Source organism: Amblyomma mixtum, chromosome 3 (genome assembly GCF_055824585.1).
Source record: "Amblyomma mixtum isolate Tamu chromosome 3, ASM5582458v1, whole genome shotgun sequence".
Lineage (NCBI taxonomy): Eukaryota > Metazoa > Arthropoda > Arachnida > Ixodida > Ixodidae > Amblyomma > Amblyomma mixtum.
In genome coordinates this window covers 143912045-143983444 of record NC_143014.1, presented here as the reverse complement: position 1 = coordinate 143983444, position 71400 = coordinate 143912045, and the positions used below count along the sequence as shown (strand labels likewise).

Sequence of the window (71400 nt, the reverse complement as noted above, 5' to 3'; positions counted from 1 at the left end):
GTCAGCAGAGTGTCACGAAGCACAGGGTGGAACGATATAAAGGCGTATTCCTATCGTCTATCCGGAGCAGCACTCTGAATACAGGACAGAGCAAGATGTCTGGGTAGTTGAGGGATCATGCGCTCCGTTGGAGTCCAATCAGCATTCCGGATCTGAATGCAGATCAGTCATTGAAACGCGCTCTTCGGTTTCGCAAAAGGAAGGCAACTTGATCTGGATCCCCGATTTTAATTCGCCAAAAGTCAGAGGTGCTCGCAGCCGCTGTGTTACGGAGGTAAACCGCCTACTAGGGTTACTTATTGTGCCCCGTAACGCCTACTACAAATTTTTAAGTGATTTTTTTTCTCAGCTTTACTCATTGTTAAACATAGGGAGCAATTCTGGACAAAAGCATTTTTGAGCGTGAAACTGTTTATGTGCGTCATTTTTTCATATAATGGAAGATTTCAATATAACAATGCAGATCACCCGACGGCGGTCTTACTACTTTTTTCTATTAACGTTTTGCTGACGTGAAAAGCGTTCCCCATTGGTTTTATATGCCAATCTTAACTGCTCGATGCGATTGATGGAAGCCCTTTAAAATAAATAATTTGCAACATCTGAGAAGAGTGGACCATTTCCTTCAGTATTTACATAACTGTTTCTTAAAATTTTCCAAGTCCCAAATTTTTATCGAAGAAAAATGAACATCAGCGCAGAAAGACAGGGCACACGAAACAAAGAACACTCAACACATGCGCGTGCTTTTTCTTTCGTCTGCCCTGTCTTCCCGCGCTATTTCACAATGAAGCAGTACAACTTATCCAAACCGCAGCCTTAATCAGCTAGACTGTTTGGAGGACGGGCTCCAATTCTGTAAATACAACATTCCCCCTAAAATAAATATGTGAACAGATAACTACGGGTTAAGTATTATCTACTTAAAACATTCTGCATGTTTCCTGCTGCCCGCCGAAGGTCACAATATAGACCCGGGGCTGAAACGAATCTAAAGCAATGTGCCTTTCTTTAAGAGTTTCAGACCCTGTAGCAAAGCCATCAGGCATGAGAGAATTGAGAGATCGAACGTGTGCTTAGAACGAGAGGCCAAAACACGGTTACTGACCTAGCACTCATTCGGCATCATTGTATCGAGCGCTATCCAGGATAAAAAGGTCCTGCTCATGAGCATTTGAAATAGCCGCTGTGGAGTTTAATGAATGTTTTCGCCGTGTTTACGACAGGCAGATCTTTCGCCCCCGCTGGAGTGCTTCTTAGCAAATTTTAGTGCAGGCGACTAATTAACAGTAACTGATGAAAAAAAAATCGGATGCAGTAAGCAGTTTTTCAGCGCAACCTGCCATTTTCCTGCTGTTTCTGAAATACTGAGCAAAAAGTAGGACGTTTTGTGTCCCGAACAAAGACGAGCGCTAACGATAGGTACTCATTTTCTGCAGAAAAGAACCCGGAAAAACCAAGTTATAGAATTTGTTGCTCAATCGCCTATTATTTATTCAAACTTGCGGTAAAATATATTTTCCGATTTTTACTTACCGAATTCCGAAAATATAAAACCACGAACGAAAGGTCCAGTATATATACACAGCTTTAAGCTTTATTGGCGAACTGGTAATGAGTGCTCTTTTCTAAAGAAATGTCGCCGCTGTGTATTCAGTATATCTAAGGCTTGGACTGTCCGCTGTTTATTTTCTTGAAATTCTGCGGACTTTTTTCGGTGCTTATTTCATAACGCCATTTTTGGAGGTGTTTTCGGCAAAAGTTATTTCTCGTGGGAGAAATTCCTGTTTTCTTCAGTGATATGTGTGGTACCCCTGTGCGCACAATATCCACGTATGTTTATCTTTGTTTATTTCTTTTTTGTTTATTTCTCAGCAAGAGCCTCCCATGAACAAGCAATTAGCTCTGAAATGGTCGTGTTTAGATCAGTACTTGCAATATGAAAAATTATCTCCGCAAAAAAAAGTAATCCCGCGAACCCGAAGTCATCATGCCAGAAGACAAAAACGTAAAAAAAAGTTTATGCTTGAAAACTGGTATGCGCAAAAACGCCAATGAGAAGAAAAAAAAACTAGCGAAAGCAAGAAGGTAGCAACACACATGTGCTCTTCTCTCTCTTAAAGGGACCATGAAAAGAATTAAAAGCCGCTTGTAAATGTTAGAAGTGATGCTCAGAAGCATTGACACCAAGTATGAGTCTTCGGAACTCAGCCGGCAATTTATTATGAATTTTTAAAAACCGTGTTTTTCAAAATTCGCGGGCCGCTTGGTGTCTTCGTAGGGAGCAATTCTGAAACCAAAACCGGGAAGATAGACGTCACTAGTCCCATGACGTCGGCAGGCCACCACACGCTGTCATTCGCTAGAGCCGCGGCAGCTTCGACGTCACGGGCACACTTCCGGTAGCGGTGAAAATCGTCTGCTCGAGCTGCCGCGCGACCCCCTGGGGCAAGCGCGAGCGAGGGCATTGCCTTCGCGCATATGGTTTTAATTTAACCTCTGCCGCCTCTTTCTGTCGCGAGTTCGGGAGCCACTAGCAGTGCCTTTTTCGACCGCCCAAGATGAATACGCCTTGCTGTGTCGTCGGCTGCAAACCCAGTGACTGGCGAGGTGTTGAACTCAGGCATGTTATTCCTAGAGACGTGCGTGAGCGAGCAGCCTGGATGGAGCGCATCGGACTGCCAGCGTCGCACGCACGCCGAAAACTCCGCGTTTGCGGTCGACACTTCGCACCTGACGCTTACTACTATAACCCAGCGCTCGTTCGATAGTCAGGCATGAATGTCAAGCACCTGAAGCTTCGCCCGAAGTCGCTGGCCACACTGTTTCTTCCCGCCGGGAAGGTGAGTTTCCAGCTTACAGCGATCGGTATGGACGTTTACACGATATGATCTGCGATGGAAGACAATTTTATCTACGAGAACCTAAAAAAAGGTGCCGCATTTACTTAGGGCACAGGACGAATTCGAAGCGTTAGCTGTCGCGGAGGGCCTTGGCCTGACTGCTACGTACTGCTGCGGTTCACATTCGGCTGCTGCTTCGACATGCAGACTCGGTCCCGACCTTCTTTCACTCTCCCGTCCGTTTTACGACCGTAATACCGTATGTTCCTTGTGTTCTAAGTCGGGCGGCGCGATTTTGCGATCCCGCAGCCGGGTGTCCAACATCATTCGAGAGCTAGGCTCAGTATATGCACGGCGTTTCACACCAAGACTTGGCAGCATCGGTGTGACGGCCGAACCAGCGCACAAAAAAATAAAACATTGTGTGAGCCGGGAACAGGTCCGGGTCCATTCTGCCAACTAGCAAAGAAACCCGACGCGCGCCGCAATCCAAGAAAGCGCCGAGACCGGAGAGACGCTGCCGACGCACGCTGCTCCTCGGGAGTGCGACAACCGGAAGTCGTAAACCGAACGTCAGCGAATGACGTTTTCATGGGCGGAGCCCAGTCCCGGAGCTGTTTTCTTTATTTTTTTATGGTGCCCCGCGCGTACGAGTTGAGGGGGGAGAGGAGGAGGGTGATTTTTAATCGCCTATAACTTCGTTGTTATTGATGCTAGCTCAAAAATTCTTGCGCTGGAGTGACGAGTGATGGATTGCCTATTTTTACATAATCTCAATAAATTTGTTTCATAGTCCCTTTAACTAAGTAAGTAGAACCCAGTATTTTTAAAATCCAGACGGTGGAGTAGATTTCAATTAAGGAAGAGACTGCTCATTAGTTGTTCTTGCAAGTAGGCATGGCGTCGTGATTCTCGATATTTTATTGAGCAGACTACGGGCGTATATGCTGCTCTACATGTAGGACGTATTCCAATTTGACAATACGCATTTCATGCATTGCATTATGCAGTAAATTAGAATGAGTAGTACGAACAAAGCAGGAGGTAAAATACGCGCGTGCGTATTTTTATCTCGATTATTATTAGTCCTGAAATACCTGACCAGCCTTATCCGAGCAAAAGCGCGTACTTCTGGGAACGCACATGTCACTGTCCTGTCTGCGCTCCAAGATACTGCCTGCACCAATAGTGCAGGCACGACTAGCATGAGAAATTTCAGAGAATCCAGGAAGTGCTCGCTGTGGGGCACAGGGGTTAGGTGGAATATGATAGCTCTGGCTAAGCTGAATATCATGTGCCGAAAAAAAAAAGCAACTATGGGGACCCTTAAGTCATCTTCAGAGTGGAATGCTATAGCATTCGTTTACACATTTGTCGCAGCCTTTGTTGGAACTTTTGTGTGTGCTGGCGTCAGTTTCTTTGCAATTCTCTGTCCTTCAACTGCTAAATTTGGACTGCTAGCTGCAGCAACAGGTATCCGCTATGCTTTGAGGATGCCATCATTTACGTATATCATATTTTTTTCGTAATTTTGATTTAGATTCTTTAATTCGGGTTATGTCTAGAAATGAGGTTGCTGACAACCTGGTGGGCACGTTGTGACGACGTCACAAGGTAATGTGACCTTTCTCGATCAATCAATTACTGCTCACCGATTGCTCACAATCCGGTGGCTATATTGCACCTGCCATGGGGACAGGTTGCGATGAAGTCACAAGGTTACGTAACATTTCTCGCCCAGTCAGTGAATTTCGCGACACTGGACATCGGCGGGATTTTGGTGTAACAACTCTAATGCTATATAATTAAACAGGCATCTGAAGAATGTTTATATGGCGAACTTTATGGTGACTTCATGGACATATCGGCTAACGCTTGTCGCCTTTGCCGTTATGAGTATTGCAGATCCGTCATCGTGCTAAGCCCCTAAAACGGTGCACATAGTAACTTTAACCAATGAGGGTCGAGGCTGTCTTTGGCTGTGGTATCTTTATTGGCAACCAAATTTATCAAAGCTCTTGTGACTTGTTTAAGAGTGATGAGAGCTGTCGCGGCAGGCATAGACGGCGTTGCGCAGGCCTTCCTTCTCGGCATCCTGAATGAGCACAGAGGAGAGGAAAGCAAATCAGGCGTCAAGGAAAATACTGAAAAAGGAACTGAAGCCTTTTGTCTTTCGTAATTGGAGAACTTGAGTAGAATACAAACGTAGTGAGCGTGGTCTTTAAGACAGGCAAGCTTTTGTACACAGGAAAGAATGTGTTACTTCGAATTTACCAGCCATTCCGTAAGATTAAGGTAAAAGAACCGCAGAATTAACTGATGCATTTTTAATTTTAAATTTCCTTGCATTTGGCGTTGAGACAAAGTGAACCGTTTCTTTTCTAAAAATATAAATATATTTTTCCTTCGGCTATGCTTGCTTTAGCACCAAAAGGCTCAGGTGGTCACTGGCTACTGGCTAATGGCGTTTTGTCAATTTCTTGTTGACGATCTCTGGTTCATTACTTTCATTAAATCATTTAAGCCACGCCTGAGTGCCTAAAATTAAAGGAAAAGCAGAAACTCACCGTGAAAAATTCGTTGCCAGAGTGCTCCTGAAATGAAAGGGAGAGAAGTGCGACAACCCAGTGAATTTCGCTGCATACAACCCAAAACAAACATGACAGCACAGTACCACCTTCCTCAATTGTTGATTTTGAAGTCATACCTTCCAAATTCACCCCCTCCCCCCGCCCCTATAACGTGCCAAGCCACGTATTTTACATTTGGCAGCTGTGCAACAAAGGCGATCTCGGGTTGTTTGCAGCCTCGTCGAGGTCCCAAGCTTCCGTCGTATAGCAACACGCCCACTGCCATTGAAAAAGTCTTCCGCCGTAGGCATGTTCATGAATGGCAACGACGGCAGGCATTGAAGAGCAAGCAGCCTGACGAACGCCCATGCACTGCAAGCCTATGACCAATAAATGCCACTCATCGCAATGTGAGAGCAGTGGTTGTTTTGTTATAATCAAGGGCGTTATTTATTCTAAACGTTGTTTTCTGGATTTAACACCCGCGCAAAGGCCAGCGGCATGAACTGGTGATGCTGCAATTCGAAGAAAGCAGCTTTAAAGTTTTGTGCCCTATGGAACACAGAATGAGGTAGAATACAGAATTTTGTTTTGTGCTCCATCTTATTATTAACGGTACTTTACATTACCTGCGTCTATTAGAAATGCCTGTCTGCGCTGTTCCCGCATGTACCCATTGGTCATCTCACACGCGTGCGCTGCACGGCTGGACGTTTCAGTCGGGTCGTTTATTTTTTATTTGGCCGCGAACACCGCATGGAATGCGCTCCTGTGTATACTTTACTATATGGGACTCCATAGTCTCTTCAGAGCCCAAGAATTTAGCCATCTCGAGAAAATCGAACAACACTTAAAGTAGCCGAAAATAGGTATCCTCATCATATAAGATCACTCTTTCGGTCTGAACTGGCGAACATGCAAAATAGTATGCCCTCAATTTTGTCGCCTGCTGACAGAAGTAGGCAAAACCGAGAAAATCAGACCACGAGACCCCACTCACCAGAGTGCCGTGGTTCCGCTCGCATATTTTCAGGAAAACGCAGTGAAGCTGCTCGCATTCGAGGCGTTCCTTCACCGTGTTTAGCTTGTTCCGAGCCTATAAAGAAGAGAAAGCATATTTGGCAATTTGTTTTCTATCAAAGCATAAACACTATACTTTAAGCTTCCGAAACCAATGGAATTGTTCCTACAAAAAAAATAGAAAATAACATTTCCTAGCCTAGATCGGCGTTACAAACTCTTGGCAGTGCATGGAATTCGCAACACCGTTTGATCGAGGAAAGGCGAGTAACGGGACAAATAATTTACAAGCACGATGAAAAGTAAATTCTAGTGATACGCAGAGGGCGCATAAACGAGTAGTATATCTACACATGCGCTCGTGTTTGATAGCCTTGTGCATTGATTACAAATATTAGGCCTGCCTCTCAGAGACACGTCGAGTAATTCTTAGTTGTGATCAGGTGGTAACGGCGCTGTCTCGGTGTCGTCACTTCATGATTGCTCCAACGCACGCTGCGAGCTTGGGAATTAAAATACAGCCACCACATTCTTCTTGGTGATAGCGCATTACATTCACGGAGCGAGCACAAACCTGCAGTATTTCATATGTCGCAAGATATGGTCGAGGGAATAGTATTGCAACAACTGGATCAGTTCGCTCATGCTAGCAATTATTCTAAAGCTGCCTAGAAAGAAACGATCAAAACGGCTCAGACCGCTTCATCGAGCTTCCCCTGGATGCAGTCGACGAGTGTGCGCTGCGCTTCGCCTTCCAGGGCTGAAAAGGAAAAAAAAAGAAGAAAAAAAAAACATGTTGAAACAGGCTTCGTGTAGGCGATGCGCTCACATCTGTATCAGAAAACCGCCATATCCTGCATGCACTAAATGACGGGAAAATAAACCATTGCATGTATCTGCAATCCCCTACCGTACCGTTAATGACAATCGTATTTTAAGATTGATTCAAAGCCGGACTCATTGGCGAAGGAGGCGCGCTAAAAATGCCTTGCAATGTATTTTGCCAAAAATCTAGCAAAATTCGCTTTAAATTCACAAGTTATGGACGACCGTGAGACGCTCTATGCGAGTAACGGCTGATTCCATTCCGAATCTTGGGTTGGCTTTTGCGGTCTCCGGGTGTCTAACCGCTACGTAGAGCTTCTAGTGCTTTGCACCGTTCCAAGGACGCCGCTCTTGTGACCATGCGTACAGTCATAAAAGAGGGAAAGGTTTCCCGAAAGGAAACGTACTTACTAGCAATTATTACTCGTATTTAACAGAGTATACATTTAAAGAACATGTGTGGAGTTTTATTCCATTCTTTCTGCCACGTTTTTCTTGATAATCGGAAAAAGGAATTTCGGTCCTTTATTTTTAACTGCAATAAGAACGCAATAATAAATGGACTGGCTTTAATGCCGCCGGGAGCAATTATTGACAATTTCCGGGGAGATAATATTTTTGTTGTATTGACGGTATGCCACAAACTAGTGAGCAAAATTATTGTAAAAACTAATAATTTCATCAAAAGGGCTTCATGAATTCTTGGTTTGGTTGGTTTGGCTTATGGGGTTTAACGTCCCAAAGCGACTAAGGCTATGAGAGACGCTGTAGTGGAGGGCTCCGGAAATTTCGACCACCTGGGGTTCTTTAACGTGCACTGACATCGCACATTACACGGGCCTCTAGAATTTCTCCTCCAAAGAAATTCAACCGCCGCGGCCGGGATCGAACCCGCGTCTTTCGGGTCAGCATGAATTCTTGAAAGAATCAGTGATGATCAATACAAACTAGGAGACGTTGCAAAATATATAATGAATATCAGTAAACCATGGAAGCGTAGCATAAGTGCATTGCGAGCGTATAGAACATTGGTTAACCTCGTGTGTAATCTTCAGTCAACCACGTACTCTTAATTCTCGCAGGCCTTGTGTTCTTTTTGAAACGAGTATTCACTCTACAGGAAGCGGAAAGCCAAAACTTTTTTTTTTAGAAAACAACTAAGCATTGCGTCCAGAACATACTCTTCTCATCTGACTGTTGAGAATAGTATTGTCTCGACGGGTGGTGCAGTGCCTTAGTCTTGATAATGCCTTCGGAGCGCAGCGTTTAATGTTAATAATAAGTATATGCACAAAGGATCCCATCACGCGAAATTTTTTACGACAGCACAATAAGCGCATCTGCATCAGGAGTACATAATAGTGTTAATAAAAAAAAAGCCACATAAACCTCAGCTCGCGCCTCGGGTACTAACAATATTATTACGAACTTCACGAGCAACCTTAAGCCGTGGCTTCAAGAAAGCGGGTAGAACCGCACGAAATGACCCGCCCAGCACTTCAGGTTAATTTCTACAGTACGCGAACGCCTTAACGCGCCCTGAAATTACTGCGCTGTGCACGCTTCGGAACACAGCTCTTAGTCCACTGCCCCGATTTTTCTTGAAGAAAAATAATCTGAAACGACGCGAATCTCTAAACACTCTGCACCACCTCCGCAGCGCCCGTCACAACAACGAGACTTACAGAATACAACCCATGAGCTCAGAAATACCGCCGGAACATACCGCAGACGGAGCCTTCTTGATGATGATGGTCCGCAGAGGCCAGGCCGAGCAGGCCGACCAGCATAAGGGCAACGAGCGTTTTAGGATTCATCGCTTGCGTGGAGAGAGGAGTCCGCTTTGTGTTGCTGTGCTGACGCGCTCTACTGCAGGTGGAAGGACTGCTTATAAGCACCGGACCGCTTCTAATCTTGGAGGTTTCTATCTTTGAACCGTAGTTTTTCGATAACCGAAGGAAGTACGTGAGTGTTTCGCCGCCCTGTCCAATCTCAGCAGAAAAAAAAAACAACAAGAAAAAAAAAACAGATGGGAGAAAAGATGTTCTTCTCCCGCACTTGACGATAGTAGGGCTTGCACCAGTTTGCAGGCCGACGAGAAGAGTATTCCTATTCTATATTGCTGTCGCACACGAGATACTAAAATGGCGAAACATGTTAACAGCAGAGAGCAACTGAATGAAACATTACGCAGTACTTTATTGTCATATGTCACGGAGTTTCTACCTGTGACAAATATGTGCACTCTTAAATTTTTCAAATGTGTGTTTTGTAACTTTCGTTACATGCATGCTAAACCCCAGCATCTGTCAGCACAGTTGGAGACAGCCGATAACTACGATCGCCCACCGATGCGTGTTGTTGGCAGAAGTCGTCCGCTACTGTGGAGAGCTACCAAGGAGGAGAGCGGTCAGACACGTTGTTGAAATGTAGCTTTGGAATATGTCATGCGTCGAACAAAATGGGACATTTTTTTTTGTTCAGTACACAACAAGATTTGGTAGCACGTCAAGAACTCCTGTGAGCAACTTCTCGCGTAGTCATCTTCGACCATAGTAAGCGACATGAAAAAAAAAATCCCGCTCTCAAAATCTACACTACAACGCTTTTAGCATAAGGCGCTTTATGCTTTTAAAAGGTAAGAAAAAAGTTAAAAAAGTTTTTTTTATGTTTGCTCTTCAGTTCTGTTGAAAATACGGGCTTCAGTCAAGTAAAAGCCGCCCCAAGCATCGTGCCGAAAGCCCAAGCTTTCGGCAGAGGAGTGCCTTCTAAAGAGCGGTGGCAGTTGTTGACCCTGTTCTTGTCGAGCAGCTGGTCGTACGACGCTGACACGGCATGGACTTTCTATCTATGGATCAAGTGTGCACCTCTTCAGTGAGCGGTGTCCTGACAAGGTGATGTACGACGCCCTGAAAGAAACGGTCACTCTGCCATGCATGAAGTCATGGAAAAGTAAGTGGAGCGATTAGCCAAGAGAAAATCGTAGGCGCCTGGAAAGCTAGCAGTGTTTAAGACCTGAGGTCACAGACAAGTGGCTGAGAGTGGCAAACGTCTCTTTTCTGCATTTCTCCTTTTATCTGCGGCGCGTGAAAGAGACGCTTTGATGCATCTCCGGCGTTCATCTACAAGTGGCACTTGAGAAAACCTGCCAGGGTGCCCCGTTATCCGAACAACAGGTAAATATAGCCCGAACCAGAGCGATGCATATCGACGCTCTACGGAGGGGGTCTCAAGTCGTCTGGTTTGTGCGATCAGACTTTAAGAGCATGCGCGGCGCCTCCTGCAAATCTTTTTATCGACAACGTGCTGCTCCTATTAATATCTTCAAATGCACTGAGCCTTGTAATGAGAGACGTGTTCGCGTTGATTCACGCGCATATAGCGTTGTTTTTAGCACTCTCGGCGAGACATCAGCAAGTCGACAAACATGTGTGCGTGATCAAGCTGCTGCTGGAAGGCGTCCAGCGCCTCCGACGTTGTTTTTTTTTTCTTTACTCTTACCCAGCTGATTTTTTCAGAAAATTATGCAGTGGGTGTCACATGAAGGCAGCGCTTCGGCCTCTTTTGGACGAGAGCCGTCGCTGCGGCTCAGTTATTATAGCGCTCGGCTGATAACCCGAAAGACGCAGGTTCAATCCCGAAAGCGGCGGTCACATTTCGAGGGAGCCGAATTGCTAAAGGGCCGTCCGCTGTGCAATGTCAGTGCACGTTAATGAACCCCAGGTGGTCGAAATTATCCGGAGCCCTCCACTACGGCGTCCTTTATAGTCTGAGTCGCTTGGCATTTTAAACTCTATAAAATAAAAAAAAAACAATTCGTCCGATCTATTATGCGCAGTTATGACATGGCAGTCTCAACTCGCAAGTTTTCCTGCAGCTTTCTAAACAGAAGCGATCAAAGAAGGGGTGACAGGGTTCCAGCTTAAATGCGGACAGCGGGGGTCGCTGCTATTTAGCCGGTCGTTCAGCGTCCAATGCTTTTCGCTGCCTCTGATATCAAGCGCGCAGGCGACCTCACCCTCAGCAGCAGATACGCTTCCCGGTGGGCCACCACTGCGCGCACACCGGGCGAAGCTCGTGCTGACGGCCGGTAACCAAAGATTCCTTTTTTTTTTGTTGTTCAGATGTCGCGAGACTGATTACATGCCTTTGCCTGTAACTGAGAATAACTCCTTTTATTTAGGAGGTGCAGAATGACCAGGCAAGCATCTGACAAACGACGTTCAACATTTTGCAGTGCTTTTGTGAAACTTATAAGATTTACACTGCGCACGGTCTCTGAGCGTGGCCTCAAGCCCCGGTATCTTCTTCAATGCTGCCTACACCTTGCTCTCACCGTTTGCGCTAAAATGGCCTGGTGCCGAGGTTTTAACCAGGAGCATTGTCCAGCATTTCTTCCGGAGGACCTTGGGAACAGCTTCTAAGAAGGTCACCACTGAGGGCACCAAGCATCTTGCCGCCGTCTACAGGAGGGAAAGAGAGCGCTGGAAAATCACCCAGTGGAGACTAACCCCCTTCGCGAGCAGCAGCACGAGCTCATGGCCCGGCACTACACCGACGTCCTCATACTAATCTATTTCCGGACCGATTTGTTCTCCAGGGGACGTCACTCTCCGAGGAATGGGAGGCTGGCGTCATCCAGTTCGTGCGTGGATTCCTGAGGAATGAGAACCAGGACTTCCATCTTTGCACATCTCCGCCAAAGTACATCGTAGACCCAGACACCATATTTTTGAACGCCAACTTATTACTGCGTCAACGGTTCATTTTTGGGGTGCAACTGTTACCCCGGATGTTCCGATTCTTCTGGATGATGTCTCGGCAATGTATGGTGTCGTCTCCAGGTGGAGCCTCAGTGGCAGTTTCGCGACTCAGGTCGGCTGTCAGAACTCACTCACGAGCCAGAACATTGCTCCACTACTACGGTGACAGTCAACGAGAATCGCCAAGGCATTCATTAAAGCCGCCACCGAAGTCTCCGCCAAAGTCGCCCCTCAAGTCGCCGAAGAGACAGTCTCCATCAAAAGATGACAATGAGCGCAAGGCACCAAATAATTTTGATAGGGGAAAAGTAGAGGGTGCGTTCTCATTTCCTAGTGCTCCCACCACAACTGAAGAAATCATACTAGTTTAAGAAAGTGAAGTGCTTACTTCTTCGAGCGTCCTTCTAGCACGCTAGATGATAACCGAAGTTACACGTAGGATTAGATGACAGATTTAATGAAGGCACTGCATAGAAAATGTTGTTCAGTCATTGCTTCGTCAAAGCAGTAAGCAAGGAAAAATAAACTTTCGAATAACGGCCAGGTGGCGCCTCATACGAAGTACATGGACTTCAGGAGCAGGCTGAAGAACTTTAAATGATTTCTCACGCTCCGTACTCCCGTGACATCGCTCCTAGCGACTTTAGATTTTCGAGCACTAAATTTTATCACCACTGTCGTACATTTTCAAGCCCTGTTCTGTTCTTCCATCATCGATTCTCTAGCAGGTCAAAACAGTAACGTTTGCTGTAGCCGTGCAGTCATGCTGTCATCGCTGCTAGCAATCTTGAAATTCGTGACTGCGCGGGACGGTTGTTTTGAAAAATGAAATCAGTTGAAGCTTTTCAGTGTTGTAAGGTTTATCAAGAACTAAGGGGACTCCTTTCAACTTGAACGCACCCCGTATGTATAGTGGTTGAATACTTTTCGTCTCTAGGATTTTTTTTTTAAACATCAAAATAATTTAGCGGCACTGTACGTGGGTTAAAAAGGTTCGGGTGCCTGAATGCTATCGAATTCTCGTGCCGCATTGCGGATTTGGACAAGCTGCATAACTTGAGTATATGCGTGCGCTCGTGCCGGAGCAGTGAGGCTGTCTTATGCTCCAGCCTTTTCCGCCCCTGAGCAATCGCTTTGGCGGTCTCGTCACATGGGGTAGAAACACGAGAATAGCACGATAGTGGAGGGTGTTTTAGGCATTTTCCGTTCTCGGATGGGCGTCAGCGCGTGATTCGCTGCGTGTGGACTGTCGGTTAAGTCCGCCTGTCCCTCACTATCTGCGTTATTTTCCTTCTCAAGCGCAACGCGAGCATTAACCCGACGCCTTTAATAAAACAAGTATTTTGCACGTGACGCTAAAGAGCGCATTTCTTCTTTTCTTCTTCGTGGAAGCGAGCCAGAAACGTGAAGTCACAGAGCAAGAAAGGCAGCACTCTAAACAAACAACGACGCCGGGAAGCCCGGCAGATTGTATTGCAGCAGTCTTAATATGCAACAGCAAGGCATATTGCATTTCTACGCCGTATCATGCCCTGCTTCACTACTGCCATGCATTGCGCTACAGTACAAAAATATTGGGATTTGAATTACTCTTTGAATCCTCTGATTTACACAAAGCTGACGACGTGAGCATACTGAATGAATCACCTCGCAGTATGAATTTGCCTATTTCGCGAGAGCAGGATCACTCCTATTGACACTGAAGGGTTGTGGTAAAGATTAATCGAAAGGAAAGAGTGCTTTAAAAAGAGTGGCACAAAAGTTCACTAGGAATTTCTCTGTAGTGTGATGCATCGGTAACTGCGTGTTAAGTAATTCGGGAATAAAAAAACAATAGTTATGACAGAATATGACTAACAAGTGCGGTATATAATTATCGTACAAAGACAAATTAACCGGCTGGGAAAATATGCAGAAGAAGAAGTCCAATCTCAAAACTAAAGTTTTGCTGGAGCTACCATTGAGATAAAATTTAAATATATAGGTGAATGAGAAGCAGTTTCTCTTACTCTTACTGAAGTTTGATTTGCTGCTTCAAAATTACTCATTAATTATTTTGTGATTGCCACGACGGGCAAAACCTGACAAGATAATAATTGAATTCATTATAATGAAAACGACAATTGAGCGATCATTCCTGTCAATCAGTTTTCACAGAGTACGGCGAAATGTTGGGGGGAGACTTAATTAAGGATATAGCGCGGCAGCGTTAATAGTTATTTGCTACTGTCTTTCTTAATAAGTACCTCTTTCTAATTATACTGAATCATAAGCATATATTAGTGGGCATACTAGACCGCGTTGTAACACGCAAGGTCTCCCTTTATAAAGTCGAAGGAAAGTGTTTAGGGGCAGCGTGTCTGACTCGCAACTCAAGGAAATGGTTCAATTGACAACTAATTATCATAATTACACTTTCAGCGTAATTAGTTTACATACTTGCATGTCATAATGATGCTTGAGTAATTCTACAACCACCTTATCGCTGTTCAGCTCAAGTGTTAGTCATTTTCCTTCTACAGCTCAGTGTGTGAAGTGACGACCCTCTTGAACAATCGGGATTTGCTTGACATGCCAACAACTACAATGGTTTCTCCGCTGCACGGGAGCTTAACACTGTCGCGTAAAATTCGCTGCGCGTAGAAACGGACAGCAACGGGGCTTTCCAACCACTGACAGTTCGCGCCAGGGAGAAAAAAAAACATTAATAAATATCCTACGTCCCAGTCGCCACATTAGTTGCCTGCAGGTTGACGAGGCTCAAGTTCAGGATTGTAGGCTGGTTTCTCGAGGTCATTGTGCTGACCCTATCATGCAATGCAACTGAAATCTGGACGTGGCAAGATTCCAAACTCATATTAACGTTCAAGGTGACATCGATTGTCCCATATACCTATACATAACCGCTGGCTGTATTTCCGCTTCCTCAAGACAGTAAACTGTCAGGCTAATTCTTCGTCTCGAATCGGCATAGTTTTTCTGACCCGTCCCAATAATAAGCTGTGTGTGAAAACAGGAGCATAACTGTACGTACCAAGGACAAGGGTTCTTGTGGTCAACATTTCAGCAGACATTTTGCAAAAGTTGCGCACAGTGTAGAGAAAATTAGCCGATTGGGCCAGTTAGTGCATGAGTTACCCACACACAAGGCAATACAAACAAAAATTCCTGAACCAAAAAACAAAGCGACGTACACTCTCATTGGTTATAGATATTACTACTTACCACGCGTACCGGACATAAATGATTGCGTGTGCACGCAGACGTCATACATAAATGAAATCAAACTAAAAGCAAAGCATCTCGCATTCAAATATTCAAATGTTTTCCCTTTATTCACCTGCGTTTAGTTCTTCCTGATAGCTTATTTTTGTTCCATGCGGTAGGTAATATAAAACTGTTGTAACCAAACGGCGGTGTGTGCACCCCTTCGTTCCTTCATATCGTGCGTCTTGTTAGATGTGATTTCTTTGAGGTAATAATTACTTGATTCCGATGTGCCAGAGCCAACTAACCAGCTTTGAAGCAGACCGCACTTAAGGGTTCCGAAATAATTTAGACCACCGAAATATCGGTAGATAAACGGCTTTGCATTTCGATCCATCGAAACGTAGCTGCCATGGTCGAGAATCAAACCTGTGACCTCGTGGTCAGTAGCAAAGCGCCAGGACTAGTGAGCCACCGCGGTGCGCTTTCATTAAGTGTCAGGGTTTTTTAAACCAACACAAAAAATAAAACCTGATTTGCTTAGTTTTTGCAGAATTCTATAGTTTTACTGGGCTTCACATAACTCGAAACCTTGACTTAGTGCCCATGCCGTTCTGCTTTTTAGCACAATATAGCGGTTTCCATCCTGGTCAAAGACGTTGCATTTCGCTAAGGCAAAATGCAAAGCTCCTTAAATTTGCACTGAATTCACATATATGTTTCACAGCATTGTTTTGGGACCAGTGAATTCTTTTGTTGTTGTTGCGCTGGCTTTCACACAACCTAGGACGCGTTAAATGCTAAATGTACTTTGTTACATAGTGATTTAGTCTCCAGTACTTTCATTTGCAGCAGGTGTTTGTCAAGGTGAGTCAGACTGCGTGATCTGTTACATTCGCGCTGACCGCCTATGATTTCTTATTTTATATGCTTCGTGGCACTGGCGTCACGTTCGTCCAATTGCTGCAATCACGCCTGCTAGATCTGGTAGTATGCTTGAATAAGTAAACGGCACAGCGCGATGCAGTGTTGCGTTTCCCTGTGAGGTCTACAGGCCGGCTTCCTCAAAGCGTTGAAAAGAAACTAAGGACCACGCAGATATACTAAAAAAGGTAGGTGCCCTGCATGGAGATACAACTACAAAAAACGTAGGTTAAGGAACAAAAGCGAGCAGAATAAATTCTAGCTGAAACTAAAATAAAGAACGGGAGCTGGGCAGGGCATCTAGTTGAAGAAGACATAGACATGACTCCATAACGGCAGAAGAGTCGAATTTCAATGCAAGAAAAACTTAGCCGTAAACAGCGGATAATCAAATCTAGTTACTAGGATGGAAAATTTTAGAGCACAGAAAAGGCGTGAGTCTTTCCCTGGGTACATATTAGGCAAAAAAAACCGATGAGACTCCTAAAACGCCAGGACTAGTGAGCCACCGCGGTGCGCTTTCTTTAAGTGTCAGGGTTTTTTAAACCAACACAAAAAATAAAACCTGATTTGCTTAGTTTTTGCAGGTAATTCTATAGTTTTACTGGGCTTCACATAACTCGAAACCTTGACTTAGGGCCCATGCCGTTCTGCTTTTTACCACAATATAGCGGTATATCGGTGCACGAAAATAAGCAGCGAGCCGCCGCGGTGGCCCGCTTCTATGGTTATGATGATCGGCTGCTGACTTCTAAGACGCGGGTTCGATCCCGGCCGCGGCGGTTGAATTTCTATGGAGGCAAAATTCTAGAGGTCCGTGTGATGTGCGATGTCAATGCATGTTAAAGAACCCCAGGTGGTCGATGGTCGATATTATCCGGAGCCCTTCACTTCGGCGTCCCTCATAGCCTGAGTCACTTAGGGACGTTAAATCCCAGAAAACCAACTGTGCATCTACGCACATAATTCAGCAGACAGCAAGAAAGAGAGCTCTTTCTTGTACTGCACAAAGTTTTAAGGAAGAATTTAAAACCACCCAAATGCGTCTCTGTGTGACGGGCTTAAGGTTAGGGTGGTGTTGGAGACGGAGTTCCAAGAAAGGCAGAAAGAGAGAGGCCTACGAAGGGATTGCTGTGGAAAAGAAATATGGATATTGAGGGAAAAATAAAATGCTGCCCATGAAATTCGAAACATTTACCATTGCAGAACACCACACTGCGCAGATGTAATCTGGCCAGCAGCAGAAAAAGCGGTGAAGCACATGGTTATAGGAACTTGCAGCGCGCACGGAGGTGCAGCAAGAGTGAGATGCTCCCTGGTGTTAAGCATACTAGTGTCCTCAAGCAAATGTTTCAATGGAATTGCCCGCTTGTCCGCGATACTGTGATTGAAATCTGCGTGCTAGCTTTGCGAGCGGGAATGGTCACCGCTCTCTCCCCGTTAATTTCTAATTCATGTCTTTGATTGTACACGGAGTGGTATGAGGCAGCTATAGGAGGAAATTCACAGTGTATTTTTCTTCACGGCCATAGGATTCGATCAAGGAAAACACTGACTTCATACTCATACTCTTAGCACCAGTATCGTGGTGCATCGAGCACATCGGTACATCTTGCACTGTTGGTAATGTTAGCGCTTGCTTTCAAGAGAAAGTTCTGCGCAAAGTTGCATCGCCCGTGAGCATTTTTGCGCAACTTCCGGAAAACTGGCTTTGTCGGTTCAGTTTTTTACTGAAACACGTCTCAACGCGCGATGCATAGCGAATTATGATGCTGACTGTGGTAGGTTGAGGTGCGCGTGAGCGGTAACTGCTATGTGTATCCGGCTCTTAACAAATAGCCGTTGTTTAACCTCCCCGCCGCTGTAGCTCGCTGCTCATTTAAAGTGTCCGAAAATGTACTGTGTTTTACTTGAAACCGGAAGTGTGCCTGTTCTAAGCTGTAGCAACTGTCTTCCAACTTGACTCAAAAACACTTTTCTTCGGCACTTCACGCTATATTCCTTCTCTGACTCCAGAATTGCATGCAGTCGATGGGCAATGGTGCCTGTTGCCTGTAGAAAAGTTTGCTTGTCATTAGAAGACAATTACTCAGCAAGACGCTCACACTATAGGGGCCTCATATCTCGTAGGGATGAATGACAGATGTCTTGACACTTCCCTATGTAGAGAACGACTATTCAAGTAGACGCATCGCCAGACCTGTGTCAGCAAAACGTCGCCATAAATATTGTCCATTTTTAAATGTACAATATTAAGAAAAAGCTGAGTGGAGCTCCCCGCTCGAAGGAGAAGCTAGGCGATCATGCTCCGTGTACCAGGCCTAGTGGCTGAACCACTTTGGCTGTGTTCCAGCGCTGTTGAAACCGAGCTTCCTCCCATATCGCCTTGACGATATCTGCCGGAGTGGATCTGCCATCACGTCTCAACTTTTGAGGGCACGGGCGCAAGATGCTCGCGTCCGCCGCCACTAACCGTCTTCCTGATAAGACGTGACTAGCTCAGCGTGCCTGCAAACTCGGTCTAGCGGTAGACATTTCACAGGCATCGCCAACTTGCTGGTGCAACGTGTATGTAACCGTGTCTAGTGGTGAGTCAGACTATTCGTTCTCAGAAGGCCTTGTAGGATTAGTTAAATGTGTCACATTTCGAGGTGTTCCAAGATAATGCTAGAGCTTTGAAAGAAGCTTCTTAAGAGCCCGGCAATGCAGAGCTTCTGTAGCCTTTCGAGCATCTGATAAAGCTTCCGGGAGAGTCAATGGCTGATGCAGGTCTTGTTGCACGCACCTTATTCACTACTACATCTCAAGGTTACTCCTGCGATGTACTGCCTGTAGTTGCAGCCTTCCCGAAACAGCAGTTGTTTATGCATATATTAGTGCAGATGACGTAAATGAGCTTCTTATCCTATTTAAGTAAGACAGTGCAGAAGAAATGGAAATGGCAGTGGTTTCTTGCGCGAAAGAAATAGAGGCCTGCATTCATTGATATATCAGCACCTCCAAGTAAGCGCCTCTGCCATAAAAACTTATTCAGCATTTTGAGAAGCCACAAAGCTTTCGTGAATCGTTGTTTTTAAGGCATCACACTTTTTCTCGTTACGAAATACAGCTGCAGTGAACCAATGTTTCACCGCAGTTACTGTAGAACGATACAGACGTATGGTAAAAAGCAACGCATAGAAGCAAAACTCCCGGCTCCACTCTGCGCTTTCCTTGTTCGAATCTTTGATTCACTGCTTGAATAGCCTACCACTCCAACCGCATTCCACACTTGTGCTCAATGTCTGTTCGACTCATACTGGCAACAGAAAATATCTCTTCAATAAGGCAAATGCGATATAACGTCGCATTTGCTTTATTTAAGATACCTCTAAACGGAAAAAAATTGTCGCTCATGTGGACGGAAAGGTTTATTTAAGAAAAAAAAGATGAGGTGGTGGTGGTGGTTGTGAAAACTTTTCTTTGGTGGAATAGAGTTTGGTAGCCACAGAGTGGCCCCGCTACATGTTCGGCGTCCCTAGTCTGGGACACCGCATGACGAGGCCCTGTCTCGCGCCCGTTTCACCAGAGCCCTTTGGGACTCAAGCGAGGAGCATATGAGGAGGGCAGTCTCCCATGCCTCTCGGCGCTCGCTGCGGATTGGGAGAAAAGGTCAATTAAGAAAACAAAAAGTCCCTTCAGAATCTTCAGTTTTCCTTGAGAGTAAAATCAGTGAGCCTTATTTTCCTGGTAGTTGAGATTTTGATTCCTTGCTGCAATAATGGGCTAATATAGAGAAAAAGAAGAAGACGGCATTGACATAGCTCAATAAATAAGCTTTAACGCTTCTGGCAAGCTAGGTGGTAATCGAAATTGAACCTAGAATTTGTAGAAAGATTTAGTGATGGTGCTGGCATCGAAAATGTAGTTCAGTGATTGTTCCTTCTTAGAAGTAATTATGGACAAATTAAGTTTCGGACAACGGTCTTCTGATGCCTCAAACAAAGTACACGGAGTTCGGGGGCAGGTTGAAAAAGCTCCAACGTTACGGAGCACGTCAAACGGTTATTGAACTTTCAGTGAAGATATTGGAGCCCTTATCTGCTCACTGTGCAACTTAAAAACACCTGAAAGAAAAAATTGAATTACACTGACATTTTATTTTATTCCTTTGTTTCCTCCTATTAGGCGCATTTCACGCAACAAAAAACTTTGTATTATACTCGCTGTCCTAGTGTTCTCATTGTGTGTTTCATTGCTATATTTGTGTTCTTGCCGAGGGCTGTATATACTAGTGTTTTTTACTTCATGTTTTCAGTTTGATGGGTACTCATGTTGTCAAAGTATCAACACATTTCTCCGGAAGTCCCGCTTTTTTGAATTTGTCATCATGTGTCCTCCGTGTTTGGTCCCGATCTAGCCGCCGGCTATGGGGCCAAAAAGTGTTTGTGAATTCTGCCTTTTAGAAATGCCAAATACATTGAAACTCAATTGAAAGTCCCATGCTCGACCGCTTGAGTACCTCGTGATTCTCGTAAAACAATGCTGATGGTCTCGGAGCCTCAGCACAGTTATAGACGACCATGATTTCTTTGAAAGACTAAAGAAATGACATTCGGCAATAAGCGGGTCGCTCGCCCGTTCAGACGCCGAGTGAAACGTGATAACCGAAGCTCGTCTCTCTTGGCGCGATATGCGCCCCAGGGAAACGTACACGCTTCGGAAGGTGCTTAAAAACACTCAAATTGCACACGTACCCACTCGCAAATACATTCGGGCATCGCGCTCCTATTATCTTGCCATAAGCGCTGGCCACCACAGAAACTCTAAATAGTGTTAATGGGTGCCGTGAAATATTCTAGCCATGCACGGCTGGAGCTTACAAGACTCTCAGTTTTAGGTTTTTAGAGGATGTGAACATTATAAACAGGTTGTAACATTTCTGAAACTCCAAGAAAATTCTAACTTTAAAAATGAAATTCTCTTTTTCCCCTGCATTGGACGTTTGATGACCTCAGCTATCTTTAGAACCCAACATAACTTATGCAACCTCAGGTCAACTGGTTCGAACTGTGTTGTGTTCAGAAAAGTACTTCCTGCTATTAGCCTCACGGCAGGCGTTCGGTAGAAAAGCCAGCAGTGAAGAGGTGTTGTTGACTTCAAGTTGTTCTTGGATGCCATGGAGACTTGGCCGTTCAACAAATACTACCAGCCCATGAACAATATTTGTGATGATTGAAAAATACTTGAGCAGGACAGTTGGTCATCATAGTCTGCCCAATCTTTGAAACGTTGAAGCTTTGCACGAGAGGCATCCCAGTGATTCTGGACAAACGCTCCTAGTTTGCACGGATGTCACCACGTTCCGCGTGCTGGCAGTCATTCAATTCCACCGCGCTGATTCGGAATGGTCAGTATATGCCCTTGGTTTTAATATTGCCATCGGAAGTAGCCACTGTGAGTGCAGGAAGCATTTCATACGTCAGATTTTGCAGCAAGGAGAAATAGTCGGCCATGATATCAACATGTTCGTGCAGACTCAATCGGGATTCTCTAGGTTTCTCAAAATGACAACTTTTAAGTTTCCTCATTCAATTGCGCGCTGTTCGCTACTACTGGCCAATAGATGGCGCTAGCAGCTGATGTCCAGAAAACTGGGCATGGACAAGAATGCAACGCAGGACACAGAACGACCACATTCCGTGATCTACCTTGTGTTCGTGTCAACGGCGCAGCGTTTGGATGTCTCAAATATGATTGAAGTATGCCGTAGAAACTACCAGCCTATGTGGCTTCCTGGCTGTGGCGTTTGGCTCCAGAATAATAGGTCGTGAAATCAATTTCGGCAGCGCCGGGTGCATTTCGACGAAGGCAAAATGGGAAAACGATTTCGGTTTTTCGTATCTTGGCGCTGAAAAACCCCCAGGAGATTTCAGCGCTTAAAGAACACAATGAGGTAGAAATTCATCCCAAGTTGTCTACTAAGGCGCGAATCACAGTAACAAGATTAATTTTTTCATTATGCCGTAATAGGAACTATAGAAATTGACCGTATGACTGAGTGTGGTGCTGCAGCACATGGGGCCCTTTAGCCAGGTCCTTGCGAATACAGTTTCGTTGCTTGAGCAACGCGAGGTACTAGCGCTACCTACGAATAAATAAATAAATAAATAAATAGGGTCTTAATGGTGTGACGACGCATTTCAAGGTTCACATATTTGGATCCTTCAGTGATTAGAAATTCGCGATGACATGTTGCGTAATGGGTCTCAAATTTCGGTACGAAGCGGAAGGTGATGCGAGACGTGGTAGACGACACGAACGGGTGAGCGCCGCGGATGTGAGCCATGCAGTGAGCAAGGACAGCTGGCCATGGCGGCAACTAAATATACGGCTATCTCTGGCATGAGGTTGCTAAGACAGCTGCCATATCGCAATCTGCTTCCAGAAGTGCGGATACTTGAGTCAACCGAGGACCGAGCATTACGCAAGTCTGCGACTGCTAAAAAATCAACGCAGAATCTCTTGGCACACGTCACCGCAGACGGCGGCCAGCCGACTCAGTGCGATCAAGAGCATAGTCGTCAACGGGAGGGATTCTCACATTGACGGTCAAAGCAGCTACGGTAGCGTTTGGCGACCGCCGTCGGTGTCCCATTTGGTTCACGCCCTGTACATTCTGAAGCGCATCGCCAACTAGGCGAATCTGAGTTCTGACGTGAGCGCGATCTTTTACAGATTGTTTAATGATTCATTGCACGGCACTGATTAATAATAAATGGAAGCGAACGTCAATGTATTTCTTACCAGTTATGTCGAGAGTGCACTACTTTTATTTGGGTGTTCAGAGTTTCTTCTGGTACGAAATCACTCATACGCCCACCAACCCCGACCATGAATCTTCTCAACCGATCTTACGGCCTTGAGGTCTTCCTAGCAACAGCGACTTCCCGTTAGGCTTCTTGTGTGTGAAATAAATAAATAAATAAATTAACCATAGGCAGACTGGGTCGAACCCGCGGCGGCGCGAACAGATAAACTTCGCTGGCCACTGCACCAGGGCTCTATGCAATCGCCGCATCCGACCACGCCTTCTGCTAAACTGCAACACACTCTCGCACCGTTCTTTGCACATCGCCGTCTTCATACCAACCTTCACCTGCGGCGCAAACAGATAAGGCCAGCTTAACCTCGATCAGAGCTTAAGTCTAATGTCGTCGCCAGATGTGGCAACGATAAGGCAAAGCAAAACCATGACCCAATCAAGCTAAACGCATGCTTTCGCACGTCTACTCGGTTTAACTCCATTAAAACTATACCATGTTGTTTTGTTGATTGTTCCCAGCATATGAAATTTGAATGCTAAGATTACTTTTGCGGTCTCGATGCATTCGCATCGTCGAGGATCAATTGTACAGACAGTACTTCAGGCGGAATACAGGGGCCGGGATAGCTATCGTAAATACACTACTCGTTAGCTCACACACATTTTGAAGCTTAATAACACCTTCAACTGAAAAGTTGTCATGGTTTTCCACGATTGCACCCCACCGCTCCCTGCGCGTAGGACGTTTCGACGAGGAAACGACCGGATATTCCCCGGCACTGCCTTGCCATGCGGTATCGATGTCGAACCACTAAGTTGTTCCCTCAGAACAGCGCAAAATAAAAATACCGTCGCGCCGAATATGATAACAGTTTTTTCTCGCCGATAATGAGCTCAGCTCACTGCTCTTTTGTGGCCAAGGGTGCGTCAGCATTTGCCTGGCTGTATAACTGACGCTCTGGAAGCATGGTAGACTGAGATTTGCCAGAGTGTCTAATTGTACGAAAAAAAAAACTTTTAAGGAAAGCACTTTCAGTAGCGCAACTTTAAAAACGCAAGGGAAACATTAGCGGTACATTTCCTTTTGAAAATTAGATGTAGCCTGCAACATTCCTGCGGGTGTCACGGCATGCATTCTTCAAACGACATGCTCTATACTCTTGAAGCGCCCGGCGACGCTATAAAGCGCCGGCGCTGAGATCGGCGTTACAGCGCGCGCTAGAGGAAAATAAAGACGGACAGCGCGTGCTCGTGGCGCACGCCCGGCACGAGTAGTCCGGAACTAGAAGCCTGCCACGCTGGTCGTCTCTGTCTGGTGCTCCGCTGCGACCCCGCTAATACCTCAACAGTGGCGCGGGCACAGCTTGAAGACCCTGAGCTGCACGCCCTGCGTGACCACCCTCGAGCACTCCGTCTGCAGCTCGTGCCTCATCCGTTTGTGCCCGGATCACTCTGGTGCGACATATCATCGGCTCTACTGCGACCGTTCATCCCGGAGCCCTTTCGTCGTGCCATTTTCCATTCCCTTCACGACATCTGCCATCCTAGCATTCGGGCCACGCAGCGCCTCGTTACCCAGCGGTACGTCTGGCCGAACATTAACACCGACGTTCGCCAGTGGGCCCGCTCATGCCTTGCTTGCCAGTCCACCAAAGTGACACGCCATACCAAGACTCCCCCTCAGTCTTTCCTGCCGCCTGGATCACGCTTTGACCATATTCATATCGACCTGATTGGACCGCTTCCCCCTTCTCAGGGCTACAAGTATATTCTGACGATGGTCGACCGCTTCACCCGTTGGCCCGAAGCCGTGCCCATTCCGGACATTACTGCGGAAACAGTTGCCAGAGCCTTCGTTTCGACGTGGGTTTCCCGCTTCGGCTGCCCCGGCATTGTTACCACGGATCGCGGCCGCCAGTTCGAATGCGCCCTCTTCACTTCGCTCACCCGGCTACTCGGCACTAAACACTGCCGCACCACATCGTACCATCCCTGTGCCAACGGCATGGTCGAGCGGTTTCATCGCCAGCTCAAGGCTGCCCTTACTGCGCGCCTGGATCGCGAGCACTGGGTAGATCACCTCCCTATGGTGCTCCTAGGCCTTCGCGCCGTCCTGCGTCGTGACCTTGGCTGTTCGGCGGCCGAACTCGTCTTCGGTACCTCCCTACGGCTTCCCGGAGACTTGTTCGTACCTTCGGCTCCCTCGTCCCAACCCCTGCAATACCTTCACCGCCTACAGGACTGTCTCCAGCACCTGCGCCCAGTGCCGCCTCGCTCAACTGCCCATCAAGTCTTTGTGCACCCGGACCTTGCTTCCTCGACGCACGTTTTTCTCAGGCGAGACGCTGTAAAGGCGCCTCTTACCCCTTCATACGATGGCCCGTACCGCGTCCTCACCCGGACGACAAAGTCAGCGACAATCCTGCTCGATGGTCGTCAAGAGGTCGTCTCCCTCGACCGACTCAAACCAGCGTACCTCGAGACACCTCCCCAGGAGCTCCCCTCAGATGTTGCCGGCCCACCTGCAGACCTGCTTGCCGCTGTGGCTAATCCATCTCTGCCCCGTCGGCGCGTACATTTCGCCGTTCCGTCTAGGCGGGGGGCCCTGTAGCGCCCGGCGACGCTATAAAGCGCCGGCGCTGAGATCGGCGTTACAGCGCGCGCTAGAGGAAAATAAAGACGGACAGCGCGTGCTCGTGGCGCACGCCCGGCACGAGTAGTCCGGAACTAGAAGCCTGCCACGCTGGTCGTCTCTGTCTGGTGCTCCGCTGCGACCCCGCAAAATCCTCAACACTCTTATTGCTTTATATCGAAGGCTCACATGTGCTAATATTTTATTACTTTCTAAATATTTGTTAAAATATTCTAAACATTTTTGACGCAAGTGGTAGCTCCTCGAAGACACAAACTGTATGGTTCATTTAGGTCCGCGCCACTCTCTAATTATTCACGTCATTGCAGCCTCGCGTCCATGAAAATAGCACTCGATCTGCCTGACCTTTCATTACGCCACAAGTGCTCTCGCCTCTGTCTGTTTCATGAAGTATATTAGAGTGATTTTTCTTAAAAGATTTTTCCTCCACATTTAGTTACACCAGATCTAGCATTGATCATAAACACAAAGTTAATATGCTATCTTCTCGCATCAATATGTACTATTAATACCCTATACCAATAACCATCAAAGACTGGAACCTCTTTACTGCCTCCAGTCTACATTCGTGGCAGCGCTAATTTCAAGGTCATTGTTCAAAACGCCTTAGAGTTCCATTTGCAGTTCCGAACTACGAAATCATGCAACAACTTCCTCACTCATTTTTGTAGTAACATCGGACCTTTAAAGTATGTGTAAATAAATAAATAAATAATGAAATAAATAAATTGAAGAGATTCATTACTGCATGAAAAGTGCAAGGCTCCCTTTAACGCAACGCTTGAAATATGCTTGCATTCTTATTTTCCAGTTACGGTTTGAACATTATATCAATATTTAAAACGCAGCTGTAACATAGGTTTAGTTTGAACAATGAATTAATATTCAGGATTGAACATGAACCTTATTTTAACTTTAGCCTAACATTTTAATATAGCATGTAACATTCCTACTGCCTGCATAGCAGCTATATAAAGCTATTCTATTGCCTTTTGATACATGGGCCTATTTCCTAGATGACGACAGCAAAGTGAGAAAATGTGTTGTCTTCCCTATTTACAGCAGGGCGGCAGCTTGACATTTATGACAGCACGTAGGAGGTAGATGGGGAGAAGATTCCCTTGTATCCGCCTCACTTCGCAGAGCAGGGCTAGTGGGTACTACTTTTCCGCAGAGGTCGTTCGATATTGAGACTGGCTCAGCATCCTTGAGTGGAATTTTATTTCGCTTGTCATGCTATGACATGGCATTTCATGACACGTTGTTACTTATGGCATTTCTTGCTACATCATACTAGTGCCTTGACTGAGTTCCTTTGTGTTCCATTCGGGAGAATCTTCGGTTTCGAGATAAGGTAATAAAATTTTGTCGGCGAATGCATTTTGGCAGATCTAGTCAGTTAGATCCAGCCAGCAGGAAAAAAAGGCAAAAGAAGGTGATGAGCATGCTTTCTTGAACTGGGTCGGACGACCGAGTGAAGAGGCATCGCTCAGAAGAAAAATGCGCCGATTATTCTGATGAAGTGCTGCCACATTTCAGCACCCACAGGACGTTCTTGAGGCGGCCTTCTTGCTCCACATTTCTTGGCTGCGTTGAACAGCTCCAGGAAGTACTTGTACTGCGAGGACACGCAACGTAAAGAGGTTTTAGAAGGCAGGCATTTTACACAAACAGTGCGAAAGCGCCCGACGTACTGCGGTTTCCTTGCTTCCACTATCCGTAAGGTTGCTAAGAAAAAATAAGGATGATATTTGATTTTAAAACAATTTATAATACCTTTATTTCTTTCATTTCTAGCACCTGCTAAACAAAGGTAACATAAATGCATAAGGCGTGCTTTTTTTTTCAGGTTATCAATGGCATGACAAGAGCAATGCTTTGCCGTTTTTACATATTTATTCATTCATTTATTCCTCAAATACCCCGCACGGGAGGTATTTGACGAATAAATAAAAGCTTATCGCCGGATCAGCAGTCACCAATCCGCATAATAAGAATAGAATGCACGCACTTCCTAAACAAATGTTGCATGATGCTGGTCCTGCAATCTCTTTCTGCGTCGGCAAGAATTTTTACACTACCGAAATTTTGCGGGTTTTTGTCAAGTACTTTTCAAAGTATTCATACGAAGACGCTTTCCTCTATATCAATAAAAGTCGGTATGTCATTGCGGGACAGTAAATACGCATGCATTATCATTATTAAATTAACCAATTTCAGTGATACCAAGGGCGCCGTACGTCTGCATTTTGAAAGGTACTGCAGTTCGCTTCTGAATTCTCGGAAGTGAAGTTAAATACATGTAAAACCCATGTACACTGATCTTCCCACGCACTTTGCCTCTTCGTTTGCGTCTTGCTTACTCCACAAGTTGCGTCTTGGGGCACGCGGCTCCATAACTGACGCTCACTGAATACCCTCGTTTCCCCTTCTGCACCCGTTTTTCTCCGAAAGCGATGCAGCCAGCCGATCCGTCTTCTGATTAGTCTACCCGCCTAACCTCTTCCTCTCTCTCTCCCGCTAGCCGCAGCGACAACTTGAAGGCAGGTAGTAAAGATTTCTGAAGTCACTAATAACCTCAAGTCTGATCTTTTTTTAGTTCGTTTTTAGGCCGCATTTTCTTTCAAAGAGACAAGTTTAAATGCTACACCCGATTAAACTGCCGGGTTCTGTGGATTCAAATTTCACACAGCGGTGTTGTTTCACAGTGGGTATTATTTATTCCTACTTTCGGGTGCAGTACTTACCTAACTGAGCCCGAATGAGTCACGCATGCACGCTTACTGCGGTGATACCAAACCAAAACACTAAGGCAGATTGTTTTCCCTTTTTGTTCACAAACAGAAAAGGGGGGGGGGGGGGGGGGGCACCTGTTTCTCTGATGGCGAAACGCTTTACCCACTCTGCCTCCACACCTCTAAAGCCTACGCGGTGGGTGTTCTACGCTCGTGAGGTCAGATAACGTAGCTTTACAAGAGAATTTTTGCAACCCGGCATCATCGCAAAAAGCGCCCACATCCGATACATTCGCATTACCCAAACTTTGTGCTCAACAAAACTCATCGTCAAACATCGGACCTGAGCGAAATATGAGGGCGAACAACCCAGCTGATAGGTCGGTAAAATTTTAAACCGGCCTATGAACGACGCAAAAGTCGGTGTCAAAAATCATTTGACGAGTTTTCGTTTTCACGCAGAGTAAAAAATAGTCTTAGTTTTGCTAATATAAGTGCAAAACATTGCTGATTTAGCCACTGCTAGCACCAAGCTGCGAATAGTAAACCCTAGATGTGTTGAAGGCTAGAATCTCCAGAAAAATAGCACTAAAGAATAACGTCTAAACCGTCACATAGGCATCGTAGAAGCTCAAGCTCATCTAGTTTCACGTTTCACAAGAGAAAACTGGCAGATTTTCCACTGAGGTGCCGCCAGCCAAGCCTGTACAAGAACGAAAAATGAGCCTTCAAGAGAGCTGTCGCTGGCCTTCTTTTCATAGGTCTCACACAGTACGCCACCGTGTTTCTTTTTGTGGAAACTAATCTACCCGGGCTCAGTTCCTGAAACTCCTCGCACTACTTCTTCAAATGCAGATATCCATCGTAACAGTGAGATTTATTTATTTGGCCACTTTGTTTATTTACCACCAATTCATAAATGTGCCTTAATTGCTAAATAAAGTGGTTGTTGAAGAAGAGTCACAAGATCACTTACCGGCATAGCTTTGAAAGCTTTTCCTTTCTGAAAAAATAAATTGAGAATAAACGACATACACATCTGCACTCATTGGTCATTACATGACGAAACCATGGTTGAAAACAGAAAAAAGAGGGTCAGTATCACATAACTGCACCGCTGATGCAGAAATGAACTGCAAGGAATGAAACCAGCTAATATAGTGTATGGCGTTGATAGTTGATTGCTAAAATTCATAGATTTGTCTCGTGTTGTCCAAAGTACGTAAGTATGTTACTGCAGTCAAATACCGTAATCAGTCTCCTCTGCAGGATGTACTACAGTTTAAAAGATTTGTAAAAAAAATAGTTGAGCAAATTATAACGGAATGCACGCGTCTAAAATAAAGACAAGGTGGTTGGAGGAAGCGGAGGTAGAGAAATAGCGAGTTGGTCAAAAATTGCTTCATTCTATTATTTTCAACGCCAGAGCTGTGCCTGTTTGCCATTAAAAAGATCATTACCAATATCAGGGGCTCGGCGCCTGGTAAACAATTTTTCTATTAGTATTACCAGGAATTCGGGACAAGCGTTTCTAGTTCACTTCACTGCTAGAACGCGGTGCATGACTTTGAACATTTAAAAATAACGCGCTGACATCTTCCGTGACGTAAGAAAGAAGGTGAATGACCGCGTGGCTGCAGAGCAGAACATGACAGTCCGCTAGGCTTATTGGCACTGCTGGGCGCTGTCATGAATTCCTGGTAATGTTTTCTGCGAAATGCTCAGCTGATGGCGAACTCACGAAATCGTTGTTGTTGCTGCGGCACCATGCCAACACGAAACATACATCATCCGTGCAGCGCGTCTTGGTCACGAATTTGCTGAGTAGGCTGCGAAACTGTGTCGCGATAAAAAGAAAAAGCAAGAATTTTTTTCAACAGGTGGCCTATAACAAGCCTCTTGCAGCGTTTCACACTTAATGATGACTACCATTCAGCCAGTCATCGCTTCATAATGTGTATGCGTACCTCAAATTCAGAAAAAGAAATTACTCGCGCTAGATCATATGACAGAAGAAAAAGGGATTACAGCGACATGCAGCTTCACATCTCGCAAGCACGGCATGACTATCAGTGTCCGATCAGTTGATGAACTTGCAGAAAAGGGGTCGCCAGCGGAACACAAACACGTGTACACAAGGTGGAAGTGCTAGACGCGGATGAACGCTGGTCTTACAGCTGTGTTTATTGAAACATACATTGCCGCACAGAACATCCGCCGCATCCGCATCTTAAACTTCTCTTATGTCACGTGTCTAGATGCTGAATGGATGTTGGCTTATTCACTTTTCTATCTACCCGCTAGGTAGGCAAACTCCTTGTTCGTTAAACCCAAGGCCCTATCCCATACACAATTTTCTCTCTGATTGCCTATATGAAAGGCATCTAAGATTTTCTGCTCACATCTGCTCGTTCATCTCCTCAAAATGGTCATGCGGTCGAACATCGGCACAGATTTTTTTGCACTTTTTGCTGCTGCAATAGTGCACTGCTAAAAGCCTTGCCCGGTCCCCGCCTAGGTATGTGTTGTGTTCTTGCAGACGCTTGACAACACACCTGCCTGTCTGGTCTATGTACACTTCTCCACACGCCAACGGAATGTGGTGAACAACACCAGTCTAGCACTCAGCGAAGGGTTTCACACGGTTGATTTTAGATGCCCCTTTCTTTCTCCCCTCTTTTTCAGTTCTCGTGCCAAGTCCAGCCAGTTTACAAGGTGTGGAAAAATGCAAGGCTAACAACATGCTCTTCAGCCACCTTCTTATATTGTGGGATACTTTATGTATGGAATGACTTCCATTTTCTTCATTCGCTCCGACGTTGGCGGCTCCTGGCGTGCAAGACCCTTCCCTTTCGGCAGCCTGGCTTCATTGGAAGAAATTGGAAGTTATGTCATGCTTACATAAAGTACCCCCTGGTATTACGGCGTTGGCTGAAAGGCATGGCGTTAGCCTTGTGTTTTCCGCACCATGTAAACTGGCTGGCCTTTGCGAGAGAGTTAGAAACGATGGGAGAAAGCAAAGGCCATGTAGAATTGACCAACTGAAACTGTTTATTGAGTTCAAGACAAGTGCTGTTTGCTGCATTCCGTTGGCCAGCGTAAAAGTGCATGTAGGCCAGACAGGCACGCGTGTTAATAGGCGTCAGCAGGAACATGACTCATCCCTAGGTGGAGACCGGGGAAGGTATTTATCAGTGCATTGCCGCAGCTGCAAAAGGTACAAAAAAAAAACTGCTGATGTTGGATTCTGTGACCATTTTAGGAAGGAGAAGGAGAAGATACGAGCGGAAAATATTAGAAGCTTTTCATATTGGCAATCAGAAAGAAAATTGTGTGATACGTCCTTGTCCTTAAATATCAAGGAGCGGGCCTACCTAGCAAGTAGATAAAAATGTGACCAAGTTCACATCTATTCACACACCATCAAGCCACATCTCATAGGAGGGGTTGAAGGCGCGCATGCGTGTAATGTTTTGTGCGGCAATGTATATGCTAGTAAAGCACAGTTGAAAGTCCAGCTTTCATCGTTGTCTAACACCTGTGTAGTGTACGCCTCTTTGTGTTTTCGCTGGTACCCCCTTTTTCAAGGTCAGCATGCACCAGCCGGCCGAAGAGCTAACGTTTGCGGTCAGTCGTGCTCTCAGACGACAAAATGGAACTTTAAGCTGAATCCTGATCTTTAATCGTCATGCGTTTCAGCAGCATGCGTTGCTGTGTTGTGAAACAGGAATTTTATCTTTAATTTCTCCTGCTGTTCATCTATGTTTCGACTACGGTTTCGACATATAAAGCGTTCTGTTTCCCCCTATTGATAGCTTATTGTGTGCTGTCATGCTGAATGTCTCTTTCGTCCGTAATCTTTCGTAGTCCTTGTATGTATTCTGAATGTCAATGCCGACTGATACGATGCTTCCTAAACTGTTCCTGTACACTTCTCATGCGAAGTGTACTGCACCTATAACCGGATGTTCTTGCGGAAAGATCTTACGTATGACTGGGTTTTACATGTTTTGTGTGCTTGATTTTCACTGATACTTCAATGTTTTAACGCCCTGCACAAGATGGAAGAGATCCTTTTTCTTCAGTTACACCACGTTTTTCTTGACAAACTATATTTGTAATCTGAAAACTTTAATACCTAATTTGAATCCAGGAAATACATAAAAGTATCCTCCCGCTATATATATATTTATTTGTGTAGGGCACACATGCTAGGCGTTATTTTGCAGGAACAAAATGTTACTCAGGCGACGCTTTAAACTGAAAGCAAAGATTGAAAATCCCGCAAATGAGGGCTATATACTAAGAACAAAAACTTAGAAATGACATGAAGTAATCTTCCTGATTGCGAGAACGCTTCTGGACTGAAGTATCCCGTTTTGGAGGAATGAAATATAAAATGCATTATTGCACATGCAACAAATAATTTTCATAACGTTCTCTAGTTGTAACAGTTCTCCATGCGAGAAATGGAGTGATTTACTCTGTTCACTGGCTTCGAAAAAAAAACAAAACACCGCAGTTGCGAGCATCTGATTGTATTTTGAAGAATGCAGTACAGAACGCGCACACAGTCCTAGGTTATTCAAACCACCGGGGAAAGTACAACGTTGCCATTATGGAATAGAGGGAGAATACGGTTGAAATCTTTATGTCGGCCACAGCCGATCCGTTCTCCTTGTCGAGCTTGGCTCTCGATACACGTTGGGCTATGCAGGCTACTAATGTTGGAGCCTCATGTTTTCGCTCTGAGAGGTTATAGTTGCTGGTTACAGCTTGGCGGTAGACCCCACTCTAGCTGAAAATGAATCGACAAGCCTAAAATATGCGCATCACAAGCAAAACAAATGCTCCCTTTTTCCATTTTCCTCCGCTATTGCCAGCACGCGCAATTCCCGACACAGTACGCCGTAGGCAGTTTTGACAACACAAGCATTGCAAAGCAAAACTGAAAGGAATAAGTGCGTTGCAAGAATACACAGTGAACGCGCCACATATATACAGAAACGTTTTCTTTTTTTTTCCTTACAGAAGGAGTTGTCTTCAGACGGATGCAGTTCATGAGAAAGCCGAGTTCTGGCACAGATCTTCCTGGATACGGAAATCAAGCAGTTACGTCAGGCTCAAGTACAGAAGTAATGAGAGCAAGCATGTGGCCCGTGTAGTAGTTTGGGCAAGTTGATGTTCGAGTATAAATGCTGTAGCTCTAGAACCAAGGATGATGGTTTGGTTTGGTTTATTGGGGTTTAACGTCCCAAAACGACTCGGACTATGAGGGACGCCGTAGTGAAGGGCTCCGGAAATTTCGACCACCTGGGGTTCCTTAACGTGCACTGACATCGCACAGCACACGGGCCTCTAGAATTTCGCCTTCAAGAAATTCAGCCGCCGCGGCCGGGATCCAACCCGCGTCTTTCGGGTCAGCAGCCGAGCACCATAACCACTGAGCCACCGCGGCGGGGCAGAAACAAGGATGAAGATATGCCCGTACAAACGCTTTACAACGCGGGAATGTTAACGCTGCCGTTGTTGGTCACGTGATCGCAACGCCAGTGTTGGATTTCTGGCTCCCTTTGTTCCGGCGTCTCTCGGCACACTGGCGCCATTCCGCAAGGCACTCTTCAAACTCTTGCAGAAAATATTGAGCTCGCGGGCTGCACACAATGGCGATATGCGAATATGCGGACGATTTGTCTCTGCAGCAAAACAATCATGATTGTTAACCGTGTAATTGACTAGTTTTCTTCTGACTCTTCGAATCGGCTAGAATATATCCAGCAGCCGAGCCCACCCTGCTACGGGTGTTATTTTATATTCATTTTCTCGTTTTAGTACCGGACACCCGTGTTGAAACGCGGGAATAATTTTCAGCAGCGTCAATTATAAGCGCAGCATACTCCCCGAGCAGTACGGTGATTGTGCCACCTGTCGTCAGCCATGGAAAACACTGTCGGGGCTGTCGACGCCCGCTCTCCTCCCAGTTGTGCGTGTGTGGTAAATGGCAATCGCAATAAATCGGAGCTAATGAAGATGATTGATTTTATGGAGTCAGAGCAGGTTGTCCAAAGAGAGCACTGGCACGAGGAAGTTGTATTTAATTATTCATACAGTTACAATCTCAAAGCAAATGCCTGCCCACACAAGCGCTTATGATTTTTCGGAAGAGAGGGAAGCACAGCGAACAAAAGCAAAGAAATTGCACATTATAAATTAATGCACAACCACAAGTAAACAGCACACCACACAATAGTTGAATAAAAAAACAAAAGAAAAATAAAGCGACGCATTTGAATGTCAACAAATTTTCAGTCAATCACAACTCCGCTGTAAATAATGCAATCGGGGTAGACATACGTGTAGGTATTAACAGGAAAGAAAAAAAATCAAATGAGAGGCTTTCTGCCTCTAAATTCATTATGCAGGGAAGCACACAAACTTCATGAACAGGACAAAAACAATGAAGAAAAAAAAATAAGTGAGAGGCTCAAAAACAATCATGCAGGAAAACGCACAGACTGCTTGAGCAGGGCAAAACAGTGAGTTTAGTAGGCTGTCAACCCATTCCTGCATTTACTTTCCTACTCCACGTATACTGACTGGCCCTGTTTCTCTGGGCAGTTGATTAAAATAGAACAGAATATAATTATCTTCAGTCGTTTCCCATCGTTCAAGACACTGTTGGGAGAACAAATTTTTAAACAATACTTAAGTCGGACTGCTTCACGTTTCTTTTTTTTTTAAGAATTTCAAATTAAGTATTTGTGCAAAACAACTGTCAATGGCAACATATAAGAATTTCTCTTCGTTGTCTGTTGTTTATTTTTACATGCCGATTTCTGGTGCCATATGCTACATATCAATGCAATTCTTTGTAATATCCTATTTACCACGTTAAGTTTAGACCTGAACGCCCATCCATACACCGTTAATCCTTACCGCAACGCTGACTCAAGAAATTTTTCATAAATCATCAATCGTAGTTGTAAATTGCCCACTAATCTTAGTTTGTACACAGGGTGTTTCATCTAAGACTTTACACAATTTTATAAAATAGGCTTTTTCAGTTAGAAGAGCGCTTATTTCGGAATATCATTATCAGCGGTGCACAGCTAAGATGTTCTAATTAGCAGGCTGGTTAACTAATATTGAATGAATAACTTTTAATCATTACTGCTAGACTCCTCAATTATTGAGAGGCGTGTAGCCCACCCTAACTAATGTACATAACAGTTTTTAGAATTTCGAAAACGCGGTTAACCTCCGTGTTTTGGCCCAACATATTCTGGCTACATGGCGCCAAAATACACGCGCTTTCGAGAAGCTTGCAGGTAAAGCGATCTCCCCAGTGCACGTAAGTCGTCGAAATAGACAAAAGTTGTTGGGCCACAGCGCCGAGGGTAACCTCATTTCAAAATTCTAAAAACTGATATCGATATTAATTCCGGTGGGCTACACGCCTCCCTCTAATTGAAGACCCTAACAGTAACAATTAAAAAGTTAACTATTCAATATTAGTTAACCAGCAGGCTAGTCAGCGTGTCTGAGCTGTATTTTGATGTATTTTGATCTATTACACCACTGACAATGCTATGTCGAAAAAGCGCTCTTGTCATTCAAAAAGTCTATTTTTAAAGATTGTGTACAGCCTTAGGTGAACACCCTGTACATGCGCACATACCGTTCTTAGCTCCTGCTCGACGTAGTCAGTGCGGTAAGTTCAGGACAGTGACTCGCCAAAACACATTTCTACTCATTTCACCTTGGTAGAATAGTAAACATTATTGCAAGCGCGATCTTCACATTTGTGCATATAAGGTGTCTAAAAGCTCGGGTTTCTTGTGAGGGTGGTGAAAGCAAATCAGTTGCGTCTTATGCTTATTTAAAAACATAAAACTCCTCTATAACCACTCCAAACTTTGTTGACGGCATTTCGCATCAGAGAAGCAGGGTTGCAGTAGTTCGAGCACAACACCGCTAGTGAAGCACTGAAGGCGTACTCAAAAGTTGCAGAATTCACTGCCAGTTGATAAGAATCATTTCTGTATAAATTAAAAAGTAAAGAGCTTCAAAATGATTCTTGAGGCTTTCCAAAATTAAGTAGTAATAAAGGGCTATTCACATTCTCTATTCTGACCACCTAGTGCCTTTGGTGAATATAATCGGAGAATAACAACTTAACATCATCATCCTCGACAGCCTGACTACGTCCCATGTCTCTTCAATTAGCCCTGTCCTTTGCCACTTGTAGCCACGCTATCCCCGAAAACTTCTTAATCTCATCCAATGAAACTAACTTTTTGGCGCCCCCTGCAACGCTTGCCTTCTCTTGGAATCCACTCATTTGCCCTTAAGGACGAGCAGTTATCTTGCCATCGCATTGCATGCCCTCATTTCTTCCTCTTGATTTCGACTCGGATGTCATTAACACGCGTTTGTTACCTGACCCACTCCGCCCTCTTCCGGTCTCTTAACGTTACACCTATCATTTTTGTTTCCATATCTTGCTGCGTTGTCCTTAACTTAAGCTGCACCATTTTCGTTAGCCTCCACGTTTCTGCCCCATAGGTGAGTAAGATACAGGTGTTGTATACTTTTCTCTTCAGGGATATTGGTAAACTGCCATTCATGATCTGAGAACATGGCTTATGCGCTCCACCCCATTCTTATTCTTCTAGTTATTTCCCTCTCATGATCCGGATCAGCGGCCACTACCAGCCCTTAGTATGCGTATTCCCTTACCCCTTCCAGCACCTCGCTACCAATTGTAAACTGCTGTTCCCTTCCGAGACTGTTGAACATTACTTTAGTTTTGTGCATGTTAATTTTAAGACCTACTATTCTACTTTGAATGTCCAAGTCGCTGATCAAGCTTTACAAATACCCCACCAGTGACTTAGAAAAGCAATGTCACTAGCGAATTGCAGATTACCAAGAAATCATCTATTAACTCTAATCCCCAACTGTTCCCAATCCAGGTATCGCATACCTCCTGTAAACAGGCAGTGAGTAGCACTGGGAAGATTGTGTCTCCCTGCCTGACACACTTCATTATTGGAATTTTATTGCTAGCTTTAGGGAGGAGTATGGTGGCTGCGCAGCCTTAACAGATATCTTCCAGTACTTTTACATAGTACCCTTCTACACCCCGATTCGATATAGCCTGCATGGCAGCTAAGGTTTTGACTCTGTCTCAACCGCGTGGGGGGTTCGATCCCGGCCGCGGCGGCCGAATTTCGATGAAGGCGAAATTCTATAGAACCTTTTACTGTGCGATGACAGTACAGATTAAAGAACCCCAGGTGGTCAAAATTTCCGGATCCCTTCACTACGGCATCCCTCATAGCCTGAGTCGCTTTGGGACGTTAAACCCCAAAAAACCAAACCAAGATATATATAGGGGAAGCAGCTAACGTTACTGCTTCCAAAGGAAACCTTATTCAGCAAGTTCGAAGTCCGGTTTCAGTTATTTGCAGCTTCCGCCTATAACTGGTGAAAGTAGGAGTGAAAAATTTGCGTTAGGGGCTCAGGTGTCGCAGTCGTCTGGAATCAGATGAAATGCTGAAAATTCTGTGAAGCGAAATTCCACCACTATCCGGAATATGAGCGATGTTCTTTAACCGCCCATTTTTGGAAGTACGGGTTCACTACAATCTAAAACTGTTAAGGTTAAGGGCATGTGCACCGTGACCCGCTTTCTTCATTTTAAAGGTGTTCGCATCACTGGCCGCAGCAAGATTTTTTTTGAAGCACTGCAGCAATAGTGCGGTTGAAATAGCACTATGCTGCTCCTCTACAAATTATCAGCTCGTTTCCGCAGCTACTGTTGGCGCCGAATTAAGCAGGTGCGGGACGTTATGTGATTAAGATACTTCTTTTGGTACAGCAACTTACGAACGTCTTGTATTGACAGAAACTTTCAAACCAGAAAAGTGACAGAGAAACCTGCACAGTCCTGTCAAATTTATCACCAGTCAACCTTAGGAACATTTTCCTCTACTTCAACGATTCAACGACTAGTTTTTCACGACTGCGACCTTTCATGACCGAATTCGGTCGCAAACATATGAAAAAGTTAAGTAGGCTGTGAAGCGTAAAAGGCCCCATAGTTCCATCATGATTAGCTCGGCGCCTGGTTCCGCCGCCTTCTGCTTCTGGAGCGAGAAACTCGCGCTGTCTGCATTTCGTCTCGATTTCCCAAGCCCTAATTTAACGGTATTTTATTGTGTGTCATTTCCACTGAACTTCGGCGGTATTTGCTTCCGGATCTTAACGAAGTCGGCGCTTTCACTCTCGGTCGCGCTCATGACGGCGTTTTTGAGCATTATCTGCGCAAGCTGCCTAGAAGTGATATGTGCGGGATTTTTTAAGACTTCTTGGAAGACTCGAGAAGGGCGCCAGCCCCTTCAGTGCACCGAGAAAGGCGAAGTTTTTTTTTTAATTCAATTTCACGCACCGACCCAGTGCTGCGTGAGAGATAGCGCTGTTAAAGGCGTTGGACATGCGAGGCGGCTCAGAAGGTCTCGACATTTTCTGTGCATAACGCTAACTGCTCTGTGTAAATGGTCTATAGAGTGTCTCATATTCATCCTCCTTTCTAATTCGGTATTGCTGGGCAACAAAGCTGCGAGTGATGCACATGAACTCGTAACAGCATACCCCAAAAAGACAAAAGTATAGAAACTGTTGTTGAGGTCATGCCAATCACACGCCGCTTTCCTAAGGCGTGTCGATTTTCTGATCCTGTCTGCCGAAATATGTGCTGCAGCCAGTTACATACCCGTGATCGGGCTATAATGGAGGTGTGAGAGATTATTCATGACTTATCTGTACACATCTGCACGACAAAGTGCCGCACATTTATCTACTCCTCATTTAATACATTTCAAACAACTTGATGCCCCTAGGAACTGATTGTGGCGTTCAAGTATTTCTAGTGTATGTCATAATCGGACGTTTGAGTCGTGTTCGACTGCAGTCTTGCTTTGCTAGTCTTGGTTTCATCGAAGAATTGCTGCATGGTTACACTTGTTCAATCTTAGCTGCTGACTGTGACGCTATAGTCTACATAACTTATTTTGCTCCATAATTAGAGAAGAGCAAACAAAATCCACTTACCACACAAATCGAGTGGGTCAGATGAAACAAAGCACACCGCCGCGGACATAAAAACCACTATAATGACAGTCGCCTTCATTGTATCTCGATTGCAAGACCGCGGAATGGAGCGTGTGGATTGTCAGCGGTGCTTCGGAGTTCTAAGTGCGGGCCGCCCACACTGACCCTTTGGCCTCCTGGCCGAGGCGCCACTCAGGCTGCTGATGCGCCAAAGCGCGTCGTCAACAGGAACATGGTGCGGCGAGCAGCCAGGCGCGAACCCATTTTGCTGACTTTGAGCGTGCTGATGAGGTGGCACACATGCACTCAGTCAGCTGTCACGCGGCTTTAACCCTGACCCTCCCGCGCGGAGAAGGCGCCTGCGCGTCTGCCGATAAGTGGAAGAGACGCTCTCTCTCGGTTTGTTTATGTACCTCGGGCCACTGACCTGTAAGCCAACATCCTCGCCATGGGAGCAAGCTTCTTTTCTCATCGGTGCTTGTCCGCACTAATGATTCGAGCAGTACACACCTGTGAATGGGCGTGCCTTGGTGGATCTACAATTAATGCGAGGTCACGTGTTGAGCGCAGACCGAAACGCAAACGGAAGCTTCTCAGGCGCAAGTGCGGTGACAGGTGTCTTTGCGGAATTCAGGAGTTTTATGCTTGCTCATGATCTTATCTGTGTTATGCTTCCACACGCACAAGCTGCAGCTGCTGCTTTTGCACAAATCTTGCTCTAATGCAGCCAATTAACGCCAGCGAACATTCCATCAGGATCATTCCGGATTCGAATATACCAGGTCACGTATTGTATACGCCTTAACATACATAGGTTGCAACGCACATTAGTGTGCAGCCGTTCATAAGCATCATCGTCTTTCTGTGTTTCGTTGCCTCACGAGCATATGATAAACTTAAAACCGACTCCGTAAGCTTCAATTCAACAAACCTTTCGTATGATTTGCTAGTTACTGGTCGAGCCATATGGGATGGTCTTGTCGGCTACTGCGACTGCCCACTACATGCCCAATCACATATTGCACTTGCGCGTGAACAGCGTTCTCTATCTAGCTTACGCTACTCTGTATGCAAAGTCTTCGGTTCCGCAAGGACAAATTACTGCATGGCATGAAAGTTCAGTGTTGTTGCTCACTGTTCACCGAAGCGTAGGGTCAATACTAATGAAATTAATCGAGGTATTACTTGCTGAAAGAAAAATGTTAATGCAGAAATGAAAATGTTAACAGGAAACGATGCTATTAAATAGAAGCCCTTTGCGTACTGCTTTGTCTCTTGCAGCTAGGTCAAACCGCACCCTCCAGGAATGAAAAAGGTTGCCTTCTTGACATCTGACGGCGTGTGGTGCTTTCAAACGAGTAACGTTGACCACCATGCGTTGACGTGATGTTGCATTCCTCAGCGTTCTTTTCACTACACAACCCATTTCATTCGCAACCTAGCAACCACTACAGTTTTACTCTCAACCACTACCCTCAGTAGAAAGCGTATTGGTTCTGGGTTGTATGCGTTCTATGAATAAATATATCAGCAAGCAAGCAAGAAAGCTGTCAAGTGTTCCTTGCAAACTAACGTAGTGTCCTCGCAACGTCTTTACTTTGCAAGAACGGGTCAAAAGAGCAAAATGAACACCTGCTAAATTAAATTCTTACATTGAGCACGATGACATCATTATAACGCAGCCTTTATAGGTAACGTTATTCCTGCAAGGTTTGATTTCACTTTGTGCCTACACTGGCGTTGTTATAGAGCAAAAGTAAAATCGAAAACTGGGAGTTTATGGACAGAAAGAAATTGAAAGGCTCGTTCCTCTCTTTCACACCCCTCACTTTGATTTTTCCCTTTTAAGTAACTCTTACATTCAGAATTCCAGTCACGAAGCTTTCGAACAGAAGCCGGGTTTTTCTTTTATCCGTCACTTCAGGCTGCGCCATATAGTGCGTGGTATTCGTACTGTGAAATAAGTTTTCTGTCACTCATTCCAGGATGTGAACCCATATCAAGGAGTGCTTTACTAACAGACACTTTCAGCGCAGGTTGAATGGTTGTTACTTGCCTTGGAGCTACAGGAGAGACAATTCTTTTATATTGTCTGTTTTGCTAAATGGCTGTCTTCTGCCAACAAAAAATACCAAACAAGCTTCTTGTTTATTAAGAAAGGGATGTTTGCTAAAACAGAAATAGAAAACCTAATTTTGTATAGTTTCTGCCCTTTCTTTCGACTATTGTAGAAAGATCCCTATAAATTGAGAATAAAGAAGAAATAAAAGTGCTTAAATAACTATATTCTCCAAGTTTTACCGCTTAAAACCTACATACATGTATAATAAAGGCACTCGTGTGCGAGCAACACGCTATTGAGATTGCATCTCCTTTACTTGTTCATCGTGAACAATTTTTGGTTCATCCAAGCACGCTGCACCAAATTCCATGCCTTTCACTTCAGAAGTATCAAAGCAGCGCTCAGAGAGCACTGCTGATGCACTGGGAATAGTGGTTGATAAATTCATTGACGCGCAACAGAGATTCGACATCAGTGGCTGTCTAAAAGGGGCACACATAGAGGTGTTAAAGTCAGCTCGCCTTTGGCCACAAAACGATTAACAAGTGCAAAGAACCAGGCAGTGCACTTATTTATACTAATACCATCCGAACCACAGCTCTGTTATGTTGCGGTAAAAATAAATGATGAACTATAAAAATTAGAGACAAAACGGCGTGCGACCACTGCACGCCTCTTCTGCTGTGCGCTCTTCAGTGAGACGAATGAAGAGGGAAGCTCTGTCAGGATTCGTCTCCACAAATGGTTCAAATTGACTGATATCTCTTACTCGTCGTTGATTCCACGTAGGGTCCTCAAACCAACCAGTTCGTCCACATCTCTCTCCTGAAATGAAGTGTAAGTTTGGACATAGCTGCATCAGGAATACTGAGGGCATGCATAGCAATTTACTTCGTTCATAAACAATAAAGGCGCATGAAAGTTCCCTTTTGATTTGTTTGCGAATTTGAATTCTTTTTGAGCTACCGTTGTTACTCATTTATTTATTTAGGCTAGCTACAAGCAAAATTTTTATCTTAGTAGCAGACTGATGATCTCTCAGGCAGTGAGTTCGTTTTCAGTGAAGGCAAAGTTGATTTTGGCTGTGCTTCTCAAAGTATTGAGCATCCGCATAATTAAAAGACACATGAGAAAACTATGTTGACAAATTAGTCCATACCCAGCAATTCTCGACAAAAGCATTTTTGAACCAGAAAGAGTTTATGAGCGCAATTTTTTTTATGTCCAGTAAGATTCCACTATAACAATCAGTATATACGCAGATATATTACGCGCGGCGCACGGCGATCCGCACGCGTGGAGATTCGCTTCGAAGTTTACGATGAGTTCTCTGCCTTAGAAAACGTGCCCCCTGAAGTGTATGGGTGATATACTTGCTAAAATGTTTCCATTGTGCACAGAAAAGCATACAATCGACAAACGTAACGTAAAAGAAGCGTGGATTGTAGGAAAACACGGGACTGGAGTGCAACCACATAAAACCTGCTTCGTGATTTTCTCACGTTCTGGCGTGCGCTTTCCTTGCCCCCCGCTCACGGGCCTGATATATTTATCGCGTCACATTTCCCTAACGGTAGTTTTGTTTTTTCTTTGCCTTTTCACCAATGTGCGTGCCTCCACCTTTGCCACAGGAATGATATAGTAGTACCGGTGTCAAACAGGCAAATTTAGTGTGACAGACTGCCAGCGGGTGCATCTCGCCTCATGAAGTGTCACTGTGGCGACACACGGTGTTACACTTTGAAGATAAGTGCCACTCGAAACGTACTTTTTAGGTCAACATACTATGCATGCGCTTTCCGTGCACTATTCTTCAAAGGCGACACCACTGTGCCTGTTGTCTACGACATGAGGCTTCACTGGGCAGGCACGACGAACTTCGGGATGATGCATTATTTGCTGTTCTGGCATTTTCTGGGCCTACGTAGAGACGCAGGTACCCTCTTTATCAAAAGTAACCGAGTATTATGTTTTTGCTTCTCAACCGTATAACGGAGCCTTACGGCACCTCTAAAGACCGAAAGATGTCACAACTTGAGGAAAAGGGCTCACCTTACTTTACACAGCTTCAGAGCTTAAGGGCTGCCATCAGTGCTTCGTTACGCGGCTACGAAACAAACCACCGTCGCCCGGTTACTTTTGGCAAAGACGGTACACTCCGCCCTGACCTGCTTCAAAAAAGACATGGTCTGGTTCGCAAGCGTTCTTAAGTAGATTAGGTACCCAACAATTCTGGAGAAAAGCATTTCTGAGCGGGAAACCTTTTATGAACGTAATTTTTTTCATATAATGTAAGATTCGCTTTAACAATCAATGTATCCGCAGATCACCCGACGGCACCGTTGAATTTTTTTCGTTTTTGCTGCTGTCAAAACCGCTCCTTATTGGTTTTCTATGGGAGTCTTAACTGTTCGATGCGATCAATGGAAACACTTTAAAAGAAAGATTTTGCCACATGTCAGAGGAATGAACCATTGCCTTCGATGTTTCCGTAAATGTATCTGACTAATCTTCAAGTTTAAAAATTTTATTTGAGATTGTTGGACGTGAGCGGTTTAAATGCAGCGTTGGCAGCGTTCCTCCCGGCCGGTATGTCTATAAATGATGAGCGAACATATCTGGTCTGGCTAGACGACACCAGCACTTCTTCGAATTGTTCCCCTGAGTAAAACCATGCCGGCATTGCACACGAATTTTCGCCGCACAGGAAAGCTGACTGTTCACGCGTGTACGTGTGAAAAGTGTTGCAGCCGAACTAAGTCCGAGGCTATGATTTTCGCAGCCAATTTCAGTGAAATTAACTATGTGGCGCTGCACGAATGACTGAGCGCGAGTGTCACTCGCTTAAAATGACAGTTTGACCATGTGACAGGAGTACTACTGTCACCAAAATTTAGGAGCTTCAGAGATTAAATTTTTATAAGTTAATGTGGAAGCTACGAATTAGTCACTGTGAAGACACTGAAGATCACTGCGTGTGAGTGCGGTTAGGCATGTGCAAGGTTTCTTGAGGAAATGAACATTTCTTTAGCGCCGCCGCGGTGGCTCAGCGGTTATGGTGCTCGGCTGCTGACCCAAAAGACGCGGGTTCGATCCCGGCCGCGGCGGCTAGAATTTCTTTGGAGGAGAAATTCTAGAGGCCCGTGTACTGTGCGATGTCAGTGCACGTTAAAGAACCCCAGGTGGTCGAAATTTCCGGAGCCCTCCACTACGGCGTCTCCCATAGCCTTAGTCGCTTTGGGACGTTAAACCCCATAAACTAACAAACTAACCATTTCTTTAGCACTGTAATTATCGGCAGTGCCAGTCTCATACAAAGCATGATTTAGGGAATATTTGGAAACGGGTACGGGAAATAAAACCTTGCACACACTAATTCGCTGTTCTGAAAAAAAAAAATGGAATGTCTTATTATTCGTGCAACTATTAAGATGTATTACTTCTCGCCACGTAAACACCGCCACATATGAAGGGAACGATAGTTAAGCGCGTATGATATTTAGTGCTATTGCATTCCTCTCCATACACTGAGAGTAGCACGTATGTTGCTCGTATTCTTCTCTTAATGTTTACTTACTTGTCAGGAGCAACGAGCTTAGGCGGGAGAACACTTGTACTTAGCCGACTTCCAACGTTACTTGGTCGACAATGGCGTAACATTATCTAGTTTGACCAAGTAATATTTGCTGTTTCGTTTAAGTGCTGGGCATGATGTGAATCCTCAAACGTTTTAGCAGTTTTGTAGGGCAACATTTTCTGACTGTTGCGCCGCTAAAGAGCTACAAAAAATCTGTTTCAACTAAATTCTTACCCAAAAACTCCCTTTCTGGAAACTTTATTTTTGGTGAGATTGCCTACATTCCGCGCCTGCAATCTAATGCCAGTTACCTTTTGTCTATCGTCGCTTCTACTAGCCAGCCGCTTCTGTGCTTTCTGCTCTGCTGTACCACATTTAAGGGAGGAAAGCTGTATTTGTCATTGGCACCTTTGTCACATAGTTTCCTCGACTGTTGTGAATGCTCAACGCAGAAACAACTGTCCGTCATGTTAGCCAGTGGTGTAGATATGAACGCGTACGAGCAGGTTTCGTTTCCCAGTGTGGCCGTACTGATGCCAGACAGGTTTTAACGACCAGTCTTTTGGACAGTGGACAGAATGGTCTGCTTTCCGGGGCGCACATAGTTAGAACTGAGATCAAGGGATGCAGCCTAATAATAACTTTTAACTGCAGGTGTGCAGTCTCGAAGAAAAAAATTGTGAGCCCGTACGACTTATTGTAATGACTATCACGTTTAAAGGCTAACTGTTATGCTAAGCGCCAATTTTTGAGCAAGAATTTTTTCTCGAAAGAGTTATTTCACAAATTATTTACAAGAAACACTTGGAGGCTTTGAATTCCCCTCGAACGAAAAGAGGGAAAGAAAAAGGAATATATGCGCTCTCGTTGTGGTTACGAAGCGTAAACGTTTGGGCGAGTCGGCCAGACATGCTTCAACGACGACTGGCGTCACGGAAAACGACAAGGACATGAAGACGACAGGTTGTCCGCCGAGCAGTTTGATCTAGAAACATGTTTGCACACCTCAGTTTTTTAGTTTTTTCCTTCTGCTGCAGAATTCATTTGGTACACAAATACAAGTATCCTAACAATTAAATATTTTCGTTAAGCTAAAGGAGGCAAATGCTGAAGACAAGGTTCAAACACACAATGCATGATTAAAGGAGAGAACGGGAAAAGTTTTAACAGTAGGGCTACACGCAAAAATGTGCCCTAAAATGCGTATTATACAGTACTATAACACTATGGAATGATCGAAAATGTATCGCCTGAAATATTTCCTGAAAGACGATAGGGACTGCTATGATTTAAAACAGAACAAAACTTCGTTCCATATTTTAATCATGGTGAAACTGATAGTCAGTTTACCATGACTGGTAGGAATGTTTGCAGTAAAAGGTTATTTGCACTGGAAAATCGAGTCATGTTTGTGTTGCTTAGATGGTCTCTCGCGATAACATAGCGAAGGCTAGGGTTGTTTATGATTTATGGTTTATGGGGGTTTAACGTCTCAAAGCGACTCAGGCTATGAGGGACAGCGCATAGTGAAGGGCTCCGGAAATTTCGACCACCTGGGGTTCCTTAACGTGCACTGACATCGCACAGTACACGGAACTCTAGAATTTCGCCTCCATCGAAATTCAACCGCTGCAGTCGGGTTCGAACCCGCGTCTTTCGGGTCAGCAGCCCAGTGCCATAACCCCTGAGCCACCGCGGCGGCTGTAAGAAGAAGAAGAGGACGACTCCGCAGTGCCGCACTTCGTCGTCATCGCTGGTGGTTCGGGCGCGAGTCCCGTGCTGCAGCTGCTTCCTTCGACTCGTTCTGCCGTCCTGCTACGACCCGACCGCTGCGAGCGTTGGTTGGTTGTTTATGAGTCGGCACGCTGTTATGCCAACGCTATATGTTATGAGCACATTTATCGACGCGATGTTTATGGGCGATAAAGTGGGGCCGTGTGAGTGTTGTGTGCACTAGTTGTGTTATGATTCGAATCGCTCGCTTCTGTAGGTACTGAATGCGAGATACGTGCCAATGATATGTAAGTCCGCATGTTGCAACGCAATAATTGATGTGGCTATGAATAAAAGAATAGTAAAGCGTGATAAGTGTGTATTGTTGGAAATAATGGCGGCCTTTCAGAGCACTCTGATGCCGAAGGACGATTCCTTTTCCAGAGATTGAATATGGAAGTTGAATTTAAAAAAAGGGTCGAGTTCGATACTCAGAAATGTGCAATGGTCTGTGATCAGTATGGGATGAGAAGCAAGGTATAGAGGAAAAGCAATGTAGTGGTGTTTGGTCGGTGCACTAAAGATCATAAATTTAGTTTTGGACTGACTGATAAGCAATCTGTTAACACGACAAGACTCGTTTACATTTTATAGATCAAGGTTTTATTGCGTCACTAATTCACATCTTATCTCATGAGGCGTGAAGATTATTGTGCCGTCAGCGTACGTAAACCAGATACTCTATAAGCTGTGAAAGAGAAAAAGGGAGATCATTAATGTCGATTAAAAACAGCATTGGTTCGAGAATGGCAACCCTGAGGGACCGTGATGTTGTTTTAGTATCAAAAAATATGCTTGATACTAAAACTGTTTTTTGGCGATTAAGTAAAAACTACGAAACAACTGCAATGACTGCCCATTAATTTCATCACAAAGCAGTTTAACAAAAAAAAAACGATAAAATCAGTCAAAGGCCTTTTTGAAGTCAATGGATACTGACCCTACCAGTTTTTCCTTATCGATTTCATTCTTTATTTTGTCCATGAGCTCAATGAGGGCAAGGTTAGTTCAAGAGCCGCGCCGGAAACCAAATTGTCGCCGCGTTAGGAAATGGTATTTCTGTAAATAATTCTGGAGGCGGTCTTCTGGCACCCTGGCGTTACACCGTGTGATAAAGAGAGGAGGCAGCGCGAAAAGACAACGACTGATACAAAAGTGCAGACCAGACAGGCGCTTAAACTGCCAACAATCTTATTGCGAGCAATAATACAAAGTCCTAACCAAAATTTTAGTTGGTGTGATAGAGCGACTGCTGTCAACGCATGCTTAGATCGGCTGGCAGTCATGGCGAGCAAACTGGCACTGGAGTGTCATCAGTGGTCACAGACCATGACCTCAAGCGTTCATGTTTAAAAAAGTGGGCAGGAAAAACTTGAGAGGACACTTGAGCACTGCCTTAGGGTATGACGCCATAGCGTTAATGGGTCCCTTCAGCTGCCTGGGGTCCTTTTTGCGTGTCACTTCGCGGACAAAGACACTGTTGTTCACCATCACATAACACTTAACCTACCCTTAAAGGGAGACTGAGGCGGTTTTCGAATCTGATAACTTTTATTTTTTTATTTTGGATAAAACTGGGGCGGTGTTTTAATCTTCCGCGTCCTGTGAGAGCGCAGAAGAGGAGAGTACAGGGGAGACGGAAACCTCGTCCATGTCGGACAATATGACGCCACGTTGTGGTGGCGGGGGTACTCCGCGGCATATGAGTGAGCTTTCAGTGAGAGTTGTTTCTCGTGCTGCGTGCGTTGTTCCTAGCGTTGAGTGCGTTTCGACGTACAAAACGTGTAAGCTGAGTTTGAGCACTGGGATTAAAATGAGGTACTGCTCTGCGTTCGAGTGCATGAACACCTGTTCATGCGCAGGCTGTCCCTGCTGTGAAGACGGGGAATTATAAGCGGACCAAAGCAAGCGTAGTCTGCTCGAAGCCCTTTTGTCAGAGCAGCTTCCTGCAGAGATTGTCCCTAAGATGATCTCTATGAATTTATGTCAAAAAAGGTACGGCTGAAACACGACACAGTTCCTTTTATTTTCTCGCGTGTGAGATGCGTGTCACGGCTGCCACGAAGCGCAGAAACATGCTCACGCAGCCCTTGCCGCAGCTTTACTGAGGCTCAGGGATGTTTTTATGGTTTATGTTTTATGAGAGGTTCAACGTCTGAGGCTATGAGGGACGCCGTATAGTGAAGGGTTCCGGAAATTTCGACCACCTGGGGTTCCTTAGCGTGTACTGGCATCGCACAGTACACGAGCCTCTAGAATTTCGCCTCCATCGAAATTCGACCGCCGCGGCCGGCATCGAACCCGCGTCTTCTGGGTCAGCAGCCGAGCGCGATAACCACTTAGCCACCGTGGCGGGTAACGGTGCCAACGAAAGCCATCGTACTGCTTTTTAGAAATAATTTTCCGGCTTATCTTTCAGCCAATCAGCTAATAAAAGAAAAAAAATCTGCATTGTGAGCATTAAACAGTCACATAAAACAACCTCAGCACAGGCGCGAAGAGACCTCCTGGGGCGTGCTGAGCCACGGCTGCGGCTGAGCAAGGTTCGTTTCGACTTGTCCAAGCAAGCGACCACCGAAGCTAATTATATGCGGCATCTCGTTTTGTTGCGAAAGCAACACTACGCGGGTCGCCGAGCCATTTCGCAGAGCTGACGAAAGGCCATAATGCACATGCGCGAGGAGCGGTGACGTCACACGGCGTGCCGCCGCCGTCGCTGCGCGGGTCCCGGGGATGCCGCCGCTGCCGCGCGCTCTCCATCGCCCCTCTCTCTCTCCTCGTTGCTTTCGCAATCCGTCCAGGTTTAACCTGAGCTAAACCACTGACAATTTTTTTTTCAACAGTTGCGGTATCGTGACTATAATCGTAGCTGCGCGTTTAAAATGAAAACGTTTGACATAGGTCTGTCGGATTTGGAATCCAAATTTAAGGGAGAAATGAACGCCCACCAAGTTCTTGTAAGAAAGCATGATGTTTGGAAACCTTACTAGGTTTCTTTGTCAAAGTTTGAGTGTGGGCGAGTTACAGCTTCGCTTTTAAACACACACAGGGTGTTTTTTTTTTACCTTTACCGATTTAAAAAATATAACTGATAGTATCGTGAATGCCGCCTTCATGGAATGTTTATTTTTCACCGGAATCTCCACCGGTCCGCTGCCGGCTGTCGATTCTGTTAACAGAAAGAATAAGGCTGCTGCAATACTATACATTTGAACTCTGAATGCGCGTTGGAATGGCAGGGCAGCTGCAACCGCGATGCTCGTTGACTGAGAAGGTGCAGGTGGTTGTCGCCTGTGTAAAAACGAATGACAACGCTCACCTCGCCTCAAGACTCTACGCCTCCAAGAATCCTGACCGCCCGCTTCCGTCACATACGATGTTCGCTAAAATGCGCAAACTGTTCCGGACCACAGGATCTGTGCTTCATTCAAGGAAGGCAAAGGGAGTCATCCTGAGTGAAGAATTCGAGATAAATGTTTTCGCCTACCTTCGTGCATGCCCCGAAGCCAGCATCCGTGAAATCTTTGAGGCCGTTGGATCCTCCCGCTACCCAGTCTGAAGCGTGTTCAAGAAGCATAGTTTTTATCTTTACCACATATCACTGCACCAGGATCTCAGTGCAGACGATTATAAAAAGCGGTATGAATTCAGCAATTGGGCGTTGATAAAATGTGACGAAGTCTCAGACTTTTTTAGGAAAGTTATGTGGATGGACGAGGTCCACTTTTGCCGTTATGGGGAAGTCAATGTAGACAACGCCCATTACTGGTCTAATCAGAACCCGCACTAGCTCCGGGAACACTACCACCAAGTCCGGTGGTCAGTGAACGTCTGGTGTGGCATTTACTCAAATCGAGTAGTGGGGCCGTACTTTCTGGAAGAAAATCTAACAGCAAAGTCATACACAGGGAGCATTCTAAGTGGTGCTGTCAGTGAATTCATGTCCCAGATCCCGTTAAGTCAAGTCCATGGCTCGTGGTTTCAGCACGATGGGGCGCCTGCGCACTCGTCACGTGAAGGGATTGGCTCGACAGCAACTTCCCCGGCCAGTGGATGGGGCGCGGTGGAATAATGTTCTGGTCACCTAGGTCACCCGGCCTAACTCCATTAGACTTCCTCTTTGGTGTTACGTCAAGAACGAAGTCTACGCAACTGAACCCGAAGACCTGGCTTTGATTCATTAATTTATTGGGGTTTAACGTCCCGAGGCAACTCAGGCTATGAGGGACGCCGTAGTGGAGGGCTCCGGAAATTTCGACCACCTGGGGTTCTTTAACGGCACTGTCATCGCACAGCACACGGGCCTCTAGAATTTCGCCTTCATCGAAAAAAGGCGTGGCAGACCTCAAACAAAGTATCATCAAGGCATGTGCGAATATAGCCCTCCAGGTTGTGAAACGAGGGCTGCACTCCATGGAGGAGAGATTCATGGCATGCGTGGCGGTTGAAGGCAAGGACACTGAGCATTACTGATGCGTTAAACACAGCCACCGAGATACGACGGGGCAACAGTCATCAGTTCACGTCTTTCGAAATTATTTTGGATGAATATCTCAAAATCTGTTGCACTTAGTGACATGTTGCAAATTATATTAGCTTTGAATTTTTACACGCTTCAATATTGCTATTTTAATATCCAGCGTTAAGTGAAGTGTTAAAAAGATAATTAACGAAATATGACTAATTAATTAAATAAATTTGACGCTATGTCCTTATCTTGTGCCCGCCAAGCCGAATATACATTCCGTGAAGGCGGCATTCACGATACTATCAGCGCCTTTCTTTTTTTTTTTACCTGTAAACGGTTAAAAAGCAACGCCGTGTATAGTTGACCACCAGGTCAATAAACTTAAAGTGTAATAAGGGAGCAATTACTCATTGGCATCCACCCAAGCGCAGCCATACGGCTACAAAGGAAAGCTATACAGCTTTATCAGAAACTTCGTAGTTAAGGAAAAATTCGTCCTGGTCCGGGGTTCGAACCCGGGACCACCGCTTCACCGGAGCGACTGCTCCGGTGAAGCGGTGAAGCGCTCCGGTGAAGCGGTGGTCCCTGGTTTGAACCCCGGACCAGGACGAATTTTTCTTTAACTACGAACTTTCTGAGAAAGCTGTTTAGCTTTCCTTTGTAGCCGTATGGCTGCGCTTGGGTGGATGCCAATGAGTAATTACTCCCTTATTACAAATCTACTCCACCTTGGGGGATTCCCCTAAACATTTGACCTAAACTAGAAAGTGCAGATGTAGGAAGGGGGAAGGGTCCCGAGGAAGCGATTAATTTACCCAGCGTCTGCTGAATGCGCCATGACTGAAGCAGCAGCCTTATGCGCGGATTTGGCTGCGCTTCGCTCACTTTGACGTCAGTTTTTGTGCTGCTTCATCCTTTTGGTGAAATAGTTCGCTGCTCCAACGTACAACATCGGGCACTCAGGGCAGGGTATTTTGTACACAAAGCCTTGGTCCGCTTCTTTAGGATGTCGGTCTTTCGGGCGAGGCAGGAGGCGTCCGGTGGTGGTAATCGTCTTAAGTATTGTTGCACCCCCTCCTTTCCGAGAATACGAGCGGAAGTTTGCTGGGTCCTTTTATGCATGGAATGCATACAAGGATTTCAAGCTGGCGTATCCTTGGGCTAGGCGTAGAATTGTTTTGATTGCGTCTGTTTTGATTTGAGGCGATAGGTGGAATGAATGAACTGTGGTATCGTTTTCTTTCGAGGAGAACGAAAAAATAGTGACGATAATCGCTTTTACAACAACACGGAAAGCTGTTATCTCCCTTCAACACAGCGCAATGTACAGCCGGTGAAATCTTTAGCTTAAGTGCGCGACGGCCGCTTTTTCTGCGCTCCTGCGCTTTTTGACGAAGCAAACTTGGGAAAAGCTCAATATTAAGCGAGGGTTTAGTGAGCGTGTGCTTAAATTTGATATCTTAGCAAGTTTGCGCTGTCAAAAGCTTCGGGAGCACGGAAAACGCGGCCGTCACGCACTTCAGCTAAAGATTCGGCCGGCTGTGCATATCGACAGCTTCTCCGGTCCTCAAAGTGTCGTCACGACCTCTTGACAAATCACAGGCGGCGGCGCGCCTCACGCTGTGACTCGCGGCGCCGGCAGCATATTTCTGCTAAAAAAAAGCAATTAGCCCTTGTTTTTGCATAATTTGGGTTCGATATTCGAGTATGCAGCATTAAAAACTGTAGAGTGCTTCAGTGTCCCTTTAAGAGTACAATGCTGTAGCTTTAAAGATCCCTCCCGCGCAAATTCTTCTCTGTCGCCTAGTTTCTGCCTACATGCCGATATTCACAGATCGCGTAGACTCCTCATACGTACCTCTACTGGCGCGGTGGTGAAGCAGTTAAGCTATGCGCAACTGCCCCGACAGGTGGCTATTTCAAAAACAGCTACCGGTGTGGCATGCGAGACTAATGTTGCTCTTCCCGAGCAGCCCCTGGAGACCAATCATTATTTAACTGTCACCTGCCACGGTGGGCATTTTATTCACAATCCGGTGGACAGATTTCCACCGGCCACGGTGAAGAGGTTGGGATGGCGTCACACGGTCACGTGACCTAGGTGGCCAATGGGCCTCCCGCTTTCCTCGACACGGTGACTGTGGGGCTGCCGATGCACGGGACCCTTAACGCTGTCGCGTTAATAGAGAGTTTTAGTATTGCGGACTTTGCGTAATTGCGTGCATAGCGGAATAGCGTGTCCAGAGTGCGCATGCGAAGAACGCTAACGGGGAAATAGCGTTAGCGTATGCACGCAATTTTCAAAAGTTAGCGTTGCGGCAGCTGCGGATTTTGCGTCCTTAGCGTGAAAACATGGCGGCGTCCTTCCAAGCGAGAGCCACCCACTTCAGCCGATTCAGCAGCCCTTGCGATTCCGGTGGGCATGTTTACCGGCAACTACTGGTGTTTTTGCTTTTCGCTATTACTTACCTTGCTTAGACGGTAAAGCTTAAGCTGCAATGCAGCCCACTTTTTGAGATACGCTCTCGTTTCTGGAGCGCTCAAATCTAATGGGACCTCAAGCTGCACTGCTACCGTCTGTCTGTAACTGCCCGGAACGTAACACAAACGTCCGGAAGAAAACAAAAATAGATTTCGAGCTTTGTCGCGGTGTTTTATGTACTTAAATGAAGAAACACAACAATTCATATCAAATTTACGAAAGTTTTTTTAACATTAGACGCCTGGTGATAGAAAATTTCTTGCTCGAACGGTTTGTAGTTCACACTGCCTTGACTAGATGGCGCCACTGCTATACAATTTTATTTCATTTTATTTCAATTTTTGTGTCATTTTGCTGGCGGAAATAAGCGCTGCTTTTATAATTGCCTTAAAAGACTCTGAAATATTATATTTTATCAAGTTAGCAGCAGTGGCAACCATTTTAGAGGGACCTTTCGCCTCCATGTAAGGCAGATCCCGTTTAACGTTTTCATTGACAGGTTATAGGAAGCGTATAGTCTCATAGGAAATAGCAGTAAGAGCAGGATAAATTTTTCTCAAAGGGGATGTCAGTTAGCTGGAAGTGACGTGTAGAGCGCACTTGAGTATACAGAAAATTTGAAGGCTTTAATTTTTAAGTTCACCATGATACAAAACAGCTTCAAAGTTTTGCTGCCTTCAAATATCGAGAGTGTAGATTTGCTGTTGAGCCGAAAGAAAGCCGTCAATATGAGTGCAAGAAGCCCAGGAAAGACAGCTGGACCCGATGAAAAAAACGGCTGCATTATGATTTCATTTTTACCTTTTACTTCTTTCTTCATTGGCAAGCGTCGCCACGTCCCCCCTCCCCCCCATAGTTAGCCTTGAGTTAATACTGAAATAACGAAGAACAAACGGGAGGCGAAACCGGGGAGAAATTGCGATAAGATCGTCAAGTTGCAGCGGCCCCATAGGCGTATATTGTAAGCTTTTTTTTCTTTCCTTTCTTTTGCCCGTTTGACATTGGTGTGCTCCAGCTTAGATAACGGATCCAGCGAGTAACATATCCTGCCGCCCATTAGCCTCAACGCCATATGCGGCCGCAGCCAGTGATAAGTGTCCGTAAGAAAGGAAAGGCAAAAAAAATGCTTGCGTAAGGAGGTCCATGACATCCGTTTGGAACTTGGCCGCTGGCGCGTCGCCATATTGATTGGTATAGTGGCGCTGGTAAGGCTAAATGATAAGTTACTGCACGAAAGTGGATAAGCGTCTTGCTTTTTTGCGCTTGCTGGGACGAATCATTCGGCCCCAGCTGCGCGAAAACATGATAATACAGCTGGCTGGTAAATAACGCGCATCATAGCCGCTCCCTTCTGGGAGAAAATTCGGCAGCTATTACTTGACTGTAAATACCAAACGGAAAGCAAAAGCAAACTGTTCCGCCAGGAAACAGTTTTTTTTGCTGCTCTCTTTTTAGGCCCTTATCAAGATCACCTCTCCCGTAATATATCAAGACAAAGCAAGATGGCTCGACCGCACCCTTCAGAAGACTAGTGTCATTTCACGTGTTCAGCGGCAACGCCCCATCCCGTTATTACCACTGTTACAAATCATGACGCACATTTCAGCGCAGGACGAGGCTGCACAGTGGAAAAGTTCACGTCCCTCGGCACTTGATGCGCCATAACTGTAAACAAGACTACGAATAAGATAGTTATATGGAGACCCGAGTAGCTATAACGCGTAGTTATCCCTCGTGCACTTAATCAGCCGCCGTGGTGGCTCAGTGGCTGTGGCGCTCGGCTGCTGTCCCGAAGGAAGCGGGTTCGATGTTAAACCGTGTTAAACTTTGAACCCCATGAAACGAAACCGAAGTAAATTTAAGAATTCTTGAACTAAAACATCATTACAGTCAACATGAAAAGGCATTAAAAAGATCCTGCATTTAACCCCTCTCAATCATGTTTGGCAAGTATAGATTAATTTCACATTAATTAAATGGGCCAGTTCATATTAATCAGAGCAACGATGCCAGTAACTGAGCTGTCAACTGAATTGTATCTGGAGCGCTCAGCGCAGTCTTTTGAAACATATACAGCCTGTTTCACCTCAGACTTGACACAATTTCAAAAAATAGGCTTTGGAGTTAGAAGAGCACTTTTTCTCGGCATAACAGTGTCAGCGATGAAGTACATCAGAATACAGTTAAGACGCTCTAACTGACCAACCAATAACTAATTTTGAACTATTATTGAATAACGAATATTGAATAGTTACCTTTTTAACTGCTACTGTTAGGCTCCTTATTAATTTTGAGGCGTGTAGCCCACCGTAAGTAATATCCATATCAGTTTTTAGAATTTCAAAAACGCGACTACTTTCGGTGCTGGGGGCCAATAAATTTTAGCTATTTCGACGAATTCCGTCCACTGAGGAAGCTGCTTTGCCTACAAGCTTCTCGAAAGCGCATGCATTTTAACGCGATGTAGCCGAATTTTGTTGGGCCACAGCGCTGAGGATAACTTTGTTTTCGAAATTCTAAAAATTGATATAGGTATTACCTACGGTGGGCTACACGCCTCTCTGTAATTAAGGAGCCTAACAGTAATAGTTAAAAAGTTGACTATTAGGTTTAGGTTTATTAGGGTTTTAACTTCCCAAAGCGACTCAGGCTATGAGGGACGCCGTAATGAAGGGCTCCGGAAATTTGGTCCACTTGTGGTTCTTTAACGTGCACTGACATCGCACAGTACACAGGCCTCTAGAATTTCGCCTTCATCGAAATTCAGCCGCCGCGGCGGGGATCATATCCGCGTCTTTCGGGTCAGCAGCCGAGCACCGTAACCACTGAGCCACCACTGCGGGAGTTAACTATTCAGTATTAGTTAACCAGTCTACTGTTAGCACGTCTTAGCTTGTAAGCGATCGTACGACGCAATTTCTCATCGGCGCCTACTCCCGTCGAGACAGCGGCAGTCGTCCCCTCGACTCAAGAGGCTCACGTGAATCTGGCTCGGTGCGCCGGTCGGTCCGGAATGCATACCATATCGCCTGCCTATCCTCTTCCATTCTTCCCGGCGCCGTCAGGACGCCGTTTGTGTTTGTGATGTTTGTTTTTTCGCGAGTGCGGCGCGTCGACTCATCAGCGTCGGCGGCAGGAAGCGCAGCGAGAGTGTGTGGTGCGCGAGCGACCTGATCGGACGTGCGTGTAAGACTGTGCGAACCCTTTTGAAGTGCGCGAACTTGAATTGTAACCGCAGTATAGCCGTTGTTATTCCTAAAAATTTGTGTGTGCGTGGAGTGTCATTTACTCGCTCCCCCTACCGTGTCCATCTCTAACAAGCTATATTCTGATGTACTTCACTCCTGACAGTTATATGCAGAAAGAAGCGCTCTTCTAAATCCGAAAGCCTATGTTTAAAAATTTTGTAATGTCTTAGGCGAAACACTTTGTGTAGACAAGGGTTTTGAGCAGTTTATGCCCTCTTTGTTCTTAGTAAAATTTGACTCTGAGGCTTTTTCTGGGTTTGTTGGTATTTTTCTGGCAACAATAAACGCATTTATTGCAGAAAATATTGAATTAAAAAGTTTCCCACCCCTCGTATCAAACTCGTGATGGCTACACCAAAGAGGACTCCGTGGTCACAGTTTTGAAGTATATGGAGGTATAGTTGAGCCACTGAGATTCGCGCCCCAGAAAACTGTTTTGACGCTGATAAAGAGTGTGGTATGATGGGCGTAAATTGTAGAATTTATGGCTTGGGTGACGCTATACTCGGGGTCAACTTTCTGTGGCTCTGCAGTCAAGGCTAGGCAGGAAACGGAAGCAGACCGACCTTGGTCACCTGAAGGCTGGAGGACCGCAGCGCTAACCTGATTCCGCGGCCAAAATATAGCCCTGAAGATGACGGGACAGGCCAAGAAATTCACGCCAAAGAATCTGTCCCTTTCTCGCGATGAAGCATTGAACGACCCCGCTAGTCGTGCATCGCACTTATGCGATTTGGCGGCTGGAGAGAAAGGGGCGGTCAAGGCACACGGGTGACGGTAAAAAATGTTTTTGTACTGTAAATGACCAAAAGGTTCTGGTCCCTCACCTCGTTTACTGGCTTGACCACTTGGCACAGTGCACGGTGACAAAGGCTTGTCTCCTTCCCCCTCCTCCCTAGCCTTGGCTACAGAGCCACAGAAAGTTGGCCACGGGCATAGTAAGATTCTTCAATTACAAATTCTAAAGAAGTTGGGCCAAAAGGATACCTGGTGGACTCCAGGTGTGACAGAAAGAAAATTTGAGCGTGTTTTAATAATCGTTGCAGAGTGACTGCGCGATCCTAAGTAATTAACTCTAGGATGGTTTCATGTAACCCGCCTCGTTCGAGTTTCGTGAGCAAAATCGCGTGGTCTAGCCTGCCAAATGCAGTAGATAAATCTAAAAAGGTACCTAAAGTAAGTAACCTTCATTCAGAACTATGTTTTTTTTATTCGAAGAATCGCATTAGTAGTGGACCTTCCATATAGAAACCCGTATTGCGCACTAGGGATAACTTATTATTTCTGCGAAAATGCTGTTACCCTGGTAAGTATTAACTTTTCGCAGCTTTTAAAAAAAACTGCCACTATTGATCTCAGCATAAAATTTGAGAAAACCCTCTTGTCTCCACTTTTATATATGGTGTTTACTTTACCTGTGTGTAGGTACTGCCCGAACACGCAGGTGCGCGGGCAGTAGTCGAAAAAACTCAGCGAAGTTGGCTAAGAGCACCAAGACAGTCGCACCGTCCTTCAGAAACACCCAGTGATCATATTTTACTGGATGTATGTCAAGTTCGCAAGGTTCCTCCCGTGAAGCTGCGAATAAATCAGTTACAGACGACATGGACAGCGGTCATCAGGGTCATGTTTGAAAAGCTATGCCTCAGTGACGGAGATTAAAACTATTTGTCGCGAACCACCTTTCTAGTGTTTTCGTGCCCTTATAGGTACTCATCATCGGCGGAATGGCGTACGTTAGGTTGTCAGGGCAGTCCTTCCGTTGCTTGTGGAGGGCGTTGCGATATTTCTGCTTGGCGATTTCTGTGGAACACAATGCGTCGACCTGGCGGGCGTCTGCGCCCACCGAGAAGGTAAACCTGTTAGGCGCGGATAGGTTTGTGTGGAAGTCACTCTTTGGATCTCAAGCCAGGCACGTAACCTAACCCATTGAAAGTGCATATATTCCTTAATATAGCAGGAGCAGCCCTCTACTGAGAAAGTTTTTTTCTCTTCGACGAATTGGTGACATACACAGGCAATCTCCAGAGCTAAGATATGTTCATGATGAAAATTCGAGGGCGCGAACAAACAAAATACACAGAAGAAACCACAGGCTCTGTCTTTCGTTTGTTCGCGCCCACAAATTTTTATCATGAACAACCTACAACTAGCCCAGCTTTCCATTCTGTTGAACTAAGATATGTTTACTTCTTTAGTGAGCATGTATTTGTTAAGAAATTGGGGTCTTTGTTAACCACAGTCTTAAAGAACAAAATTCGATAGCATTTATATTGCGTGCTTTGTTGTCAACAATAACTGTCTGATGATGTTCATGCGATTTTCCCCTTAAAACTCCGGTTGTATCCGGTTCCATTGCCCTTCTATGGTATGCATGAGTCGTTACCTTCCAGACGGTTCGAGCACTTTCCACTGTATTATCATACAAAACTATACTAATCAGATACAGTTCTCCACCCTAATCCCTTTAAAAGGTGGGCCTACTTCCAAACTTGTCCTCAGAATTTCTTTACAATTTTTTATGCTGGACCAACTTGCAAATTTTAGGGGTCCTCAGATTGTCAAACTTGGTGGTACCCTATGATTGGCCCGCGGGTGATCACGTGGTGTTTTTGACATCACAACCCTCTCTATCGTATTCATAGATCGCAAGCAATGCTTATACCGGGCCCCTACTGGCGCAGTGGTGCAGCGGTTGAGCGATGCTCCACTGCCCCGGCAGGAGGTGGCTGGTTCCAACACATGCATCGGTGTGGCTTGTGAGGTTGCTCTTCCCGAGCTGCTCATGCGCAGCGCCACTGTGGGCAGGGGGCAACTGCATTGATTATGACAACAGTGGGAGGTGTTGATGATGTCACAAGCTCACGTGATGTCTATGGACCAATCAGGGAATTTCGTGACAGAGAAGCAGGAAATTTTTTTAAGACGACAACTTAAATGCTACCGGATTAATAACTGGTTTTGCGTTATCTGGAGGATGAAAAATAACACTTGTGAGTCTCAGGCTTTTTCGGACGTCATTTCCTAAAAATGCTTTTCATTTATCAGTAGTTGCATTCCTGCGCTGAGAACCTGCTGACGTACTCGTGACTTCTTCCTTTAAATCTGTGAAAGGGGAAGAATTTCTAATCAAATGTTCGTTTTTAATATACAGGATTACGTCGAAATGCTGCACATTTGCGGGAAGATTGCTAAGAATTTATTCTGAATTAGTTTTATCCACTCAGGGATCTTTATTGCGCTCCACCTCTCAGCAGGCCAGTGTCTGTTTCGTCGTTTTGTGCTCCTGAAATTGCAGTTGCTGTGAACGAGCGTCGAAACTCCGGACTTGTGCTGAGCAGCACATTGCTGTAGCTTCTTTGTCACCGGTATCAGTGTGGATGATGTCCACTATTCGTACGATCAAACACAATGTGTGAGCTTTGTAGCCGAACCCAAAGGCTCGGCGAATTGAAGATCATTGTTTATTGCTCAGGTAGACGCCGTAACATTGGAGGTGAAACGCCTGACTATTCCACGCATCGTATCCGCGGCCATTTGGGCCAACTTCTTGAAGTATTTGGTCAAGCGTTGCCACAAACCCGGAGCTTCCGTTTCTTTCTTCTGCGCAGGCCGAGAATGCGCAGGAGCACCGGGCGGCTGGCACTGTTGGGCGACTTGCTCCAGTTCAGAGTACAGCGCAGGAGTCTGCACACAAGAAGTAGATGTTACGATGAAACACAGTTAACTAAACCATCCTGCTCGCTGATTATGAGCCAGAGCGGTGGTAAAGGTTTGGAAGGAAACTATGTGCAGGTAATAAAGAGGCATACTGCATTCACGGAAAACCTAATCAGTGCCCTCGAACTAATTCAGAATAACTCGGCACATTTCATCCTTCACTGCTATAACTGCATCATCTATGAAGAATACATTAAAGTTAACATCTCTTGCTAGCCGTCGAAAGTACCCTCGTCTTTGTTTACTTAACAAAATAATGTACCATAACCCCATACTGCGCAGCGATCTTATACCCCCTCCATCATATGTTTCATCACGAGTCGATCATTCGCATAAAATCGGCATTCCTTTTTTTAAAACAAAATGTGCATCAGGTCCTTCCTTCCACGAACAGCAAAGGACTGGAACCACCTTCTCGGAACTATATACAGCCTCCATCACCAATCATCAACGTTTTTGTTCTGCCTTAACTACAATGGCACAATTAGAATTGAAACGCCCTGTACACAACCGCTGAATACAACGCCCTTGTGCCTTAAGGGTAAAATAAATTAAAATAAGTAAAAAAATTGGCAAATTCACTTTTGCTCAACAGGGTTTGCCATAAATATGTGATCGCGAATGTCTAGACATCACGAAATGTTCTTCTCATTGCGAACATTTACAGTTGTTTGCTTTTGTACGGAGTTGAAAACAGTTCAAACGAGAGCACCATGCCCCCAGCGCTTCCTATATGGCGGTGTTTGCAAGTGTTTGAATAGCCTTGTATATCCCAGCATGCTTATACTCCGTCCTATCAAACCAAAATACACTCTAAATGAGGCTCTCTTCTCTCCTCTATGAACCCATGAACAAAACCCACCTCGGAGGTGAGCGACAAGCGGGGACCGATGGTGCAGCCTGGTGCTTACAGTTATATAAACGGCAACACATGGACTGATTCACCAACGTCCCATTGAAAAGTAGCTTTACATCGTTTCGCATTGCACCAAACTTCTGAGTTATAATCAATCTTCGTGCTGATGGAGATGCCTAACTGGTCGCGACGAAGTGCGGACCGAGCCCATCCGATGCCTACTGCGGACACTAATAACGAAAACCGATCACCTTCGTGCGAACGCCGTAGTTTCAAACCCTGAATTCTCAAGTGACTTCTTTGCTACTTTTTTCTGCAGGTCGAACTTGAATTTCTTTGTCAAAATTCCTTGGAAAAGCTTGCTTGTTGGTACTTTATTCACCAATGGCGCTACAAACATTCTTTGCGAGTCCAGATCGGAAGAGATAGTCAAAAAATTTTGGGGCGAATGGGTCGCTTCGGCAAGTTGATCTGTCGTGGTAAAAACGGTGCAGAAATCGCAGGTACACAGAAAAGAGGACGCATCGTGGTACCAACCGTAATGTGTAACTCCAGTACAAGTTTCAGTGCCGCAAGTTTCGATACTGCATACTTGGTGCGTTCAAATATGCTATCCTTCTCTCCCTCTTTGGAACCAGTCCAGTTAATTTCAAGCACATTCGGCCAGGTGTTTATTCTGCCTTGCATCCACACTAAAAGCAAGACTCGGGATCATCAATGTGCGTTTTCTTGTTCTTGTTCTTGTTCTTGTACATCTGAACTTTTTCGACCTTGAAGACAAAAGCTTTGGAATTGATCGAAGTGGGCGAAGTGACAGCCCCTTAGAGTTTTCTCTCTGCACGCTGCGACCGCATTTTGTACCTGCGTGTGATTGCGGTTATCTATAAATGTAGTACTAGTATTTTTGCGCAACCAAATTTTTAAGCTCGCGGCTTAAATAATTCATGTCTGGAAAAAAAAGTCGTACTTACGCTTAGGTACTCTTGCATAAACACTGCCTGTAAAAAGAAACACAAAGAACGGATTAAGCGAAAAAACACTCTTATGGGCAGTGGAAAAACATTTTATGTAGCGTAAGCTATACTGAAGAAGTAATTGCAGCTTTGCGATTTTACTATCTAAGCTTTGAGGTTTTGTGCACCGCACATCTGTTTCCAGAAGTGTTTACTCACAAACGGCTTGATGCGACACACTTTCTTAACGACGATGTAGTAGTCAGTACAGTAAAGCTTCGGCTTCAGCTCCTTGAGCTGGTCTTGCAGCTGCAACGTAAAACAAAGGAGTGGCCGACACTTGACATAGTAAGAAAGAACTAACGAAAACGAGAGAAGCTTCCAATGCAGGGCAGCAAGATATTTTAGGAAACATACACCACGTAATGCTGCTAACTGTCCTTTTTAATCGTTCCTCTTGTACTATATGGCATGACTGACTGGTCATATTTTGTATTGTTTTATTATTCAGGAACGCATCATTCAAGTTTTGGCTAAATACCCGTCCTTTAGAAAAGCTCGCAATGTATCATCATTTGCACGGATTTTTAAGTCCGTGAATCGACTAGCTTCACATCTCCTACTTCTAATGAGGAAAACCTCGCTCATGGATAATTCACACTAAACAAAAGGGCCATATACTTTTACAAGTAAGGAGGTGAATAGCAATTGGTATATAAGAGTTCGCAGCGTTTTATTATAAACCACGCTCCACTTTTTTGTAATGTTATGACCCGCTCCTGTAGCCAATCAGTGATGCTACGTGTCTCCTTTAATTTTTAAATTTGTCTGATGTGCACTTAATATAACAGCTTAGCATTTATTTTTGCTTGAAACGTCATCTCCTAACATATACACCGTTAGTTTAACTGGGCAGATATCAAATAAATGTTCATTATAATTTCGGGATCGTGAACCCTGGAGCCATCTGTACTCATTTTTACGTCGGTGACAGCAGCGTTTGCGACCCTAATAAATAAGTACCTGCGTGTGTTCGGGATCATCCGACGTGTGAAGGACGCATTTTTCAAAGCAGTGGGAAAGGGAAAAGCAATTAACGCTCCCCCCCACTGTCAGAGCGGAGTGTGCCGGTCTGTCTCCCGCTAGCAATGCGTACTGTCCCTTCCTCAGGGCACGCCAGTGACCCGCTTTGGCGTTCTAAAGGCTCGTCGCTTACAATACTATAATACGATGCCACACTTCAATTTCGGGCATGTGTTTATTTTTTCCTTCTCGAGAAATCGAGCTATAATCTTTCGGGAACTGTTTACCTCTGCGGATGCTGTTGCCATGATGCACTTGAAAAGGTTCATAATTTCCTTTTGGCGGCTTTCAACGTGGTCTGAAAGTCAAGAAAAAAAAGTGTACTAGGGTTTAATGACATTCACAGATTATAAAACCGACGTTGCTCTGCAGTATCACTATAGCTATCAGACATGAAAGCTTTAGCACAAAAGCAACCGTGGAAAATACGCTATACCAAACTGCGAAGAGACATGCGCGTCGACTGTATGACAGAACTATTTACAGGCGTTTAATACCGCTAGAGGACAATGATAACTCCTGATCCGAATTCTACTGCAATTTACTTTCATTTTACTCTTTTTTGCCGTCCGTCATTACCTCAGCCGACTACATGCGCCCTATTGCAGGGACCTGAAAGTCGTTCCAAACGATAGCAGTAAATATAATAGAATAAAAGGAATCTCCATATTAACTAGACTTTAGCCTTCATCTCCAAATAGGAAACGACTTGAAGAAACACTCCCCAACGCGTTATATCCTCCTGTGAAATACTCATGTTAAGCAAGCTCACATTACATTTCCTCCGGTTCAACAATTTTTCATTTACTTCGTAGCATCTTTCATATAGAGGAAGATAGACTCTTACATATATACCCTGCGAATTTGGATTACTGCGTGTAAAAGTTTCCAAAACATGATAGCCACAATGAACGCATTTCTTAGCAGCCAACAAATTTAACCAGGTACTGAAGGATGGGGTCCAAATTTGCGTCGTTGGCCAATCGCAGTGTACCCTTCATTTGCACGTTACGCGGGTTCATGCCACGAATGAATCTCACATTTCCGCTGATCTACGCGCTTAGCAAGCGTTCCTTCGAGTGAACGTTCCTTACTGAGCTCTGGTCGAGGCCAGTGCTCAGTAGCACGCTTCGATGGCACCAAATTGGATGACACAGCTGGCGCATGTGTAGGCAATCCGTGAAAGGAGAAGGGGGCGCGGTTTTGCGAAATCTCAAAGGCTTTCGCACATTAGGACGGTGCATAATTGACTATCACTTTCACTGTCGTACGACAATCACTGAAGTTGTTTTTTTTTTTGCAGTAATGGTCGTGAGCTAGTCACTAACCGACAATATGAGCAAACTGCTTCGAGAATTAGGCGCCTTTCTCGCTAAGCCTTGGATTCTGTAACATTGACAAGCTTTGGTGAGACACTTTATAGCAAAAACACCCCACAAGAAAAAAACGCATGCGGTTTATCAAAATAACTATCTCATATATCAATTTTTTCTTGAGTTGAATTTTGTACGATAATGTAAAAATGATATCATACCGCATAGGTCCAAAGGACCCGCAGCAGCGGCACCTGCCGCTATGAAGAAGACGAACGCTGTCAATCTCACGTTCATTCTTGATCGTTGGATCGTTCGCGGACAACACAGAGCAGCCGAAAATTCTTGAGGTGACTCTTCAATAGGGAGTGCGTGGTTGCTCGGCGAAGGAAGGATTATCTGTTTATTCCTCCCCAGCTCAAAAAGGACTGGTGGTCACGCCACCAAGCTAAGCTGGACCTCTAGAGATAACGAAAGCTGACTGTGACTACCTGTATCAGCCGCAGACCTGGCAGGAGTTTTCCGTGCAGTTAAGTGGTTTAGACAAGGTGGTGCACTAGCAGTGGAACGTGCAGAAGAGGGTGTTGTGTTTGTCAGCACGCAGAATACAGCGGACATCGATGAAAAGGGCTGTGCGGTTTCACGTCTTTCTGGATTGGTCGATAAGCACTAACACACGATCAGAAATAAGCATGCCAAGCTATCCTTGCTAACTTGTTAATTAGTTTGCACCGAAACCAGCCAGATGTCTGCTCTAAATGTGTCGATGCGGTCATTAGAGTACAGCACAGCGAAAGCTTTGGGTACATCAATTTAATTGCTTTGCGAAGAGAGCTGTTACGAAGATTTCAATATTCTTTTATTGCAGCAATTTTCACATTTTCTTTGGGACATTTTCTCGCGGCACTCTTTCTATAGGCTGTGCAGTAGCTTTGCACATAAAGAGTTCCGAAATAGTGTTTATTGACTTGCAGACCTGGTGTCAAAAGCATCGCCAGGTGGCAAACCGGACTTACCTGACAGCGATGTTTCCGGGCTCATTTTTAATCAACGCTTGGCTATAACATTTCAAACTAGCAAGTAAGTGCGCTGCTTATATAGTCCATTAATTGAGCTGGCAGTAACTGCAGCTGTTGCTTCAGCCACTGAATTTTGTGTGAACCAACATTGCATGCAATTATTTACACCCATAATGAATTCCCCTTTGGTCCACATCATAGACAGCAAAAAACAATGAGATGTTGGCCGAGCTAGACGCTAAAGACTGTCGGCGGTGGACGTGTCGTCCACACTTCATGTAATTCTTGAGCATAAATGTTTTCCTTCTTCAGCGATGCGAACGCCTGCGAGCAGTTTATCTAGGCAAGTAGTATAGTGGCACCATCTGGTGGAGCGCTCAGTTTTCCTCGCGTGTTTCCTGTTTTAATGTTCACAAGAGGCTGGGATGAGAAGTACAATTACTAGTAAATTCCAACCGGCAAGACAACCACCACAGCTTGAGTTTCGAGACCTGGAGCATTTGATATTTAATAGCCTACTAAACGTGAGGGTGCCAAAGGAGCAACTGAACGGAGAAGCTAGGCAGCCTCAGGCTCACAGTGACTTCATCAGCGTTGAAATTTTCAAAGTTAACGCTGGATGCTTTATTTCGAATTCCATACAAACAGCCATATGGAACTGCACTGGAATGATCTCATCCATTAGAAGATCCTCTTTAGAGGCTGGACGCGGACTGGCAATTTCATCTTCAACGTCGGATTCGACTTGGCTAGCAAACTTTTTTCCGCCTTTTATAGGAACCGAACATTGGGTTTTAGGCACCCAATTTTTTGCGGCACAACGGAAAGCTTGCAGTATAAGGTGCTGGATTCCTCAATGGTTTTTTGAGAACACTGTAGAAGATTTTTACTGAGGATATTTCAATCAGTGCATGAGCCCGTTTTTATGTATCCCGGTGCTGGAAACCATGATGAGCGAGCGTGGTGAGTATTACACGTCGCCAAAAATTTCGACACCCAAAGCTGTTACGGCTCGGTGATGTACCCTCGTCGACGAAAGTTTTGGTGGACCGTGATTGGCGCTCCATCCAAGAAATAAAAAATACTCGGTAGCCATCTAATGGCAGATATAAAAGCACATGGTCGACGATGCGAAGGGAGATAGTGATCCCACCAAAGGGGCAACGGAAAATAGAGCCCTCCTAGCCATACCAAGCCACGGCAGTCAGCGTTGCTTTTCATCGAAGAGCGCACTGGAAGAGTGTAAACTGTAATAAAACATAACGAACACTCCTGAAAGAAAAAAAACTGTGTACTTAGCACATATCAGCAATATTTTACAGAGATGTATTCACGCTGTTGGATGCACCGTTAATGACGGGTTTCACCGAAAGACGGCTTTTTCTGCGATAATGGTGGATGTTGGTAAATCTGACTGCAACATGGGAAGTAATTTGTTTCCTATTCTGAAACACAATTCCTTCTGCTGTAAAGGAACTCTTTCTGTCGCCTTTTTGTGTGCCCTCGATATGCAAAAGGAAACGAAAACTTCGGGTGACTGCCACTCCCTTGGCGCCCTGCCTCCTTTCCGATGAAGTTCTCTTCGGCGTCCTGACGGATGTTGGTTAATCTAACTGCATCGTGGAAAGGACTTAGTTACCAATTTCAAAATGCAATTTCTTCTTTTATGGCAGGTGCAGTCAGGTGGGAAGGACGAAACCCGTGCACGTCAGCTGCAGCCAAGTGAAACCGAGGGTAGCGCGCCTGCTGCACCTTATTGGAAAGGAGGCAAGCCGGTTTCGTGGCTACTGCAGCCAAGTTGAAAGGCACAAAACCGCGTCACCCTATAGCTGCTGCTTACACTGCCTGTAAAACTGTCATAAGTAACTTATGTGAAGTGTGCACACACATTGTGCTAGCGCCCCTATCCGCAAAGGTTTACGAGCCCTTCTGACGCACTTCTGCATATCAAAGTTCTGAGATGGCTATTGATTAGACTCTTTCAGACATCACGCAGTTACCATGGCTGCGACCAGTAAGCATCGTAGCTCTGGCGGGTCAGGTAGCTCCGTCCCTGGCGCTGGGGCCTACGTAGCAGCGCTGACCTTTCAGCGCACGAATGTGAGGAGAGGGAAAGGCGCGAAGACACTGATATTCAAATTCTGAGTGCGCATAACAGAGCTTCTACAAAGGGCATTAAAAAACTCTTGCTGGATGATATTCAAGAATCGGCGTCTTTTAACATCTCAGGCCTACAGCAGCTTTACTGGGGCCCCTTCTAGAGACCCTTTAACAATTACGCTGCCAAAAACAGTATAGCTGGCGTGATGTTTTCGACATACAGATGCGTCCTGTAAATTTTTTTTCTTGTTGTCATTGCTGGTCCACATGCGCATGTGCTTAACCTCTTTGTCATTGCAAGTGGAGTGGTTGCCTGCGGATTTAGAGATTGATAAAGTTCATCTTCTCTTCAAAAATGGACAAAGAACAGTTCAGCAAACTGTACAGCCATTTCTATTCACCTGTTTTTCCGAAAATTCATGAAAAAGTTCTTCATTACATTCTTGTCACGTTCACTGATAAATATAGATCCCTCACAGAATCTCAATATGCACACAGGGGAAAACCACTCTACAGCGCTTGCCATTCTTATAAGATAAAAAAGTTCCTTTGTCCATGTGAGACATGGGGATGGCCGCAAGCTGCGCAAGCAGCTTTACCGGTCCGTCAGCCCATTTAATACGAGAAGCAGTCAGCAGTCAGCGCTGTGTGGTGTCCCTTCTTCATCTCTGTCCTGTCGTTTGCGCTGTAGTTACGGATCATCAAAAACACCAACTCGCCCAACAAATGCTTTTGTAGACTCATACAACACTCATGGCATCAACATTGTTTTTACAAAATCTGAAACGTGGAATCATTTCGCACTGCACAAGCAAAATAAGCTATATGCAAATACACCGACGCATATAATGGAAACGCATGCATATCATAAAAATAATCATTGCATACAGCGGTGCAGTGATGCTAAGAGGTAAACACTACACAGAAACAAAATTCGTACCAGTATTAACATGAGCTAATCAGAAACAAGATGAACACATAACCCCCATCAGGTATACATGCGCGTATACAGAAAGCGTGCATCCTTCAGAGTACTGAAGGAAAAAATTTGTGATAGAAATGTTTGCAGATCCACAAAGGCCTTTGATTTTTAAAAGAGCATGTTGTAGGGCAAGCCGGTCGTAGACCACTGAGAAAGCAACTGCGAAGAGCAAACATTCTCTAAAAAGAAACCTAATAATAGAGCGGCTAGTTGAATTTGAAAGAGCGGCTAGGTATTTTAGTTGAATTCAAGCCAAATAAAGGCATTGCCCACAGTGTATTCCTATAAGCAAGAATGACTCATCTATTCAGTCATCATCACATGGAGTGCCGTAGGGTAGCATTTTAGGGACTTGTTTGTTTATCATGTGCTTTATCACCGTATAGTTACACACGGCTGTAGAATTCGTTATCTAGACTGATGACAACAGCTGGTCTAGAACTCATTCATTGCTCAATCGCAGAATTCAGGTATTAATATATGAAGGTTGTTGAGTGGGCTTCTAGAAGCGGATTTGTCATAAATCCTGCTAAAACTGCTTTTATTTTGTGCTAAGGGCAAATCCTTTTATCAAATATAATTTATGGAACACTACGCAGCATAATTTCGTAAACTGCTTATTCCGTGTCATGAAAAAGGCATCGGTACAAAGCGTCATTTGTCTAAAAGCTAAGACAGTTGTGTAATTTTTTCATAAAGTGTGAACTCTTTCTGTTCGCGCTTAATTTTTTTCAGTATATGTTATGTATGCAATGTGGACCTTAATTTTTTGTTGTTGGTCTTTTGCACAGTAACAATCACATTTCTGCCGCCGCGGTGGCTCAGCGGCTATGGTGCTCGGCTGCTGCCCCAAAAGACGCGGGTTCGATCCTGGCCGCGGCGGCTAGAATTTCTTTGGAGGAGAAATTCTAGAGGCCCGTGTACTGTGCGATGTCAGTGCACGTTAAGGAACCCCAGGTGGTCGAAATTTCCGGAGCCCTTCACTACGGCGTCTCTCACAGCCTTAGTCGCTTTGGGACGTTAAACCCCACAAAACCAAAACCAAAACCAATCACATTTCTGTATATTTTATATTTGCTGTGCCATTAATTTCCATGCTGCAGTGCTGATTTTACTGGCGTGTTTTGCATAGGTATAGGTCCCTTCTTTTATTTGGAATAATTCTTTTTGTCGGGAATATTTGTTATATACTCGCTGCCAACATGACATACCATAAAAATGGTTTGGTTTGGTTTATGGGGTTTAACGTCCCAAAGCGACTGAGGCTTTGATCTGAGGCATGACTCTGGTCGCGGTAATTTCTTACCGCGACCAGAGTCAGGGGCCTAGTAAGGCGGTATTTTTTTATCGCATTTGGTCTCTGCTTCATGATAATATTCATATAATGTCAGAAGCACAAAACAAGTCCGAACGCCATTTTCTTGTGTCTGTATGTTGCTCTCGGTGCAAGAGGATCCGAGAAAGGGACGCCTAAGTGCAGCTGCTGCTCTCAAACCTCAGGTCCGTATGAGGGCAAAAAAATTAAGGATTTGAGTTTATTTGGTTTTATACTCTCCTACTGGATAGCTGGTACTGACGCCAGTTGACATGGTCTGTGCCTCTCATTTCCTCGTGGCCGCTTACAACCCCTATTGCCACTTTGTGAGGTGGAGTAAGTGCTGCAGGCACGTGACAAAGGTTTGCACAAGTCCGCGATTCTGACGCGCGTGCCAGCCAACCACAGATTTCTGGATGCCGTCGCCTTCCACTTCACTGCAAGAAGTTGTAAGTTGGAATGTGCTCTAGACCACGGAGTCACATTTAACCACATGCCTAAACGTTATAAAAACTTCAGCAGAGACACCCACAAAATTCATGAGTCAGGCCGCTCCTTCCATGTATACCCTCCAGCTTATAAGACTGAAGTTACCAACGCCACGCGGGGTGGTGGCACTTTGTGATATGTTTGTGCCTGGAAAGAATATAGCATTATAACCGCAGACAAGGAGCCGAAAAAAAGTAAGTGTCAAGAGAGGCGTGTGCAGTATATTTTCCCTTCTGGTCTGTAACATGTTTTTTATTTGATTGATTTATTTGATTACAACCTAGCCATCATGTTTTTTAGATTAATGAACAACACACTTTCTTTTGAATTTATTGGCAAATGTTTTTTGAAGAATCGTAACCCTACGAGATTTGCAGCTCGAAAAAATTTCTTGTTTCTCCAAGTTCTTACTAATTATGGAAAACGGCATTCTCATTTGGCATGCATTTCCCTGTGGAATAATTTACCCCTGAGTTTAAAATCACCTATGTCTCTGTCTA

General features: G+C 45.1%; 3 protein-coding genes across 3 annotated transcripts; all 3 read right to left on the bottom strand.

Moving 5' to 3' along the window:
• Positions 1 to 4813: 4813 nt before the first annotated feature.
• LOC149352233 (uncharacterized) lies at positions 4814 to 9142 on the bottom strand. Its single transcript, XM_089577130.1, has 5 exons — positions 8985 to 9142; positions 7132 to 7193; positions 6414 to 6509; positions 5411 to 5437; positions 4814 to 4938 (listed from the first exon to the last, which is right to left on the bottom strand). Exons 1-5 carry the CDS (start codon positions 9073 to 9075, stop codon positions 4873 to 4875), a joined length of 342 nt encoding a protein of 113 aa, XP_089433256.1. The 5' UTR covers positions 9076 to 9142; the 3' UTR covers positions 4814 to 4872.
• Positions 9143 to 26814: 17672 nt separating this feature from the next.
• Positions 26815 to 39723, bottom strand: LOC149352232 (uncharacterized). Its single transcript, XM_089577129.1, has 5 exons — positions 39461 to 39723; positions 33375 to 33436; positions 30087 to 30182; positions 29322 to 29348; positions 26815 to 27228 (listed from the first exon to the last, which is right to left on the bottom strand). The coding sequence occupies exons 1-5, from the start codon at positions 39537 to 39539 to the stop codon at positions 27100 to 27102; spliced, it is 393 nt and encodes a 130-aa protein (XP_089433255.1). The 5' UTR covers positions 39540 to 39723; the 3' UTR covers positions 26815 to 27099.
• A 2564-nt stretch (positions 39724 to 42287) lies between these two features.
• Positions 42288 to 65339, bottom strand: LOC149352231 (uncharacterized). The gene is made up of 7 exons (XM_089575677.1): positions 65217 to 65339; positions 63910 to 63980; positions 62819 to 62908; positions 62618 to 62644; positions 60652 to 60757; positions 50360 to 50427; positions 42288 to 42347 (listed from the first exon to the last, which is right to left on the bottom strand). The coding sequence occupies exons 1-7, from the start codon at positions 65290 to 65292 to the stop codon at positions 42288 to 42290; spliced, it is 498 nt and encodes a 165-aa protein (XP_089431803.1). The 5' UTR covers positions 65293 to 65339.
• Between the last annotated feature and the right edge of the window lie 6061 nt (positions 65340 to 71400).

What these genes read in the sequence shown, in the direction of transcription:
- LOC149352232 (XM_089577129.1), bottom strand. Translation starts at nt 39,539, where the DNA reads ATGAAGGCGACTGTCATTATAGTGGTTTTTATGTCCGCGGCGGTGTGC. An exon ending in TGACCCACTCGATTTGTGTG is followed by an intron (nt 33,437 to 39,460) that starts GTAAGTGGATTT and finishes TTCCGTATCCAG; the next exon opens with GAAGATCTGTGCCAGAACTC. An exon ending in GTCTGAAGACAACTCCTTCT is followed by an intron (nt 30,183 to 33,374) that starts GTAAGGAAAAAA and finishes ATCGCGACACAG; the next exon opens with TTTCGCAGCCTACTCAGCAA.
- LOC149352231 (XM_089575677.1), bottom strand. Translation starts at nt 65,292, where the DNA reads ATGAACGTGAGATTGACAGCGTTCGTCTTCTTCATAGCGGCAGGTGCC. An exon ending in TGGCAACAGCATCCGCAGAG is followed by an intron (nt 62,909 to 63,909) that starts GTAAACAGTTCC and finishes TTTACGTTGCAG; the next exon opens with CTGCAAGACCAGCTCAAGGA. An exon ending in GCTTCGGGGCATGCACGAAG is followed by an intron (nt 42,348 to 50,359) that starts GTAGGCGAAAAC and finishes ACTTCATTTCAG; the next exon opens with GAGAGAGATGTGGACGAACT.
- LOC149352233 (XM_089577130.1), bottom strand. Translation starts at nt 9,075, where the DNA reads ATGAATCCTAAAACGCTCGTTGCCCTTATGCTGGTCGGCCTGCTCGGC. An exon ending in AGGGGAAGCTCGATGAAGCG is followed by an intron (nt 6,510 to 7,131) that starts GTCTGAGCCGTT and finishes TCTTCTTTATAG; the next exon opens with GCTCGGAACAAGCTAAACAC. An exon ending in CTGGCAACGAATTTTTCACG is followed by an intron (nt 4,939 to 5,410) that starts GTGAGTTTCTGC and finishes GTGCTCATTCAG; the next exon opens with GATGCCGAGAAGGAAGGCCT.